This window comes from Lichenostomus cassidix, chromosome 4A (assembly GCF_008360975.1).
Source record: "Lichenostomus cassidix isolate B80296 chromosome 4A, HeHo_3.0, whole genome shotgun sequence".
Lineage (NCBI taxonomy): Eukaryota > Metazoa > Chordata > Aves > Passeriformes > Meliphagidae > Lichenostomus > Lichenostomus cassidix.
In genome coordinates, this window is record NC_139485.1 from 15,715,699 (window position 1) to 15,787,787 (window position 72,089).

General features: G+C 37.7%; 2 long non-coding RNA genes across 3 annotated transcripts; both read right to left on the bottom strand.

Annotated features, from left to right (window-relative positions):
* Positions 1-9,489: 9,489 nt before the first annotated feature.
* LOC146437583 (uncharacterized) lies at positions 9,490-28,315 on the bottom strand. Its single transcript, XR_014852298.1, has 3 exons — positions 24,301-28,315; positions 12,891-18,629; positions 9,490-9,799 (listed from the first exon to the last, which is right to left on the bottom strand). It is a non-coding gene; the product is annotated as an uncharacterized LOC146437583 (long non-coding RNA).
* A 1,778-nt stretch (positions 28,316-30,093) lies between these two features.
* On the bottom strand, positions 30,094-53,084 carry LOC146437584 (uncharacterized). Of its 2 annotated transcripts, XR_014852299.1 has the most exons (6): positions 52,853-53,084; positions 47,025-47,136; positions 44,915-44,959; positions 41,648-41,885; positions 38,952-40,632; positions 30,094-31,856 (listed from the first exon to the last, which is right to left on the bottom strand). It is a non-coding gene; the product is annotated as an uncharacterized LOC146437584 (long non-coding RNA). The 2 variants fall into 2 exon arrangements; XR_014852300.1 differs by lacking the exon at positions 41,648-41,885 and having other exon boundaries at positions 38,952-39,031.
* Positions 53,085-72,089: the final 19,005 nt, after the last annotated feature.

A 72,089-nucleotide genomic window follows, 5' to 3' on the forward strand; every position in this document is an offset into this window, starting at 1 on the left:
TTCCCAATGCAACAATTGAAATTTGGTTCTGATAAAGAGGAATTTTAACCACAGGCAGATGCAGTGGGTTTTCTGGTGAGGAATCTGTGAAGAAGACAAGAAATGACTGTTTCTGCCCTATATTTCTAATTCTGACAGCATTCTGTTTTGTCAGGAGCAGTGGATAGACCCAAAGACTGCTTGTAGGTGGGAAATGAGTACTATATTTATTTTTCTGCTCACAATTCTATGGAAAAAACCCAACCAAGAATATTCACCTGCAGCTGTTATCTTTGCTGCGTAAGTTATTTTTACAAAAATGTAAGCTTCTTGTGTTTAAATAAATTATTTAAAAGAGGACATGTTAATGGGCTATCATGGTTTGCTTTCTAACATCAGGGATTCTCCATGGGTATGAAGAAAACATAATCACACATATGGTGGAACTAAAATGTACTATTTTTCTTGAATGAAATTCTCTTGTTAACTCAGCAGGCACTGCATGAGATCACATATCATTTTTCAACCATCTGCACATCTCATAGTATTATGGACAGAAAATTTCTATTATTCAGCCACTGAGACTTTACGCTGGGTGACTTTTAAGTGTGGATTCACTGTAGTATCCTTCATCATTGGAGGCAAATTTGGCACCTCTGCAGATACCATTTGCATTTTTATAGATTTCAGTTCAAAGGATAAACTTCAAGCCTCTCCTCTGCCACTCTTGCTGCTAATACCTGACGGATGAGAAATTCCAGGGAATTTGGACACATGACCTTTTGTGTTACAGACAAGTTGGGGAAATTCATGGCTCAAATTTCAAAGTGAAAGACACTTTAAGAAACATGAAGAGTCCTTGATTGTGATTAGCTGTTTGATAAAAGAGAAACATAATAAACCAAATAAAAAACAACTCCTCCACCCTTCACATCAAGAGCTTTGCTGTCAAAAGATCAGAAGCCAACATGGTAATGAGCTCTTTTTTATGAAATGGAATCCCTGCTGTTAGTGTTCACTGGCTTCTGATTAATTCATAGATAGTTTATCACAATGCAGTGCTTTGGGAATGACCAAAGTGAAGGATTGGATCAGGAATTTCAGGCCATGCCTCTCTGCTGGTGTTGTTGGTCATCAAGGGGACTCCAATCCCCTGGCACTGTTACTCTGCCATTTCTGACAGCTTTTATTTTCAAATTAAAAATCTCAATATATACACCAATGACATGGCATTTTTCAGGAAGCTCTGACACGATATTACTGTTTATATAAAAATATTGTGGAGATTAAATTCATTTTAATTTCCTGAGTCTGTACTGGTCTGCTTTCTTACTGGAGATATAGCATCTAATCTTTGAACATCCTGAAATTAATTAAGAAAGTGGTGAGTCTTACATGAAAGGGGTTTTTAACCTGTTCCTAGGCTTTCAGTATTTATTTTAACCTGTTCCTTATATTCACAGCTCACCCACTTGGGACTTAACTGCTTTTTTAAAAAACACATTATGGAAATTCTATTTTTAAAGGAATATGTCTATCTAGCTGTAGCTATGTAGTTGAACAAATAAAAATCAGGAATGGAGGGAAACCCAAGCATATTTTATCATGACTTAGCTCATGGGTTTCACAGCTAGCCCTGCATAATTCCCTTTGCACTTTCATTGTCTGCACATGCAACATTAAAGAAAAAATAGAGAACAGTGGACTTTAAGCAGACCCAGTGAGGCATCAAAACAAGGAGGAAAGGAAAAACTCCTACCTCACCTCCACAACAATTGAGAGCAATCCAATTCATTTCTTTCCATAAGAAAAGCATCCAAGTGAATCTTTTTGGTATCCTGTCATAGAACTGTGTTAAATGCAAAGAGTTAAACCTCAGAGGCAGCAGCAGAAGCTGCTGGATTCTGATAAAGACCACAGTTTGTGAAAAGCTGATATTACCACATTTTTTACCACCCAAGTCCTCAATATTGCATATCAAGTCATGGGGTCAGGGGCAATGCTTTTCCAAAATTAACTTAATTTGTGACCAAGAGAACTGTTCAGAAATATCCTGCAGCCCACCAGCTGAATAAATCCTTACAGTTAAAATCCTACTTTCTTTCCTGTGCTCTCACTTTCTCTAAGCTGGGAACTTCTCATTAGAATTCATTTAAACCATACTTTTTTTTATTCCTATCAAATGATTTTGTTTTGCCCTACATCCTGTGGTAAAGGAAGGCATTAACAGAGCTCTGATTTGCCTGTGGCCTGCTTGGCAATACTCAAATACAGTGATTTCCAAAGAGGTTTTTTACTTGTGTGGGTGGATGTGAGTGACACTGCCTCTGCTCTGTAAGTGACATTTAATTTGTCCTTTATTTCCTGTACCTCCTTTTATCTCTGTTTCATCTGGCCAGATCAGCAGTGTTTTTTCCAAGTTTCCATGCAGACTTTGGCCTCACCTGCTCGTGTGACACAGACACTCCAGGTGCTGCTCTGCAGTGCCTCCAGCCCTGCTCCAGCTGTCCTGGCTCTGTCCCCATGCCATACATAATGCCACCTGTGCCCTGGAAAAGTGCCTCTGCCACTCCTCTGTCTGCCTCTTCCAGAGCTCCACCAGTGATCTGTGAGCCTGTGCTCCTGGTTGCCATCTATTTGGGATGTCTCTAGCCACCAAATTTTAGTGTTTCAGTTTAACCAGAACAGGAGATCCTCTGCAGAACACCTATATTGTATAGGGTGTTCTGTATTGTGTATTGAGTGATAATTAGATGTTGAACAGAACTGGTAAAGGGAAAAGCTGATCTCAGCCAGGGGTTGTAGGTGAAGGGAAAGAAAACCCACATATAAATTATATAAAGTGAAAAAGTGATAAACCTTGGATTTTATAGTGCACAGGATCTTTAACTACCCTGCAAGAACTCTTGAACCAATCTGTCATGATTTAAGAAACCATGCATGGCCACCTTTAAAAAAAATAGCCATAAAAAAAGCCAAGCAGAAAATAAATTTGGAAATCAAGGGCACAGTTTTCCAGGGTTTCTTCATGCACAATAGTCCATTGATGGATCCCAGTGTGCTGCAGAAATCCAGGAGGTTCAGCAGCCAGATGTGAAGCTGCAGAGATCACCTCTCCCTCTGCAGGTAGAGCTGCAGTGAACACAACCAGCTGCAATCACTGGCTAATGAAAACTAATAAAAAAATATGGTTCCTGACAGTATAAGGTCACTAAATTAGGGCTCCAAATGATCAGCCATCACAGTGTCATGTGATAATTCCAGCTGATGCAGTGATTAACAACACTCTGCAGCTCAGGGCTCACTGGCTGGTGTAACCCATGCTGTGCTTTGCAGGAAGCTCAGTGATGGCAACTCTCAGTGAAAAGCTCATCAGAAGAACAGCCTGAGACCACAAAGTCCTGTGGCTGCACAGACCTAGATTCCCTCTAAAGTTATGGCTATTTTTTTATAGATGTCCATGCATGGTTTCTTAAATCATGACAGATTGGTTCTTGCAGGATAGTCTATGCAATATAGGCGTTCTGTAGAGAATCTTCTCTTCTGGCTAACACTGAAACAGTAAAATTTGGTGGCTAGAGACATCCCAAGTAGATAGCAACCAGAAGTTTTTGTGCATCTAATTACATTTTTAGAATATATTCCATGATTAACACACTTTTGAATACAGCAGATGTTGTGTAATGTAGAATTATATAGAAAATGTTACACAATAGTATTTTGTCTAAATGCTGCTTCTTAAAGATGCAATACCACCTTTAAAAAAAAATCTTGAAAATAACGTGTGTTAATCTAATTAAGAATTTTATTAGCATATGTATTAACTTGCACAGCATCAACATTTTGACTCTATAAAATGCCATGAAACATCTTTTTTTAAAAGCATGCCTCTCAGAAAGGTTGCTGAAGGCTCCTGACCTGATTAAAGGTGAAAAACAGCATGGCTACACTATTTATTGACATTTCCTGTTGTTGCTGTTGCTAAAACCATTATCTTTTATTGTGCTCTCCATTTCCCTGCACGACATTTTTAGCTTTGCCAAATACTGTTGTTTAATTGTTTCAAAGGGATAATGAAAATATAAAATGGGGAGTCGTTATCTGTATGGGAGAGCAGCGCTGGGAGGTTTTGCTCATGAATTCGGCACAAAGAAATGGGAGTCAATGGTGTGACAGCAGACTAAAGGGAGAATTTTGTGGGATATTCTATCCCAGAACTATGCTGGATTTAGGACACAAGAGGTAAATTACTCTGATAAACACAACACTGCTGGCAAGACCCAGAATAGCCTACCCAGGCCTGAAAAACAGATCTTAAAACAGATACTGGCTGCTGGAAAGAAACTGGGGGAGAGAAGAAAGGGGAATAAGAATTTTAGAATGAAACAGCTGAGGAAAATATGGAGTTGATTTTCCTTATGTGTAAAGATAAACACACTGAGGTTCAGGGCAAAGACAGAATCCCTCAGGCACAAGACAGAAGCTGTGGAGTTTTCAGTGGCTCTGAACTCAGGGCCAAGCACTTGGAGAGTCAACTGGAGCAATGCTTTGCTGTACAAAAACATGAACAACTTTCTGCAGTTCACACATTTAATTAAGCTCACTTGGGGATGAAATGATGTATCAGAAATTAGAATAAAGCTGAAACTAAATACGACTTTGAACTACAATAATATCTGAACTTATAATACACTCTGCTGGTAATGTTGCATTACTATAAATGTCTGTGTTATTGTCATGAAACATAAACATTCAGGTACCTGAAGAATGTGCTTTAAACTCATGTTTACACTAATTTGCCAAGCCTCTGGTGTTTAATAATGCAACAACCCTTGCTTAGCATTAGCAAAATAATTTGAGTGTTTTGCAATGTTGCATGAAGAGCATTAATGCAATAATACATTCAAAGTACTTAGAAAAAGGAAACCAACAATACTGTGGTGCAGCTAAAAGTGCTATTAAATGAATGTAGAAGTGGCAGATATCATAGATGACTTGAATTCGTGTATTTAAAGATCCTACAGCTGATAGGTTTGAAAACCATCCTTCTCCTGAGAAAAAAGGCTCATGGCTGAAATCAGAGAAAACACAAAACTGAAAATTCTCCATGAGAATACTATGATTTTTGTTTTTAAATATACACCTGAGGTGACAGAGCAGGTTACACACATATTAAACCACAGTTTAGTAACAAATACTGAGGACTGTGACCTGTCAATGCTGGATTGGGAGATAAAATAGCAATGTGACATCACCAAAAGATAGAGCTTCATACAGGAATAATATTCCCTGCAAGTTATATCACCACATTGGTATTTTCCTTCTGGACAGTGATAAATACTCCTAGAAATAAGTTCCTTTTCTGAAGCAGAACAAAATGGATGTTTCAGAAGCATTCATTATGCAAAGAGGGGAATGTTGAGACTGCTACCACAGCAAGTCATTCTTCTACACATTCTTGTCAAATATAACCTCCTCTGCCATGCAAACAGCACCAAAGCCAATGAGAAGTGTGCTCATTATAGGAGGTTGATGCACAAATTTTCCAAATTTACCATTCAATCCCACAGGTACACAGAATTAGGAATCATCTGGTCCTGATGATTTGACCAAAGAATCATGCAGGAAGAACTGGGTTTTCTACCTTTGCCTCAGCCTGGAGCATTCCCCAAGGTGTGCACTGCACCCCTGAAACTCTCAGCAATCCTCCCCAACTGCTCTTGAATGGCAACTCACAGGATTCTCTTGAGCATCACAAGATTTTGTTTCAAATTATGCTTCTCCACATCTCCCATTCTGCTTGTACAAGCATTGTAGCATAAACAGACAAAACGTGCCACTTTTCTGATGAGCAACCAAGAAATAATAATTCAAGCATTTTTTAAAATTACTGCTGTCAGAATTTTGATGAGAATATTCCAATGAAACAGCTGCTGTTATATGACTATGAAGTAGGCTATTGATCTAGGAAAATAGTGAATAAACTCTCTCTTTGAGCTGTTTTTAGTGTTAGCTAAGTTTGATGCATATTTTATTTGTATCATATTTTAGTGCTGGAATAACCAGATATAACTCCTATTTCTTGTATCTTGTTTTGTTCCCTAATTATAATCATCTTGTAGCTACTTACAGAAAGAGTACTAATGACATCATCTTGCATTATATCAGATAAAATAAATTCTGTTTTGTGTTTCAGAGGTATCTTTAATCAAGTAGTAGAGTTGGTTAAATGTTCCATCTCCAGCAACATCAGTTCACCAACTCTTTTCCATTACTTATTTGGGTAAATCACAGAGTTACTCTTTCCTACCAAAGTGGTTTTTTTAGTTACTCAATAATTATGATAACATTATTCATATTAGTAAGAAACTACAGGCAAATAAAACAAAGCAAGAAAAATCTCAGGTCTTTATTTCAGCAATTTCATTGACTCCCTTTCCACAAAAATCACCCCCAGGACCTTCATTCAAGGTCAGAGTTTTCTGCAAGCTCAGACTGAGTGAGAATGAACACAGTCCAGGTTTGTACTGAAGAAACTAAACCAAAAAACTAATCTGAAACCCAGAAGAAACAGGAAGATTTTTCAACTTTTCCACCTATGAAAACAAGCTCTGCAAGGTGGATTAAAAATAATCTGCTGGGTTTCTTTAATTATTTTAAATCACTTATTTTAATTATCTTGAGACTGTTTAAGAACATTTTCTGGAATAAGCATCCGGTACATGAATTCTAAAAGAAACTCGCACTGATCATGAGGAAATTGAAGGAGGAACCTCCAAAATGACTCAAGTACCTCCAATAAAGTGAGACAATCACCTTCCCACAAGATAACTAAAATATATAAATTCCATCGCTGCTAAAGAAACCAGAAAGGGACAATGAAGAAATTATTTATTTATCCTTCAAAAAGTTGAATTCATCTCCAAGTGAAGAACATGGAAAAGAAAAGCTCTGCCATGGAAAGCAAGGAGCACCATGAAGATCCATCATAAATTCAAGTCCTGGTAGGAGAAGCTGCAGAGCAAATTCAGCAGAATTTTGAAGAGTAATCTCCAACTCTGGATAGTATTTTACCCAGGAGTTCTAAAAGAATCCGAGCATGAAACAGTTGAATTATTCACTGCAATTTAACTCCAAACTGTCTCAATAACAGACAAAGATATTTCAGTGCCAGGGGCAAATATGACACCAATTTTCCACAAAGACAACTATGGCAGAGATATGAAAAACTACAGCAAATCAGGCTGGCTCTCTTATCACCCAAACGAGCAGAATTTGTAATAAACCCCCATGCATTAGCAGACACCTGAATAAATAAGATATCTTTAATGAGTCAACACAGCTTTTGGTAAGGAAAGGCATACTTTGAAAATAAGGAGATAAAAAAAATTGACTGATAGTTCACATTCCAAAAGACCTTGTCCAGAAATGTCTCTAAATAACAGGAAATATTGATAGCTGTCAGCAGTTATTGAAAAATATGCCTTGGGGGGAAAGTAAGTCTTTTGAGTAGGGAAAACCAGTTAATGTTTTATGAAAAATAACATTTGAAAATTAAAAGACAACCTGTCAATATATCATATGCAGAGGCAGTTGCATTCTTAGCCCAATAGAGTTTTCATGCAGTAAACAGCAAAAATAATTTGAGTGCATTTTCCCAAAACACTAAAGAATGGCAACACGTAGAAAATGAAAAAGATTGAGTAGCTGGTCATTTTCTTGAGCACAGAGTAATTGCATTTTGCAAGTTTAATGTTGGTTCACCTGTGCTCTTCAGAAAAACATGAGATACCTCATATATATGTGCATATATAAATATATATGTGTTTAATATACACACACTGCATTACTTTTGCATATGATCACAGGAGGTAAATTAGATTTAACAATTTCTATATAAATTGCAGCCTCACACTGATTTCTTCATAAATCATAGCTTCAACCTCAGTCAGCTATGGAATGTTTTTTAAAAAATCCAAGATGCTCTTACTCAAAAAAACAATACTTAGAGGAAACTGGAAACATCTTGCAGTTTTTTAAAAACAAAAAAAGAAAATTGAAAACTGGTTTATGGTGAGTCTTGTCCTATGCCAATAAAAAAATTCGGGTTATAAAGGACTGGATTAGGCTGGAGGCAACAGGAATTGTAACATAGAAATGATAGATCATTTTCAGATTTTCCTAACTATGAAAGGAATTGAATATTTCATTACCATTATTTTCTTTCTGATTTTAAAGCTTTGGAAACTGTTACGACATGTTTATGTTTGCATTTAAATCTATTTCAAATAAATATATGGTTGGATATAAAAGGCAATTTAAATACATATAATGATAAAATTAAGTTCCATTGCTTCAATATTCTTTATTTTCTGCAATAACAATTCACCAAGATGGTTATCCCTTTCATCTTAATTGGGTAATGTATTTTCCTCAATGCAACTGTTTGGAAAACAAACACTAGGTTCCTTTTGGGCAATTTGCAGACATTGTTAATCTCTGCAGCAGTTATGATGCATATTTTCCTCCACCACTTCCCATGGTATTTTATTATTGAGCCACAAACCCCTCATTTCACACGTGAAATACACCACTGCTGTCACATTTGTTTCAGCAATATTTATTCTTTTTTTTTCCTCAGAACTTGTAAACAAACAGACAGGCAGGAAAGAGGGGGAAGACTGAAGTGTGGCACCTCCTGGGAATGTCCATAGCTGCTCCCCTTGCTGACTGCTGGTGGTGCTGAAGTCTGAGGAGATCCACCTGGAATTCTGATGGTGTTGGGAAAAGTGGGAAAACTCCAAACCCCCAGCAATGATTTGTGTGGGATCTGTTCCATGAGCTCAAGGGCAGCTGAGAAAACCAAGTTAGAAAATAAGGAATGCAGAAGCCCCTTAGAAATCTCTTGTCTCTGTGGCCTCTTGCTGCTTCTTTACTGCTGATTTTATGCATCTTGCTCTTGCAACAGGGTTACTCAGAGTTTTATTTTATTCTCTTTTTTAAAAAGAGAGAACCACACAGGATATACAGAACAGTCTTATGCCTAGAAAAGCTCTTCATAAACCTAAGTTTAGTGCAGCTTCATAGAGCATTTAAGACCTCTGATATTTCAGTGGCACAAAAAAAAAAAAAAAATTATCTATTTTGAAGCAACACTTTCTACTTTCACAAAAATTACTCCTAGGTAATTGGGATTAAGATCAAGTTTAAATCAAAAGAATACAGAATGCTTTGTACAAATGGCATAAGCCTGGAGTAAAAGTTGGATAGGAATAGATGATTTATACTGCTTTGCTTCAGTGACCTGGGTTCAAAGTCAGCCAAGGATAAAATCAAAGTAGGTTTTCCAGTCTGAATAATATAAATGTTATGTGGGAAGATTTATATTCTGAATGCTATCTAAGCAATTAATCCAAAGGGAATTATTTATAATTGCAAATTAGTTAGACAACTACAAACGATAGAGAATAGAATTATACATCAGTTCTCTTCTAAAATCTTGTGGGCTAATGTAATTGTGTTCCATTAGTATAAATCCCTTTACAATGGAGATTAAAATAAATGGGACTGAAACTTCCTTGCCCTCTGTTTTCAGTCCTGCTGTAAAATATATTTTGAGCCCAAATCCTCTAACAGGATGATGCTGCCCAGCTCAGGGACTGTCAGAGGCCACAGGCTGTCAACAAAGCTCATGCTCTTTTCAACAGAGCTATTTACTTCTATTTCTTCTAACATTTACTTCCACTATTTATTTGTTACTTACAAAAAGTGGGAGCAATCTTCTACTTTGTTTGGACTTTCCCATTCCATCATACACAACCTGAAATACAATAAATAACTTTCACTTTTCTGCAGATATACAAGTGTCATTTCTATTTTTGTATTTCCTGAAGATAGAGCTTTTTGCCACCATCAATACAAATATTTATACCAATTATTCGAAGTAATTTTGCTTTTTGCAATGAGAAGTAATTTTTTTGCTTTTTGAACTAGAAATAATTTATCCTGGTAGGTTGAAGCATTCTCCTGTTTCAGAATTCTCCACAGTTCAAAGGACTTGTGCTTTGTCAAGTGAAATGACCCTGTTAATCCACATTGGAAGAATTTACAGTCAGTTTGTGCAGAATAACTTACCAATATTGAGAATACTGTATCAAGAGCAGTAAGAACTTGATTTACTCGTAAAGAAGGAGGTTCCCATTTTCTCTTTCATATAAGTGTAGAACTTCCTCAGGGCAGCAGGACTCTCAGCAGTGATACAAAGCAAAGCTTTGTGCCAGAAAAGGTTGACAGGTTAAAGTTAAAGATGCTCCTAAGGAGTTTGGGGAAATGGCAGTGAAAGTGAGATCAGGTGTGACTCTGAAAGCTCCAAATGCAGCTCACAGGGACAGTCTGGTCACTGGGACAGCACAGCCTTGGGTGGCTCTGGACATGGGACACGTTACTGAGAGATCACTTCAAATCTAAACAAATCAATGATCTTCAACTGGCATCTGTGTTCTCTTCAGGATTTTCCAAAATGATGAGGAAAGGCAGTGAAAAGCTCAGATTCAAGCATTTTTAATCTATTAGAAAATTCTATTTGCACACAAAAATTGATTACTTGCATTGAGCTGTAGGTTTCTACTGCCTGCTGTGCTGAAAAAATGGGTAGATTTCATAGAAAAAGCCATGAAGAAGACACAGCACTACTCCTAAAAAAACAGACAGAAATTTCCTTTTGGAAAACTGGCTGAGAAGTTCACCAGGAGCACAAACTAAGCTAAAGCACTGATGTATTAATTAGTAGTTTAATATGCAGAGTAATTCTGAGGGAGAGACAACTAAGGAAGTCAAATAAAAAAGCCCAATAACCACTATGAGGAACTCATTGATTTGTTTGTCCAATTAATTTTAAAGCTAACAAATTACTGTCTGCCACGTGACTGATCTCTGACAAATTCACAATACTGAGTGGATTGAAAGAGTTTGCACAGATTGGATACCAATAAAGCAGGACGTGAAAGCATGTGGGTTTAGATCTGTTTAATTGGAATTTCAACAAAATTAAATTGAAAAATAAGGTCAAAGTAAACTAGTTCTGGTTATTGATATAAATTTCGTGTAGGTTGAGGAATATATTGAAGCAATTTATTTCAATCTAAAGCTTTGATTCATTGTTACATATGTAATTAAATTTGTTTTGTAGAAGCTTTACAAATACTTAAATCTTCATAGTGAAATATTACCCCTGGAACAGCAAAGTTTAAACAAAACAAAATCCCATATTTATCTTTTGGATTTACCTTTCTTCCTTTGGGAATCCAATTCTGCTATTTTACTATTTTTATACATCAAAGATATTTTATAAAACTAAAAAATTAGAACTTAGTTCGTATCCTTTGTTAGGTGGGGACTAAATAAATAAATCTCAAAGATGAAAACCTCCATCCCTCATTAGGCACAGAGCTAAAGTCAGCCCTGAGGCCAGTGGTGTTGCTGAGCCTTGTGCCACATTTGAGGGATTCCCCAAATTCACTGTAACCCCAAATTTTGCCCTAAAAATGTACTGCTTTAGATGATTTTTATATATATTTATATATATATATAGATTATAGATTATATTTATATATATATTTAGATTATTTATATATCTATAATATATACACAAAATATATTTAGTGATACACAAGTGATTTCTTCCCCGTGGGAAAAGAGATTCATCATGATAACAAACCTGTTGTAGGGAATGTATTGAGGAAAGTCACCCAAAATAAATAGGGGAGTTTTATTCCCATTGAGGCAAATCAAGCTGAGGTTGAGATTAATTAAGCAGGAAAACACAGCACACGACACCTAGTCTAATAAAGACATTTGCATATTTAAAGAAAGTGAAACAATATCTGTTTTAATTAAGTAGGCTGCTCCTTCAGGTTAATGCATTCAGGGGAGAAATTAAATCTGTCTCGAATCCCTGGAAGAAACGGAGAGTGGCTGCAGGAAATTGGCCTCCTGAAATGTGATTAATGGGCTTTCCTGATGAGGAGTGACTGTGCTGAGGCACCAGGGCTGCATGAGGCACGGCTGGCACCTGGAGCAGGGCTGGCAGTCCCCAGAGCCAGAGCAGTGGCTCTCTGGGACTCCCCTGCAGCCACACAGCATTGCCCAGGTGTCACCTCTGGGCAGAGCTTTTCTCCAGCTGCCCAGAGATGTTGGTGTCAACAGATCTGACATCTCATTTACCCCAACAGCCTGAGCTTCACATCTCTTCCCTTTTCCCTGGTAGATCAGAGAGAGATGCTCATGCTGCACTTCAGGAGGCACCCAAAGGATGGGTATTGATGGGTATTTGTGGGTATATTTATGGGTATTTCTGGGTATATTTCTGAGTATTTATGGGTATTTCTGGGTTTTTATGGGTATTTTTGGGTATTTCTGGCTGCTGTGCATGTCAGAACTGCTCTCCTCCCTGTTTGGGGCACAGGCAGACTTCTGTCCAAAGTCTGGGACAGACTCTTTCTCTCATTCAGTGCCAGTGATCAGAAGAAGCAATTAAAATTACATTCTACATTCCCATAGCTGCTGATTAAAGACATCACTTTCTCCCATGTTCTCTTGTAAGTACTTTATATCATTTGATTTACTCGTGTGAGCCCAGGAGTGGTGAGAAGAACCCTGTTGAAGCAATCAAAATTCCACTGCCAGGAGAGACTGAAGGTGAGGAACCAGTAACTCCTTATGCTCTAGGAGAAAATAATGCAAAACAAGAAGAGAAAGCTGCTTTTCTAACCCCTGCTGTCCTCATGGGGAGCATCATAAACCCTTCAGAGAGGTGCCAGGCAGGAGGGAAAGGAAGATTTAAGCTGAGATTTCCAGAGAAAAATAGTGAAGGTAAAGGGATGCTCCAGTAAGATCAAAGAGGAATGGAATACCTGGACTGTGGAGACAAATTCATGCATTTCCTGTGTTTTCCAAGATGTGATGTCACTTTGTGTCTAGCGTATTATGTAAATATTTCCTGCAGAAATCTGGCATTCCATGGTATATCTCAAGTATAATCTGCCCAAGGAACACAGGTGAAGTTTCTCTCACCAAAATCCACTGAAAACATCACTGCCAGGCAGAGGGATTTCTAAAATGAAGAGAGTTCAGGATGTTAAAGCTTTGTAAACTGAATTTATAAATACCAACAGCTCTGCAAATTTCTGCTTGAGCCTTCAAAGAATCATGAAGCAAATTGTATTAAAGCCTAATTAGCATCTAGTAACTTATTATTATTTAGTAACTTATTAGTATCTAGTGAAAGTTACCATAAGCGATAAATGCAAAGGCTGGACAAATCCATATTAAATTCAAGTTATTAAGTGAGTCATGCTTGATAAAAGCACATCTTCCTATTTTTTATTGCCTAGCACTGCTCAGGATGCATCTAGCAATTAAAAACATAACTGTTGCACAATAAAAATTGCCAAAGCTATTAACCAGCCATATAAACGAAAACTTTGACTCCTAGCATTTTCCATCAGAGTAATGCAGAGAACAATCAACATGCTTCATGTTTCCAGGAATTTACAGTCATTAAGTCTTTGTTTTCATAACTCAATCCATTTAGGAAAAAAAATTAAATTTCCTTAGAGCCATCCCTCCACATTTTGCTACATATTTTTGATTTTTATGTAATGAGAAAAATTTAAGAGAAAAAAAAATCTTCATTTATGAAATCCATGCTGTTATAATTAGCTGGAGAATATCTTGATGTTTAAAAAGATGTTAGGGAGAGGATGTCCAAAGGTTAAAGCATCAGAGTGATAAACTGCACTTTAAGTTGGGGCATAAATATGGCCCCAGTAATAGTTGGAATTAGCAGGACAAGGTTAAAATTTAATTTTTATAACAGTGAGATGTTAAAAGTTCCATCCTGCAGTATTAGGCACAAGTGGCTTGTGTTGCACTGACTTTCCTGGGCACAGCTGAGGTCACTGGGCTCAGCTCCAGCAATGTACTTAAGCACAGTTTTAATGCACAATAATTATGCACAATCTTAAAATCTGTCCTGCCTCGTTCTCTCAAGCTCTTTCAGCTCCAACACCAGAGGTACAAATCAAGGAAGGAGCTGCTGCTCTAGGTGGATATTGCTCACACAACCAGATGGGTCACAAGCAGGCAAAAGATTGGAAGTTTTAAATATTTTCTTTTTATTTAATCTTTGTGTAATCTGACTCGAATTATTCTGGTTTTGGGGTACGTGAGGCAATAAAAAGAATAATCAACCGAGTATCCCCTTCATGATTTTTATTTTTTAATACACTCAGGAAAATGATGCTAAAATCAGAATTTACGTAAACTGCCAGCTAGAGAACATTAGGAGAGTTGTCTTTTAATTGCAATTTCCCAATGGCCTGTGAGGCAGAATTGAAGAACCTGGGAAATTATGCAACTTTAAAACATGGACTATGAACAAGGTATTAATACAGACATTAATTTTGGATTTCATATTCTTTCTATTCTGTCCTCCAGGGTCATATATAAATACTGGCCAAAAGAGTCACAGGTACCCTCAAACTTGCAATATCAACATTTACTCTCTATATTATTTTTATATCTACCCTTTTGCCACTATCATCTTTCCTAAGGTATTTAAAAAAATACTTTACACTAAAGTGTAGTGAAAATTGACTGATTTATTTACAAATTATTATCATTTAGTTATTCAGAAGCAGAACATTTTTATCCTCATGTTTATCTGATAGATATTCTGATGCAGTCGTTTGAAAGACAAATGTAATTTTACAAAACACGATTAGATTGCATGCTTGTTTTAAAGATTAAAGTGGGTGACAGATTGATTGCTCCTAAATTGTTCATTCAGTGTAACTACACACATTTTAAACCACATTTATTTCATCTGCTGTGTACATAAATCCAATGAAACATTAATTTTTCTATAAAAAAAACTCGTGCTATTAGAAGACAGGAATTATTGTCCATGCTCGTGAAATTAGATTAGATTACTTTGTTTTTGAGAACTTATATTAGAACAATCAGTTCTTAATTTTGTTATCAAGATATACCTTATTTCAGGGGAGATGATATATAAAGATTACTTTTTTCCTAAAGCATTATTAATAAAATAAGCTATAAAGAAAATTACTCCTATACTGAATAAATATATTTAAGTTAATGATTTGTACACTTTATGAGCATACAGTGAGACCAGAAGAAACGTAAAAAAAACCATTATAGATTTGTAAGTATTTTATTAGGAAAAAAAATGAGCAACTTACTCTCCAGTCTGACTTCCCAATTACAGTGATTTGTTTCTAATAGGAGGATAATGTTGTTTTGTTAAAAAAAACCCACAAAAAAACCATTAAGTTTAGTGCTGTCATTTATCCCAAACCCATCAAAGTTTTTTTTTTTTTAATTATTATTTTTTTTGCAGTGCAGTGACAGGTCTTGGGGATAAGAGAAAACCAGACTGCAGAATTGATCATGACCTCAGTGTTTCACAGTCTCACAGGATACTCTCACGAGTAAACACCAAACAAATTATTTGGATGAAATTTACCCCATGTGGGATGATTATTAATCATCATCAATCTGAATGGATGAACAAAATGCAGTTCAGATCTGTCTTTCCCGGGGATGACAACTCTCTGTTCTGTAGTTTTGTCATGGATGAGAGATGGAAATTATTCCTGCTAAAGCATCAGGTAATGGAGCTGTGGGAGCAGCAGAATTGCACAGCAAAAATAAAGTTATTGTGATCCTAACCAACAACAATAAATGAACACAGAACCATTGTAGGAACTGCAGTGATCCAGCCTGTGGGAAGCTCTGCTAGTTTTAAACTCAGTGTCTTACCTCTTTTTAAAAAATCTCCTCCTGCAGAAAATATCTGTAGAGATGAGGAAGTTGCTACTTTCCCTCTGTCCTTGCAAGTCCTCTGTAATCTTTGCTTTCAGACAGATCAGGCTCATTGCATCTGCTAATGACCCTTCTGCTCTGATCACATCTGTCAAACCACACTGGCCAATTATTCTGAAGTGTGCAATCCTGTGAGTTGATGTTTCTCTAGAAAAATGAAGTAAAAAGAAGAAATATTACTACTTTAACCTTTATGTGGCACAAACTGACAATGCTGTAATCTCGTGTCCTTTTCTTATCCATGTTTTCAATAGGAAATTTAGTACTTTTCCATGTAATGGAGAAGGTCCAAAATGAGGCAGGATGACTGGATGAGTATATCTGGAATATTTTTTATAAGTGTTTCTGTCACCCATTTGAGACTTGGCTGGTGTTGACAATTCTAGAAGCAATGTGAGCTCTGGGAAATCTCAGGTGCATGAACTGAGCAAAGGGGCAACTCAAACTTCAGTAAAACCACAGCTGCTTTTTTTTTCCTTCTGAGCTTAGTTAATACTTCCAAAATATGAAAAAAATTTTGCATGTATTTCTGCCTCTAACTTCTATTTTCCACAAACAGATCAGAAAACTTCTTGCAGTGAGCAGTGCCTCTTTCACTGACACCCCTCAGGATGGAGGGGCAGAGCTCACCTTGGTCTTGCCCAGCATGCAGAACCTGTTTCATCTTTTCAGTGCTCATCTCTGGCTGAGTGATTTACCTCTGCCAGGACGAGCAGGGAAGCAAAAGGACATTTTACAAATGTGGAGTTAAACAGCTGCTTGAAAGCCAACTCAGTGCAGCTGAACTGTGGATTTCCAGAGCCTTAAATTATGCCAACCTTAACACAGGAGGTTAAACTGTTAGCACAGTGATGCAATTAACAGTTCTTTATGCACAAAAGTGGCTTTTGTGACAAAAGTTTAGGTGTTTTAAAGACCACTGGAAAAATATTAATGTCTGATCTTGAAAAACTTGCAAGATAAAGCAGGTAAGTAAGCACATGCAAGAGCAAATATTTTTTGTTTTGTTTTGTTTAAACTAAATGGAACTTTTATGTTCATTCAAATATTGCAGAGCAGAATAACTTTTATTACCTATTTCTGTTTTTAAGGGGAACTGAGTACCTAATTTGCTCTGAGAATCTAGCAGGAATATTCTCAGTTCCTGAAGGAATGAGGACATGCTTGTTAAAACTGTTCAGCTAATTTGACATGTATTCGCTAGAAGAAAATATATTACCTTACAAGTTGTCTGCTTCTATATGATGCCAAAATACATTTGCAATATTTTTCTCTAGTGAACTGAGCTATTAATTTACACAACAGAATTGCAAATTTGAGAAGATTTTCCAGGAACTAAAGCGACTGATGTTAACATTTTTCATAATTTACAGAAACAAGGAAAAAGACATTTGCTGGCATGCAAGTAATCTAGTTTTAGTATTACAAAGATAAACCTCATCTACATCAGTGTAACACAAACAATCTTGCTTTTAAATTGTTTTTTTCACTGTCTGCATGGATTCCAGGAGCACATCAGTAAACTGATCTGAGATCACCCCTCATCCCAGCACCTCTGTTCTACCCAGGGGGAAACAAAATAAACTGCAATTCATTGAGATCTGAAGTGCAAACTGTGGCAGGATGTGCTCCACACACTCAGCACCACATTTGAACTAAAACCTGTAACTTCTAAAAGATCCCTTTTTTACATATCTAATACAGAGAGCCAAACGATTTAGTTTTAATGACATTCATGAGTTTTGCCTCCTCACACATCCTTCATTCTGCCCCCAACACTCCCTTTGCACCATCAGATATTTATGGAGCAGCAACAGTAGCTGGATTCTGGACATGACCCAGATTAAAAGATAAACATTAAAACCAAAATTGCTATTTTTTTTGTCTGGCTCCTACAGAGGCAGTGGCTGGCAGCTGGCAGAAGGCAGGCTGGAGCAGGTCAGCTCATGCCCCAAGCCCAGGCTGTCACTGAGTCCATGGGAATAACTGGAGGCTAATTTGACTGTTGTAGTTTACAGCACTGCAGTGAGCCACAATCTCCCTCCCCCCAAAATGGGTCAGGCACGACAATGCTCTCGTTTAATTACTCAAGGGAAATATTGACACTTTTAATTCATTTTAATTTCCTTTCTTGTCAATATCTCTCCTTTCTTTACTATCGCTTCTGTGTGCACTTGCAAATCTTCCTTTCAGGAAAACCACTGCAGACTCTTATTTTTCCCCTAATATATATATACATATATATTATTCCTTTTTCCTTATTGCCCTTGAAGACAAACATGAGTCTGCTTATTAAAGAAACATTTTTTGTTATATCTGTTGAAAGTAACTACTCTGTAAAAACCTTCCCTTTCTCAGATGGAATGTTCAAATTTGGAGAAGAAAGAAGGATCTTTTGGTGATGACATCATCACCTCCAGAGTTATCTGGCTAACTGAGAAAAAAGATTAAATAAAGTTTTCTTATGCTAAATATTTACTTTCTATATAATGCATGAGCTGTGTGACACTATACTAATGGGGCACCATGGACAGAGCATTTCTGTTTATTTATTACAATCATGATTATTTGGTCAGTGCCTCAGGAAAGCAGAGCTCTGCTTTGCACTGATCCAGGGCAGATATTGCTGGCTGCACACACAGAAAGGGAACCAAACATCAAAATGCTGCTAACCAGAGATCTGACCTTATCCATGGATCCAATTTCTTCTCAGTCAAGTGATAAAAATGCAAGTGGCATCAGATCTGTAAAGAAAAGTTTTAATTGCCATTGCTGTCTGGAAATGCCATTTTGAAAAGGAGTGCCAGGTGAGTCTTCAAACCTTTTTCTAGCAGCTGTCACAGTAGTTATAGCTTCATTTCCTGGTTTATTTTCTTTACATGCTCAAATGACAGGACCAGCTTTGGTAAATACTGTAAATTTTATCATGAAACACAAACATTGATATCCTGAGTCTGCATCTCTCTCATTGCTGGGATGTCATTTTTGTTTGGTGTAAGACAGATAAGTTCAGTATATTTAAAAGTTATGTAATTAGAACTATCTGAGGTTGTTGAAAGCCAATGCCAGGTTTACAGAAGTGCTTTAAATTTGCAATACTCTGCTCCAAATATTCTTACTTCCTCTGAGTGTGTGGTGGTCATCAAAAGAGAGTTTGTCCAGACAGCTGGCAAAGAGATGCTACAAAATTTACAGAAAGACTGTTCACCTTTCACAGTGGTGAAGGAAAAGGAGGAAAGAATTACATTACATTTCAGTTCCAAATATTTACATTTCATTTCTGGACACTGCTCCTGAAACCATGAATGAACACACAGCAGAAAGCTTCACCCAGATATCTGTGTGCAGCAGCAGCAACAGCAAATTCTGCCTCAGTTCCCCACAAACCATGATTTAGTTAAGGAAATGGGAATCCACGTAGGTGAACTCTGCTGTTATAAGCCATCATAACAATGGACTAAAATTCAATTTCTGTCGTTTTTAGACCATTATTATAGCATCAAATAGCTGCCTCTGGCTTTATTGGATAGCAGAGATAAAGATGGTGTATCTTACAATTATTTATAGGAGTGGACAGAGCTGTATTTATGCAAATGATGGCACATTCTGCTGAAAGCATGCAATATGTGAAATGTGAACATGCAGTTCCTTCATGTGGTTTTCAGACAACATTTAAGCTGTAAATTCTGAATTACACATGAAAAGAATAGTCAAATTATATCCATTTATAGCAACAAGCAGGAAAAAGACCTTTACGATTGCTGCAGCAACACCAAAGCATTTTGTTGAGCATAGAACAAGATCTTTCACTTCATCTGAGTTTTATTGAACCATTTCATACCTTTTCTTCTCATGTAGTTAAATGCTAAGACTAAAACTGTCTTTAAATGATTTCATATGTGTGTCTGAGAAATGTGAAAGTGTCTTTCAAGATTCCCTCTAGAATAATTTTATTTCTCCCAAATTTTTTGTACCAAAATATAGAGAGTTCCTCTGGCCTTCATTAATCTCATGAACAGATAAGTTATGTTTCAATAGAATTCTACACATTAAAAATAGTTTGAAATTATTTGCACTGGACGAAAAAGTTTTAACATTTTCAAGCAGAAATGTATTATTATTGCACATCTACCATTCTCTTGAGCAAAGCTCTTCAAATTTGTGCCACATGTGCTATCCCAAAACTATATGGTACTTTGATAAGAAATTTTTAGGTTAATAAAATTATACTGTGAAGGCATCATTAAGATGCACTTGTAATTTTTTATAGTATTTTCAAATAGGACATGAGCTTCAGGAAGAAATCAAACAGGTTCAAAGGTCTAGAACTGGGGAGCTGTGGAAGAGTTTAGTCAATTTTGATTCATATAACACATATTCACCTGTTTTAAAGTTAATTTATCCCTGGGAATCCCAAGTCACACATTTGAAGTTGCCATGCCAAGAGCTTTGCAATTAATCATGTTTGCACAGCACTCATTTCAGGATCACATTCAGCACCTCATCAGCTTCAGTGCAATTTTAACCTGAATTAAGCTTCCAGGTTCCTCTTTTAACCTGAAATTTCCAAAAGAAAAGACTTCATTGCTTCTGACAGTGCATCTTAAGGTATAAAGTACAACATTTAGAAGAAATTCTCTTCAAATTAAAAGATTCTGAATGCTTTAAAGTGAACATGCCAAGAGAAATTCCCCAAGTTGAGAATAATGGCATTGAAACTCCTACAGGATTTATGGAACAATTACAACAGGTAGAGAATCAGCCCAAAATAAATCTCTCAAATTAACCATTATCTTTAATAAGCCTTGCCAAGATTGCAAAAATATTTTTATTATTAAAAAAAGAGGTTTTCAAGATGTGTAATTGTCCATGCAAACACAACACCCAACCCACCCCCACACCCCACCCAAACCCCCCCACACACCCCCACCCCACCAAACACCCCCCACAACCCAAAAACAACACCCAAAAACCACCAACCAACACCCCCACAAACCCACAACCAACACACCACAACAAAACACACACAAACAAAACAAAAAAAACAAACAACACACACACCCAACCCACAAAACAAAACAAACCAAAAAACAACCACCACAACAAACCAAAAAAACCCAACAAAACAACAAAACAAAACAAAAAAACCACAACACAAACCAACAAAAAAAAACCCAAAACCAACAAAAAACAAAAAAAAAAACAACAAAAAACAAACAAAAACAAAAAACAACACCAAACAAACAACAACCAAACCCCCAAAAACACACACAACCACAACCCACAAAAAAAACACCACACCCACACACACACCCCCCCCCCAACACCACACCCCACACCACCACACACCAACCCCCACCCACCCCCCACCCACAACCCACCCCCCACCCAAAACACCAAAAACCCACCAAAAAAACCAAAAACAACAAACCCCACCACCACAAAAAACACAACAACCAACAAAAAAAAAACAACACACCACCCCCCAAAAAACACACACCCACACAAAAAACAACCAAACCACAACCCAAAAACAAACAAAACACACACCCCCAACAAACACACAACACCAACACACCACCAAACACAAACAAAAAACAACACCCAAAACAAAAAAACAAAACACAAAACCCCCCAAAAACCCACAAACACACCCCACCAAAAAACAAAAAAAAAACCCCCAAAACACAAAACACCCCCAAACCAACCAACCACCCCCACCCACAAACACCACCCAACCCCCACCCACCCCACAAAAAAACAAACAAAAAAAAAAAACCCCACCAACACCACCCACCCCCCCCCAACCCAACACCAACACAAACAAAAAAACACCACCAAAACCACCCAACACCCCCCCCCCCCCAACAACCCCAAACCCAAACACACCCCCCCCACCCAACCCCACCCCCCACCCCACAACACAACACCCAACCCACCCCCACACCCCACCCAAACCCCCCACACACCCCCACCCCACCAAACACCCCCCACAACCCAAAAGGAGGCGAGGAGGGTCTATGCGTTGTGTCCATGGAAGATGTTTATTCGCATGGTGCGCAGAGGCCAACGACCTCCCCGAGGCAGAGATGCCTCACAACCAACACACACAACAAAACACACAAAACACAAAAAAAAAACAACAACACACACACCCAACCCCACAAACCAAAGACAGGAACCAAAGGGGAAACCGAGGGAGTGGCCAGGGCCAAACAAACCAAAAAACCCAACCACCACAACAAACCAAAAAAACCCAACAAAAACAACAAAACAAACACAAAAAAACCACAACACATATCCATGGAACCGTTTTCCTTGTAAATGTGCAATGTCCTAGACTCACACACCCATCATCCCAGCCTTTTCAGGGGTTAGCTTTGATGCCATTAATTCATAGACACTTCAAAGGCAGCACCTATCAGGAGAAACTGCTTTTTTCACCTTTATGGTGCTGCATATTTTGCTTTTCCTTCTCTAAATATTAATCCACAGGCCCAGTTAAGTAATAAGGACATGTACAGAACAAGAAAGAACAGATAACTGCAAATAATCCTGATTTCTTATTTTATTCATATTGATGCATATCAGGAATAAAGTTCCTCTCTTGGATTATTTGCCTCTTTGCCACAACAAAAATGCCTCTTTCTTAAAGGAGCGTGATTAATTTCTGACCTTTATAGATCTCATTCAGTTATTATCATGCAGAAAAGGCCTTTTGAGTCACATTCTAGTGATTAAAAGGGTATTTTTGGATTTTGCTTTATCGTATTAATAACTGTACACGTGTACATTATTTTAATTAGAAAAGTAATCACTGTACATAAACTCTTTTAAATGTCCTGCTCCTATATCCTCCTGAGATTATTCTATAAGAATTATAGAGAAATGAGACAGGGTTGGTATGAGGGTGGTATGTAGGTCAAAACTAGAACAATAATGCCTTAAAAAAAGCCAATCAAAACTCCTGAAGTGTCAGTGAAGAGACTTCAACCTCTGTTTAAAGTGTAGCTGAATGGGTCAAATCCCAAATCCACCATCCCCATTCTAACTCTGAGCCAAAGCCAAAATAGAACCAAAAATTCATAGGATCCTTAAGGTTGGAAAACACCTCTGAGGTTATCAAGTCCAACCTTCAACCAAATCCCCCCATGAGCATTAAACCATCCCCAAGTGCCACATCTGCTCTTCCTCTCGCACTCCCAGGGATGGTGACCCCACTGCTCCCCTGGAGAGCTGTTCCAATGTCTGACCTCTCTTGCAGTGATGAAATTTCTCCTCCTCTCCAAGCTGACCCTCTCCTGGCACAGTTTGAGATAATTTTCTCTCATCCTGTCCCTTGTTCCCCAGGAGCAGATCCTGATCCTCACCCCACCACAGCCTCCTGCCAGCGAGCTGCAGAGACCAACAAGTCCTCCCTGAGCTCTCTTTTCTCCAACAAAAACACCCCCAAGATCAAAACTCCGAGGATTTGATTCATTCTGAATCAAATCCCTGCTGGATCTGTCCTCAGAGTGAAGTTGTTGGAATCACTGCTTTGCCAAGTGCGGCTAGCACAGGTCTTTCCCATGAGAACTTTCTCCTGTGTTTTGTAAACAAAGATAGTTTGGATGTTATTAAAAACAGTGTCTCAAGATTTTGACAGTTCAGGCCTGGCCAATCAGGCCTAGGGGGAGGTTTCTTACTGACCAATCTGGGCGACCTCTGAGTGTGGCTAGCACAGGTTTTTCCCATGAGAAATTTTCTTGTGTTTTATAAATAAAGATAAAGTTTGGATGTTGTTGGAACAGTGTCCCAGAACTTGGGCAGTGCAGGCCTGGCCAATCAGGCCTGGGGGAAGGCTTCTGACTGACCAATCTGGGTGACTTTTGAGAACTCTATATATGTGATGAAATCAAAACAATAAAGGTCATTCCTTCTTGCCACTGAGACTGGTGCCTTCATTACTCTGCTAGCTGCTCAACAGCGACATCTGAGAAGTCTATATAAGTTGGAATCAAAATTATAAAGCTCTCTTTTCTTGCCACACTGAGAATGTGGGTCTTTTTCTCTGTTAGTGGCTCAACAGCAACAGCCAAGGCCAGCACTGGAGCTCCCATGGCACATTTGGGGTCTCAGCCATCCCACCTGCTGACACCACGAGGCTTGCTAAGCTTCAGCCCAGGGAAGCTGAGCTTTGGGGTGTTCATGGCACTGAAAATGAGTGTCTGTCTGAAAGGGCTCTGCTTGACACAGCAGTGACACACTGAGCTGTGCTTTCATCAGCCCTGGGACAGCAAGACACGTCTCCGGGTGACAACAGCCAGGACTAAACACTTCAAAGCACTTCTCCTTTTTTTACATCCACTCCCCCTCTCAGAAAACTAATCCAACTTAAAATATGGCTTGCAAATACAAACCCGATTTGTGACCTACCCAGATTAAAGAGGAGCCTTTGTTCTTCTCTCTGAAAGTCTCACACACCAGAGGATAATTATGAGAGGTGTGACCTGGATAATCATCCATATGACAAAACACCCCACCTGCAATGGAAAGATTCCAGTGGAAATGTAAATAGTGAATGTAGGGAACACAGTCAAAACACTGCCCTCAGATTTATTTCAATTGCCTTGGAGACGAAAATATAGCTTTGATGATCAAAAATATTTCAGTGCTGTGATATCCCAGTAAACAAAACCATCTTGGAGGGACAGGCAGAGCTTCAGAGCAATATAGATTCCATTAAAGTTTAATATAAGTATATGAAGCAAGTCTATATAAATTTAAGGAAATGATGATGTTTCTTTGAAATGTTAAAAATTAAAGATTTTAAAATTTTATCAAATTTTGAGCTGGAGGTCACAAGAATAAGGAAGGGAGGGAAAGAGAAGAAATTCAAACTGCAAAGTGATGTAAGAACACCCAGGCATGTTCATCCTGTCATGTTTTTGGGATCACAGCTGTCCTTTCTCACCCAGGTTCTAATTTATCACTCATGTTCCCTTTTAAAGCTGAATGTTGAATAAGATAAAACAGGACAAGAAGGGAGCCAGACACATAGCTCAGTGTCACACACACCCCTGCAGACACAGCAAGGTGGAATTACAGCTCCTTTGAACATTTCCTGGTCGTGTATCTCACACAGGACTTGTAAAACTGAAGGGAGGACAGCAGAAGCCATGAGAAAACTGCTGTACACATCCAAGTCCTGGAGAGAAACTTGGCTGTCAGGAATCTTGACTAAAAAGCCCAAGCCTGACAATCAGAACTGCTCAGTGGCTTGCTCCCCAAGCTGCCCCAGCCTGTGGTTTCTGTAAATCTGCACTTTAATCATGTCAGCCCAGAGTCCCCAGCAACCAGAGCCCCCTCTTTGAGCTGAGAGAATTGTTCATTAAATCCATAGCACTTCCCATACACCTTCAGCTCCTTGAATATGGAGAGCTGTTAACTGACTGAGCCACTGCTAAAAGTGCATGTGGAGTAAGTTGAATTAAGCTATGTGTGTCACTAATTAAAATCATTGCGACTTGAGTGGGCCTCAAGGGCAAAAATCTGTTCCTTTTAAAAGGAACACATATAAATACTCTGGGAACATTTAAGTATAATTATTATAGCCTTCAGGACTCTGGCCTAAAAGTCTCAGAGTGACTGCATTCCTGATGGCTAAGTTTATTAGCATTGTTTATTTTTATCTCCATACAGTTATTACAGGAATGCCTGGAAGTGACACTAGCACGCAAGATCTGCTAATAATACATCCTGCAGAAACACTCAGATTACTTTTGTTCATCTAATTTCTTTCAAGGCAGTTTTTAACAACTGGGAACATGATAGTTCAGGAAATTTTAGTTCTTTATTTGTAGAACAGTCTAGAAGATTTCATTTCTGTGAGCAGTTAGGAAGCAGCCCAGAGCCACCTGTGTGCGCAAAGCTCTGTAACAACTTCACAAAACTGGGAAAGAGCAAACAGAAAACAACCTGCACCTCTTGATTTTTCCCTGATGATGCTTCTGGGAGACTCTTGTTTGCTCTCTCTTGTTACAAGGCTGGCATAAACCTGGATCTAAGTCCAGACTGGGAAAAAGGATGAGGGAAATTTTCATGGCTTACAAAACCACATCTTTGAACTAGAAAGAATATAATCAGCATCTCCTGAGCTTGGAGAATGAGCAGAACACAGCTGGTGTGAGGAATTACACCAGGGCAAGGCACTGGACCTGCTCTGGGTCTGCTCCCAGTAGTAAACAATATTTTGCTGTGCTGCTCTCAGGCAGTTTGGTGGCACACTGATGGTACTGCTGTAACTAATAGGTATTAAAACCATGCAGTTACCACACATTTATGGCTATTCACATAAATGTGTCCTTTAATGGCCTATTACTTTGTGTAGAGAACTATTTAATGAGCCCAGGATAAGGATGAATGCATGGCTAGGTTGTTTTAAAAAGACTTTATGTTGCTGGCAAGCAAGGCCTCAAAAGCTATTGAAGGAATTCAGATGTAGCAGAGATTTCCAAAGAATGCAGCAAAAAATGAAGAGAGCAGAGGCTTGAGGGTGCAAGCACAGAATAATTCCAGAAACCCCAACAGAATAAATACAGATCACTGAGGATCAATCGTGGATCAATAACTAACCCAGGACAGCAGGGTAGTAGCAGCTACAGAGCATAAGTGGAATGTGAAGAGTTCTGAAATACCTTCTGCAGCTGCTGGTGAGAGCATGGACAGAACCAGCTCTTGATTGTATGAAAGATTCCAACTAAATTAACTATTAATGTGCCTCACTGAAGAACAGGGTGAGAAAGACTGATCACTTTGATAGCCTGGAATACTACAAAATAGGTATATATTATCCCAAAAAGGAAATAAAAGTCTTTGCCTGTGTTAGAATAATCCTCCATCCCTGAAGCCGGGAATTCACATGCAAGAATATATTTATTTCCTTGTCATATTTCCAAAACACACTTTACTGAAGTGTTAAACCATTAGGGGGAATGAATCATTATTCTTCTGACCTTTTGCAAGTAGATTGCAGAATCGTGATCAAATCTCATTAGAATTATGTGTCCACAAAGGCACTTCAGCACATCCAAAAATCAGGGTAAAGCAGTCTTAAACTCTCTTGGTTTTGCTCTGCAAAGAGGTTTAACCATGACTAAGAGGAATTTTGCAGCTTTCCTTTCATTAGCTTTGAGACTTGCCCTTCACATGCAGGAACTCTTAGGGATCAACATGTATTTTTAAAAGTAAGACACTGATGAAGTCTTTTCTCTTTAAAGACTGGGTAAAGAGGCTAAAAACTGAGAAAAAAAGGCACAAAAATATCTCACATTCAGAAATGACTTCATGAGTTCCATTCCAAATTAATGAATTCATTAAAAATCAATAATGAAGGAGCTGATAATTAGCCAGGAGCTGGCTGTATATTGGGCTGGGGTGTGTGCAGACATCCCAGATGAGTGGAGAACATTCATGGCAACAGCAGAGCTATTTGGGGTATTAATGACAGCACACTCAGGTAGAACTGCACACCTGCCAAAGGAGGAACTGGATTCCACTGGAACCAGGAAAGGGAAGTGTTAAATATCTACCTGCACAAGAGATAAGTTGAATTTCCAGCTTGTTTCTCTTCCATTTGAGGGGCAGTGCCTGCAGCCCCATTTCCTCCAGGAGAAGGAAGATCTCCTTCACCCCAGGGTTCTGCCCCAGCCTTACCCCAGCTGGCCCTGGGCTGCTCTGACAGCTTTCCAGGAGGGCATCTGCCACCCTGCTGCCTCCAAACCTTTTACAAATACTCTTTATTTTGCATTTATGGTGTCAAATCGATGCCTGATGTGAAATTTTCCTTAATGAATATTTGCTGGAGTTGGACCTGTGCCTGTTTGCAGGAGATGTTTGAATCATTCCTGCAGCTCCCCTGTCCTACAGGCTGCTCGTGTTTAATCTGTGTGTTCTTTAAATGCAAAGCATGTTATATTTAGTGTTCAGACTGCAGCATTAGCAAACTGAGCCCTCGTTTCTGTGTGAGTGTGGGTGAGTTGGGTGTCTCAAAAAGGATTCCAACAGATGCTTTAGCTTTAATGATATTTCTAATCATCTCACTTATGCCCCAAGGATATTTTCTTATGCTTTATTCTCCTGTCATGATTTCTGCTCATTACAGTAAAGTGTTATTTTAAATCTACTTTTTGTATTTGAACTTGTTTCAGCATCAGCTCCATAACAGCTTCTTTTTTTTTTTAATTTTTAAGCACACGCTTTCCTTGTGCTGTCTAATTATAGGTAATGTCCTCAAAGGCACAGGCAGAGCATATAAAACAATCACACAATTCAGTGGTGACTTGTAATCTTTAGTGGTGACAGCAGTGGTGATTATGATACACTTTCCTGAGAGAGAAATTCAGGAATAAATTCAGCTGAAGTCCAAAGCCAGGCTGGATGGAGCAGCCTGGGATAGTAGAGGTGTCCCTGTTATGGCAAGGGGTGGAACAAGATGGGCTAAAGTTTCTTCCAACTCAAACCTTTCTATAATTCTATGATTCTGTAAATTTTTTAACTCCAAAGTTCCTTTTTACTGTCTATATTTCCCCCTTTAAACTGCAGCCTTATAATCCTGTCTATTGAACCAGCATATGCTCAAGATCACGTATAAATTCAGATTTCATGAAACATAAATATATATATATCAGTGTCTTTATAGAATGTAAGTATGGTTTCAATTGTTTTTTTTCATGCAAGTCAGATTTCTGAAAGAACATTTTCTTTTTTCTGTGTATATGGATGTGCCTCTTGTGGGAGGAGCAAGGAGACTTTCTCGGTCTGTTTTCTTAGGAAGGAGGAAAAAAAGAGGAAAATACTCAGATTCCTGGTGGAAAGTTTGATCTAGGAAGAACACCTGGGAATGTCAGAACTCCTCACCTTAAAATCTTGTAAGCAATGATTTAGTGAGTATTTGTGAAGACACAAGGTGAGGGGCAAATAGGGCAGGGAGGAACCTTGAAGTGTGAAAAGGAACCACATGCAGGGTAGGAAATCTGCCTTGGTGTGAATATTGACTCCCAGAAAAGGCAGATATTTATCTGGTAGGAAAAAGGGAACATAAAGCCATGCTAAAATTTATTTTCATGCATGGGAACATATTAAAAAAGCAAGATGATTTTTCAGAAGCCAGAGTTTCATACAGGCTGAGCTGCTCAAAAACTGCTCTGCAAATTCCAGGCCTTACATTGGCCAGACTTACAGAGAAGTCAAGCTGTAATTAAAATCTCAATCCATTCTTCTGAGAGGACATTGATTCAGAGTAAGCAAAAAAGCCAAGTTTTCTGATTAAAAACTTTAAATTTCATTGAAAATATAATAATAAAAAACCCTCTGGAAGAAGTAATTGGCATTATAAATTTAAGAAGCAAAATTTGTCAGATTCACAACCTAAAAAAAAAATAATTAATTACCAGTAGGTATTGATTATCCAAAATTAATCATAAAAACCCAAGAAAAACTCAAAATTCCTACTAATTTGAAATCCGAATTTAATCACCCATAGCCATATGTCTTTGCTTTTGAAGAACATCTGACAGATTAAGTTTGATGGAATTAAATACCAGGGAATGTTTCCTAAATCCTATTTTCAGTAATTGTATTTGAAAGGCAAATGTTTGTATCCCATCAATAAACACAGCAATGGTATGGGACAAAATTAGAACTGATTAATTAATCTGAAACAGAAAAATACTGGCTTGGAAGAGTTCTAGAAAATTATCTCAGTGTACATATGGATCCTTAAAAAATAGTGAAAAAAGCAAAACAAAACTCTGTCAAAATAGATAAGGGTACATTGAAAATATTTATTTATTTATTTATGGGTTTTCCATTCACAGAAGAGTCTAAACAAGCGTAAAACTTTTGCCTGTCCATAGGTGTGTTTGCCCAGATAGAATTTTTTTTGGCATTTTTAGCTTTTTTAGAAGTCGACAAAAAAAATTAGAATTAAAAAGGGAAAATTCATTTCCCCTCTATTTTCTCCAAGTCTTTTCCAAAACTCTTTACTTTTACAAAGGTTTTGGCTGTTCTATTCCAGAACCATTCCAGTTATCTTATCCTTTATTAAATCTTACTAATGCTTCTGATAGGGGAATTTTTTTGGTTTTCCTTCAAAGCCAGTTTTTAGCCCTTCTTTATTTCCTACTCTGACAGTCACAATTTCCGAGATGAAGATTTCACACATGCAGATTTACGTTAAATAAAAACAAACATTTTAATTGGCAACAGGCAATGTTTCAACCAAACACACTTAATTTGCATCTACAGAGAATTTAATTTTGTTTAATAAAGATTAGACTCCAATCTGTCTAAACCTTGATCTTGGATCTCACACAGATACTTTATTCTGAAATATGGAAAAACCAGCATTGAGAATCTTCTTTTTTGGGGGAACAGGGAGAACTGAAGGTTTTCCAGCCAGACTGACCTTTGGGACAGGAGAACAATCCCATGATGAATTTTGTGTCTTTGGGACAAACCAACCTCTGCTCACACTATAAATATTAACTCTGATGCTTTGAAAGCCTCCTGCAGATATTTGATAAATTTCCAGTTGCATACTGGCCATGAAATGGTCATTTGTGAAGTTGATTTATTTTAATTAAGAACATAAGTGATCCTGTGTCTCTGGAGATTTGCTGCAATGACTCATGCTCTTGTATTTATCTTATTACTTGGGGATTTAATATAATATTGAGTCAAATATTTTTCTTCATATTGAAGGTTTCTGCATCAGAAATCTACTGATTTAATGATTAGAGTACTTAAAGAAAGGATAATACATTATTTTCTATTTTAGCCAACTATGAAGACTTTCAGAAGGTGCTCACATTTATTATGTTATGATTTATATAATCTGTATTTTTTTCTCCTCACAGCTGAACACGAATGGATGAACATCTTGATTTCAGACTTTATATGGAAATGACTCCAAGCATCCTAAAACTTATTCAGCCAAATTAATCTCTTTATAGAATGGATAATTTGTCATCATTCATGAAAACCCTAAAGAACAATACTCTGTAATTTGTACAGTAGAAGTCTCTGGTTGTCTTAAATTACAGGCAACTATATCAGCAAGGGAGTGAATTTCCAGCTTTCACAACAGACCAAATATTTCAGTGTTTCTTAGGAAGAAATCATCACCCATATGTGGGTCTGCACCTTGTAAGGACAAACCATAATATAAAAAATACATTGTGCAAAAACTTGCTCTGATTAAGGCTCTATACTTCTAATATCTCAAAACTCCAATTAGCTAATTGCATAATTCTAAAGAATAAAATTTGCCATCTGCTGGAAATGGAAGCCAAATTAGGAAAGCTAAAAAAAAAAATAAAATTGCATTCTCCAACAATTCTGTGTCATGGAATTTCTAGCAGGAATATCTTTTCTCCTCCTTTATACTCACTTTTCCCAGTGTGGTAGCCCATTAGGTACCTGCAGCAACCTCATAGCATTTGTTAAAACATCATTGGAATTTATGTTATTTATTCCATTCTAAAGGGGCAGCAGTATCCCTGTGGAGCCCTCTGAGCTGTTCATTATAATAATGTTGGATATTTGCAGGTGTGCAGCAAGGAAAACTGTTAAAAGGACAATTAAAGAAGTAATTATCATAACATTTTCGAGGTTATCCTCAAAGCTGAAGTTCCTCTCTGACCATGACTTCACTTTGTGCCTAAATTCCTCTCAACTTGGGAGATCTTCTACAGGCAGTGATGTTCTTTGGGGAAAAAACACAAAAGGTTGATTTCTTCCCTAAAAAACAACCCCAAACACCCCCTGAGTCAAAGATGGACAGAAATGGACAACAGCCTTGCAGGAAACTCTGCAAAAAGGGTTCAGCTTTACCTGAGTGAGGAAATATCAGCCCATTCTGACTTGGAATCAACTTGGGGTTTTATCAAAAGGCATTTTAGGTGTTTTCCTGCTAATTATACATCTGCTGTCTGCAGAAGAGAAATGGGATGTCTCAAACAAGCATTTAACCATCCAATTAATAGAACTGTTAGACAGTGAAGATCATATTAACGGCAAAAATTAGCTTATTATATTCTAATTAGGCAAAAAGCAAAGATATTATAATAAGGCAAAAGCCTAAAATTTATGTTCCTACTAAGGAACTATATGGCATTTTCCAAAGCAAAAAAGAACCCGCAAAAAACTTTTTCTAATATAAAGTAATATTTCTTCCCCCACTTATTTGGCAATAAGACTTGGAACATCACTGTACTCTCAAAGTTTATAGAGTATCTCAAAACCAGCTGTTTTCTTTTATATTTCTATTAAACTCCTAAAATATCAAGGTCAAGTAGAAAATATCTAAAATATTTAAAATGTTTTAAATAAATATCAGGTATTTTCAAGTTTCTGTGTCTATGGCAGGTGATTTGAAATTGAATTTAAATTCCCTTCCAACCCCAAAAATTTAAATTTAATTTAAATTCCCTTCCAACCCAAACAATTCCAGATTTTATGGAAGGAATCCACACTGTTCAGTGCAGCTCCCCACGAATCCTCCTCCTCAGCACGACGCTTGAAGACATTACAGATGGAAACAAAGAGCCAAATGAAAAATCTCTGTAACACAGAAAGTAAAAACAAAGGTTTAGCTACAGAAAGACTTAACATCTTTAATCACTCATTTTTATTTTGCAAGACAAACCAGACAGAATTTGAGATGGCTCAGTGAGCTGTAAAAAATTGACAGTAGATGTATGTGAGAAGACTGAAAAAGCAATTATCTGAAACTAATTTGAGTTTATCAGGCAGAAATTAGACTTTTATGGGTAAAGTTAGAGTTTTGGTATTAAAAATGATGCATTCAAATATATAAAATTTCAAGGGTAATATAGTTAAAGCTTCCTTGGCAGATAACTGCTTTTCTGTCTGCACAGCTCCTGCTTTCTCAACAGCTTTTATTCAAGAAGGAAACATTCTAAAATAACAGATAATAAAAAATACTGTAATACATAAAGAGGAGGAAAAAAAGCTCTCTTTGGCTTTCAAGAGGCTTTGTATCTGACTTGTGCAGCATTAGGGATGCCAAACTCTTACTGCCAAACTCTGGGGAGGTTGGGCAGAGTTCACAGCAGAGCTGCTGCTCCTCTAAGGCTGGTTTTGGAAAAGGTGCTTTAGTAGGAATGCACTATGTCATTCATAAAAACTTTTTAAAGCAGGTTTTTGGAAGGTTTTGTACATTTTAAAAAGTGAAGATGCTGCACCAGGGCAAAAGTTTAACTGTACTATGCAATTACACTAGAGTTTCCTCTTCTTACATGTTAAAAGCATGAAGAAAATTTTGGTTTATTGCTCAAATTTCTAAGAGCTTTCCTGTTTCCCTAGATGGTTTGATCCTGCAGTATTCCTCACAGAAATTACTATTTAGTGGAAAAACACTTGTTTGTGTAATTTTCCAATGGTTTAAAGTACATTCACATCCAACATGGAATAATATCTATCAGGATGCAAAATGGATATCCTGAAGGGTAGGAAATAGAAACGAGGTTAAACTTTGAGCCTCTGAATAAACCATTGAATAACTGCCTTATTAATCGCTTTTTATAGTATTAAATGCCCTGTGTGGAGTGTAAAGCATTCAAATGGACACTGGACTGGATTTATTTGCACAGGTGAGCTTAATTCTAGCATTTCCTCAGTTGTCAGTCATCAGCCTTGCTGTCTTCTTCATCATAATTTACCTGGGAATGATATACATAATGACTTCTATAATTATATTTTTCCTACAATAACTCTGAATGCTTCAGAGATTGTTCATTTCAGGAGGTAAGGATCAGAATCTTTCTGTAGGATCATTATGAAATCATCTGCCTTGAAAAACTCTCTTCGTTGCACAATTTAATTTACTTGATTAGAAGCAAAAGACAATTGAAAAAAAAGAAACAAGAAGTCAAACATAAGGAGTCTTTCACTAAATGTGGTAAAATTTCGATTCCTGGCAGGAATTCTTTCATTTCAGAGATTCATCTCTTAATGAGCATTGGAGAAGCCTTTATTGTGTCTCTAGTGAAGAACAATCGTTCTCTAGCCCATAACACAGATTTGGTAGAGAACTGAAGATTTTCTCTTCCCAGAATCCTGTCACTGAAAAATATTGGTGCAATTGGTGAGCACATTTTGCAAACATGGGCAAACTTCTTGGATCTAATCATAATAACAAGTTCCAATGACTGAAACAACCAGAGAGAAGAAAAATTAATTGCTTGGATTTCGGTAGTCAACATATTTCAGGAAAAATGTGCATCGAATTCCCACATTCCATGAGCTCAATTCTACTGGGCAATTACAGTGGGGTTGTATTTACTGAACAGACTGGATACCCTGAAAGGTTTGTGAAAGACGTTTCAAAAGCCAAATTTATTGCCAAAGAAATAATCTATCCTTTACAACTTCCAGATTTCCCTCTAATCAGATGATCTAAATGCTTTGTCAGGTCGATTGCTTAAAAATTTTACACACAACATTCCATTGTCATGGAACAGGAAAGGTTAAGGTTTGTCACACCTCCTCTAGATCAGAGTGTGTCTTTAAAATGACAGAATTATCACAAGGATGTATTCCTGAACAATTTATAGTTAACTGGCTTTGGGCTGTGGGCAGGGGAAAAAGATGATGGAGGAGAAATTCTTTTAAAAATGAATTTGGTGTGTGTAAATGGTTTTAATAACCCAGATGTTTTGATAGCACTGCCCTCCACAAATGGTAGCCAGTGGTTTTAAGGGTGTTTTTTTTTTTCCTCCCTGCCTGAGGCATTTTATAAATGAGAATGGAGGTTATCTTCAGTCCCTGCAATTCTGAGCACATTGCTGCAAACAGGCTAAAGGAGGGGCTCTTCTCCTAATGCCTGTCCTTGATCAGTCCCAGATTTGTCCCTAAAGGCACTTCCCATTTTTTTTAGCCAAGCCTAATTCATTTTTTTTTTAATTAAAATGATAATATTCCATCCATATTCCTTTGAGAAGGGCTTAGTCTTTACATTACCATTATATGCTATCTTACATGTCTTTACATGATAATGATTTTGCTGTTACTCAATAACTATGCTAATTTCCGACACAGGAGGTAAGATTATCTCCCTCCCAACACTTCCTTTCATACCATTCCACCCCGAAACATGCAGCCTTTCTTCCCCTTTACCTAAACATCATTACCAGCTCCTTCCCACTATCAGAGCCTCCCATAATCTGTTTTTCTTTATGTACATTGATCCTTGTCATCCCTGACTCTATGCAAAGCAGCATAATCAGGAGCTCCCCATGAAATCATTACATTCCTGTTTTGGTCTCAATTTACACTGAGCACAGTTGCAAATCCCACACTTGGCTACACCTCAGCAATCACGTTTACAGGTCATACAGACTGTTTCATTCTTTGAAATGGAACAATCATTTTTCAGACTACCACGAGCAAATAAATAAATAAAAGAGCAGCTGACCAAGCGGTGAAAGTAGAAACATTTATAATACAATAACTACCAAGAGGTTCTCTGATTTATCCATGTATTGCTGTGTTTCTGTGTGAGAGGAGATCTCACCAAGCCCTACAAACATCTCCAAGGGGTGCCAGAGGATGTGCCAGGCTCTGTCCAGGGACAGGATGAGGAGCAATGGCCATAAACTAATGGCCATAAACTAAAGCAAGGAATTCCACCTCAACACGAGGAAGAACTTCTTTCCATGGAGGGACAGAGCCCTGGAACAGCTGCTCATAGAGGTCATGGATTGTCCCTGTCTGGAGACATCCCAAACCCACCTGGACACTTGCTCCAGGTCACCCTGCCTTTGACTGGATAATCCCCAGAAATCCCTTCCTACCCTGACTATTCTCTATCACAGACAGGAGTTTTTGCCTTATTTTGAATTCAAGTTTATGCTAAGTTTAATGGGGCTTGCTAAATCTGACACCTCCTATCCAGACACCACGGTGATAGATACATTAGATAGACCAAAATAGATATATTAGAGAGGCAGAATTAGCACTGTATGTGCTAAGGTTGATTGATTACTTGATGAGTATTATATTCCCTTTACTGTTCTCTAAACCCCAGCTTTATTAACTCCAACCAATTTTCTCCAACTCTTCAATTTGTAGAACTAATTGTGCCTCATTGCAGCTTCCTCCATTTAACTGATGAAGACTTAAGAGAGAGAAGACTTCTACAGATAGAAGTTAACTATATATATAAAAAGCAGATTTTTATAAACTGGAACTTGTTTAAGCATGTTTATATATTAATTGAAATGTTTATGTAATGGCAAATGCCCGTATATGAATATTTAATAAATTTAATTCTAGATTTAACTTATTCTTACAGGAAAATGCGAATTTTGGTTGAGTACAAGTTCATGCTATTCCATAAAACCTTTACCATTTTTCTCTATTAACTATAGAAAGGTAAAGAGATATTTGTGTTGTCCTCATTGTTTCTGAATTAAATTTATAGCACTAAAGTCTATACTTGTGATTTATAGAGGAGAGTGTCTTTTCTCCTGCCCAGAGCATCGATTTTCTATACCCATTTAAAGGAGGCTCTGCATCTATAGAACAGGGAATGAATAACATCTTCATAGGCAGAAAGGCACTCTAAACAAACATTTGCAAGAATTGATCTCACCTTTGTTTTGCCCTCTGTCTTGGGAAACGTGTTGTGTAGGTTGTTATTAGTATTAATCTAATTTTCACAGCAATGCATTTGTTCTCTATCCAGGTAAAGAACACGTATATTAAAATTAATTTGGTATTGCATGTGGAATCTTGCATAAGTTTATCATTTAAAGAACTACTGACCATTTAACACTTCAGTCAAAAGTTCTGTGGAGCAGCATCAGAGGTATTAAAGAGTTTGGAACAGGAGTTGGACTTTGGAAACCAATCAGATCATTATTACAGAGCATAAAATTGACTGCTAAGAGTTATTTTAGTATTGCATGAAGTAATAACTGTTTTCACAATTAAAAACATGTTTGTTGTAGGAATTTTTAGACAAATGTCATTTATTGTGTATTTTAGTTACAGCAAGTCAGAGTGAAGTTAAGTTGGCTGTAAATTCAATATTTACTATTTATTTATGGTTTAATTTGACACGATAATCAATTTTTCTTTATTTGCCGAGTGTTTTTTTAGCAGAAAATACACTGTCATAATTTCATTTTATTTTGTCACCGTAAGTGAGCTTCCACAAGAAGTGCTTCACTGTTAAACAACCCTCTCAACAGCAATGGCAGCATAATTAGGTCTCTGTGGACTTATTCTGAAACCATTTAGTGCAAAGGCGTAATCTCCTGTCATGACATAATAATGTGGTCTCCACGGGCAGCTCAGAGCTTGCTTTGACACTGAAATGGCAAGAAAAGGATTTCATGGGAGACCTGCGAGGATTCCACCCCCTGATTCCACCCCTGCCACAGAAAAGGGACACAAAGGGACATCTTCAACTAGCCCAGGCTGTGCTAGCCACAGGCCTTTCCCGTGAGAAAATTTTCTCTCTTCTTCCTGTGTTTTCTAAACAAAGATAAAGTTTGGATGTTGTTAAAACAGTGTCTTGAGATATGGATGATCCAATCAGCCTGGGAGGAGGTTTTGAATTGGCCCAATCTGAGTGATCTTTGAAAGTCTCTATAAGTTGGAATTAATGAATAAATTTAGAACATTGCCACACATTGGAGCCTCAGCCTTTCCATCTCTGCTAACAGTTCAACAGCAACACAAGCCCTGTCCAACCTGCCCTTGGACACTGCCAGGGATGGAGCAGCCATGAGTCCTGAATATCATGAATATCAATCACCCATATAACATTTTTTCTCTACCAAGTCAGATTCATTATTCTCAATATTATAAAAGAGATTTATTAAAAATTATTACAAACTCAAATTTTCATTAAAACGGTTCTTATCCCATCTGTGCTGGAAGCAGCCTTTGTTTTATTATGCCATGTTTAATTTTTCAAGGCTTCAGAAAGGATTTAGTGGGAGTGTTTTTAATTGTTTAGCACAGATGCAAGAAGCAGGGTGGCTTCAAGTCAGCAAAATGGGATGCTGAAGTACCTTGTTGAAAATGGAAACAAATTAATTTTACAGCAGCAAACTGAAAAATAAAATCTCTGCAACATAAAGGAAAATTTTATTATCACAAGTACCTAACAGCTCCTTCTGATTTACCTTGAACACATTTTTATTACTTTAATTGGAAAACAGCTAAAAACTTGTCTTCCAATAAAGTTATGCAAATATTCAGCTTTCTTAAAACGGCCTCAGGAAGGAAAGAAGAAATTTTGGAATAAAATCTTTTCCAGGCTGTTTCCTATGATGCCATAACAAAAAGGATACTATGAAAATTACCATCATAACCATCAGGGGCCAGAGGAACTCATGGGTTGCAGAATTATTGTCCCAAAAGCCACATGAAAACCATAAGTGTTAACTGAATGAGTGTCTTTTCTGTGATTACTTGGAATGACAGTAAAAAGAACTGAGAAGGAAGATTTCCATAATGGGAAATGTTCTGTTCTGACCCTGATCAGCACAAGGCTTGACAAGGGTAATTCAAGGAGACAAGTGAGAACCAAGTGCTTCTGTAAATGATGATGGAATCAGAGTCAGATGGACAATGAAACAGCTTTTCACTTCAGCCTAGATCTTAGAGAAATTGTCACTCACCTTTCACTGTGCACAATAAATAAATTGATCTGGAGCTAGAAATACAAAATAGATTTTTTTCACCTAACAAGTTGTAAATGATGTTTAAAACATATGGGATATAATACAGACACAAATAATTCTGTGTGTTAACCACTGTATAGAATACCAGCCACAGAAATACTGTAAGACTCACACAATTCGGATGATTTTCCCCTTATTTTTCCCTTGCTGTGTAAAAAACCTGATGACAATTAGGCTGCTGATTTCTGGTTGCATCTACCCAGTGGGAAGATGTGGAGAAGACAGAGACAAAGGTGTGCAGCAAGAGGAAATACTGACCACAAGAAATTCTGGTTAAATATTAGGATTTCAACTTTTCCTTCCTACCAGAAGTGTGCTGTGAGGGGCAGAAGGGTTGGAAGAGGTGACCACCAGAGTGCCTTCCAAGCTGGAATTAAAACTATATTCTGCTGATGCAAAAAAAAAAAAAATAAAATTAAAGTGATGAGTACCATAAATGCCTCTGTTACAAACTGTAATGAACACAAAATTATTGGACAAAGGCCCATAATATGATTGCTTTTATACACCAGTTTTATTTTCACTTATATACTGCTCACATTATGGGCTGTAACTTACCCCTGCATGCTGCCAGGGCTTGAACTATTTTTTCATAATTTTCTTTTGGATCATCAGTTTTCCCTCACGCACAAAATGTAAGCAAATACCTTTACAGCTTTACAACAAAAGGAATTATTTTAGATGTACCAGAATAGAGCATATCTATTATATCTTTTGTGCCTTTGATTCAGAGCCATATACTGTACATTTCATGAAAATAAATAGTATTTACTATGATGTAAATCGAGAAGATATTTCCTAGGCACAGTATGAACAAGAGCCAGAAGTCTTCCAGTTTTATGCACCTTTAACATTTCCTTTTATATCAGCACGTTTCTCATTCTGGCCATCTCTGACAGGTTTCAAATTATAATGTTCTTTTTTTATATTCTCAACACAGCAATCAAATCTTTAGACCTTGAGGAGAAGGAGGAAATTAAGGCCATTAACATGTTAGAGAATTGTTTGATTTACTCATTATAAATTATTCTGAATCTGAGCAGCTCATAAGATGTGCCCAAAGGGAAGACAAATTTTGATTGGCAGTGTCAGAAAAGTCAAGGGCATGGAGAGGTTTTGTTAATAATTACTAAGTGCCATTAAGAAATGCTGTGTGCTATCTCTCCAAAATCATGGTGATTCTCATCCAGCTATCAAACATTGTCAAACCTGAATTTATCATTAAAGGACAGATTAACAATATATGCTGTAAACATTCTGTTAATAACTAAAAATATCAAAACACTTAAAGCACTCACCAAGCTGGAAAAAGAACTTGAAGATAACAAAATCCCTCAGATAGTTCAGAGACGACTATGCAGGGAGGTTTCTCTGTCATGGTTTCCTAAATCTCCTCCTTTTTCCCTCACTATAGCTTTGCACCAATTATCAGAAGCACTTGTGACAAGCAGCAGTTCCACATCTGCCAGTGGGACCTTCCCAGGTCCTGTGTACTTTGTCACCCCTGCCATGGGATGGTTCTCATGATGTTTTATCAGCACAACCCCACTGGAACTGTCCTGGGCCAAGCCTGGCAGCTCCACAGGCTGACTGTGCCCATTGCATTGGGAAATTCCAGAAAAATGTTTCCTTGTACAAGTAAGTTGGGCAAAAACTCAGTTTTAAGGAAAGCAAAAGCCACAAGATCCTAGGAAAGGAGGGAAGAACAATTTTACCATCCTGTCACCTGAACCAAGCCAACCAACTTACCTGGAAAAACAGCTGATAAACCTTGCAGATGGAGCTACACAAATTAACAGCTTTCACTACAAATCTGGACTTTTTCAGGTTTTGAAAGAGGCTCTGTCCTTTCTGTACCAAGCAGAAGTGACAGCCCAGATGGACAGGAGCCCTGTGCCTCTGGACTGGTGTGGGATGAATTCCTGAATCACAGCCTTGGGTTTGTTCTTCTTCCTTAGGTGCTTAATGTACAAACTGTAAGAAGTTCCTATCATGGAAAACAGGAAAAGGAGATCATCAAAGCACCATTCTTCTGAATGGCATTGCAAAACTCTTCACTCCAATGCAGATGGAACATGGATGTGCATTTGAACAACATTTTTTAATAACTTGTACAAACTATAGCCAGATAGAAACCCAGGGATGGGATTTTTCTCCAGGCTGTCTTATCCCATCCCCCTTGCAGGCAATTTTCCCCTCTAGCAGCTTTAAAGCCCTGCTGTTTCTGAAGCCACCTTGATGTTTGTCTGTCTTTCTTAAATAAATAGGGGAGCCCAGCTGCCCCCTGGGCATTGCAGAATGGCTCAGTGACATCCTGGGAGCAGCTCAGGGCTCACACAGGGCTCTCCTCTCATTTTCAGCAGCAGAAGTTCAGTGCTGTGTTAGAATTAAATGCACTTTACAGGGGGTTTCCCATGGATCACAAAGTTTTAAAGCCGAGGAAGATCAAAATTTTCTTCTGGCACTAAAAACTATTTTTAATTTGTATTAGAAATACCATGTTGTTCTTTTACAGCTGGAGCTGTGTTATTGCAGACCACTGAAACGACAGAGTAGCTGCAACTACTGCATCAAGTATTTTTTTTTGTTTCATTTTTACGAGATCACAGATAATTAACATTTTATTTTGAAAGCATTTTTTTTTCTTAAAAAATATCCGGTAACCATTAATTTTTAATGTACCGAGCTAAGGATTTGCCTTTGATATCATTATTACAGACACTGCACGTCTGTAAATTTGAAGTGATAGGACAGCAAATACCTTCAGAAGGACAGACGCTGCCTTTGAAGTCAGTGTATATATGGTTTAACATAAATGTAATTTCACAGCAAACTGCCTTTTATTGTTCACTGTTGTTTTGTCCTGACACTCAGTGTCTTGTAAAAAACATCCTGAACTTTGATATAAATAAATAATGGAATACTTTCCTTTAAACTCTTGGAAAAGAAGCTAAATGGAGACGGGCAAGTGGGATAATGAACACATTCCTCTGCACACAGACCTGCATGAATTCCTGTGTCCAGCAAGCTCTGAGAATCACCACATCTGCCTCATCTGATGGTCAGGCTATTTAAATCTGCTATGGAGCAGATTTCCAGCTCTTTTAAAGGCTGTAGTGCAGCAATTTTTCTTTATCTGAACACTTTTTTGTAGGTCATATTCTGTTCTACCATGAGTAAAAAATTGCAGTAATGTTGGTTTTGAAATGTTGGGATTTTTTTCTTTCCTGCCTTTAAGCCCTGTAAAAATATCAATTTTAGCAGTTAATGTGGAGCAAGAGAAATTATATTCTTAAGCATTTCACAGCAAGCTTTTAATTTTATTCTTTGGCTAGAGAGGGGCATGTCTGCCTCCAAAGTCTGCAAGCCTGGGAACCAAAGAGGGAGCCCACTGTCACTGAAAGGAGAGAAAATCTGGCTCTCAAAAAATTGCAATAAAGATTATGGTTCCCTAAGGCAAGACAGCCTTTTGTCATCAAGTAAAACACAGACAGCACCATGTAACTGACCTAAGAGGGCTGGCTCATTAAAAAACCTGCATATTTATGGTATTTATGATGGAATGATTACTGCAGAAGTGTAAGGAATAGAAAACATTTCTATATTGAAGTGTTAAGGACTACATCATTTCTACAGCAGCCATGCTTGCAGAAATGCAATCTGGGACAACATTGCCAGGATCCAACATTCAGAAAATAAAAACACAAGAATTGTGCATGTGCCCCTCGGTGAGCCCAAAATTCAGACTGAACTTGACCATATGATCATGAAATTTAAACTAAAAGAAAGTAAATCTGAGTTTGAGAGCAAAACCAGGCAAGGAAGGGTAGAAGATGAAGTCCCCTGAGAAGCTGTGCTGCCCCTGGATCCCTGGCAGTGTCCAAGGTCAGGCTGGACAGATTTGGAGCAGCCTGGGACAGTGGAAGGTGTCCCTGCCATGGCAGGGGTGGCACTGGAGGAGCTTTAGGGTCACTTCCAACCCAGAAACTTCTGTAATTGTGTGGAAAGGAAGATACATCAGACTGAAGACACATGGTATACACAGGGAATGGGACAGAACCTCTCCGTCCATTTTCTCCTCAGAAATCCAGGAAAAGTCTGATTGTTTGGATTTTTCCAGTAAAGCAGGGCACACTGCACACTTGCTGAACTTTAGAGCTCTCAGTACAAAGGGAGAGAGAGCAATTCTTGAAGGAGAATGAGGAGCAACATGCTCTGTGTGTCCATCACAGTCCTACCCAATCCAAACACCTGAAAAAAGCAAATTTCCTTTTCATTATCACTCACCTTTGCCTTGACTGCGAGTTAGCAAATAAACCTGTTCTGACTCCAGCTGTGTGACTCCAACAGCAACAGCTGTTTCCCAATGAAGAGAATTCCAAAATATGAAACTTCATTCCTTCTGGTTTCCATTAAAAACTCGTGAAATATTAGCACAAGGGGTTGAATTTTCTTCTTTTTCCTGAGAGTTTTGTGTTGCTGGGACAGCTCTGAATTCAGGGCAGTGACACCTGAATCACAGAATATCAACAATGAGGGAACAGAGCTGGATGGAGCTGATGGAACATGACAAGCATAAAAAATTAAATGAAAGAAAGCATTCCCTTTGATTTGATGGCTGAGATCAGCTTGACATGGAGTTGGTTGTCTAAATTTCTGGCTAACTTGAGGGTGGAAATGTTGGTAAGTCAGGAACATTTCCAAATGTTTGAAGGAGTAAGAGCTCAATTCCAGCATATTTCATTTGGAAAATAACCAGTAACAAGACACTGCTTGCAAAAACATTTCCCACTTGGGTGTCACAACTGATTACTCATCCTATTACATTATTTTTATTTTCTCCAATGAATTTTCTATCAGATAAGACCAAGGCATATGCAAGTTTTCTACCATAACAGCTTTAACTGAAATATTATTTAGTTTTCGTAATGTCTTTTATAAATATATTTTCTCAACAGATGCAGAGATTAATTTTCAAGCCTGCAGCAAATCATGTGAATATTGTACCTATTACACCAACTTTAAGTGCAAAACTTTGCAAGGATAACAAAGTCATCAAGGATTATTAAAGTTTTATCCCTGTTCTGCTGTGAATTATTTAAATTTAAGAGATTTTGCTAATAGCTTAGATAAATATTTAACACTTCTGATTTTATGTTTAGACATTCTTCTAAATATAATACAAAAATGGCAAATAATATAGCGTCTTGAGCAATTACAACCAATTTTACTACGATTAATATTCCAAAAAGCATATTATTTTTGGAGATAAATATTGGAAGCTTAGAGGGAGAAAACTGTAGGACGGAATTACCAACTCCTTATCTCACTTGATCAAATATCTTTATTTATTTGCACTTTTGAACTGAAAGTCTGTAATCAAACACTTCATAGAGGTTTATAGCAGAGGGTTTGCTACAATCTCCCCCTCCCCATTTATTGAGGATATTCTGTTTTAAAAACCTCTACTGAGCAAAGGTTATGAGCAGAACTAGGAGTAAAAGGATTTATTGAGGATATTCTGTTTTAAAAATGCTTGTTGAGTAAAGCTTGTGACTAGAACTAGGGAACTATAAAAGCAGAGAGCTGGGCTTTTAATAAATGTATTAATCTGAGTTAAATGTTACAACCCAGAATCTCCCCCTGCTTTCAGCTGATGCCACTTTTGAGCAGCAAAGGTTGATCAACACCTCCAGCCTGTGATCAATCTCACCAAATCCCAGGTTTCACCTGCAGAGTGCCAAAGATTCCACCAACTTCTGCTGCTGCAAACACTTCACAACTTCCAGAAACATTCCTCTATTTTGCTCTCCTCAGAAGTTCTTGCTCTGCAGAGCCCTGGCTTAGTGAGTGCCAATAATCAAAGCATCCAATTCATCCCTTTTATACTTCTGTTCCAATGATATGAGAAATTTCTGAAGAGTTATTTTTCCTCTTCTTTAGGAACACTATTTCCCCTAAGTCCAGGTAAATAGTCGTAGATCTAAGATAGGCAATTGAATTTTTATGTCCTAAAAGAGTTATCTGAAAGAGGAATACTGTTTTCCATCTTCAGAACCAGACATAAAGCTGTTTTCAAATGTTACATTTTTATATAGTTCACAATTTATCCTTATAAATGATGTATCTACTTCCAAAAAGTGACAGAATTCTGTGATGTAAAATAAGAGTTTCAGTTTAATGAGCTGTGCTTTCTGTCTACTATTTATATAACCCAGAGATGAAAAACCTTCACTGAACATTATCATGTTAAAGAATGGAAATAATACCTTAGAATGATGTCACGAGCTTAATTTCAACTACCTTTGGACTCTCTGAAGAAACAGGAAAAAAAAGGAAAAAAAGCCAGAAATATTAAGTACAACTAGTAGAGCACCATACAATATAGAATGAAATCTTTCACCCATGAATTGCAGTAAAGATTTTTATAGTTTTGGTATCTAATGAAATTTATTTCTGATAAATAATTGATATCGACTTTCTCAATGATAATCCCACTTATAGCTAATAAATGATGGATATTGATTCCATTTAGACCCCCAAATAGATAAATAAATAATAGAAATACAGGGTTACTGTATATCTGATGGCTTTGAATGATAAAAAACAATCAAACCTACTAAGGTGCAGCAGGAGATGTGACTACACAAAAATATTATTATTTTAACAGGGAATTTAAATGAAAGAAATTAGAAAATAAAAAAGTTAAAACAGTCCCTCAAAACTGTTCATTTTTTTAGAGATCTAGATATTAGATATATGTAAAAATCTCCTAACAAAATGAATCAAATCTATTTCTTCACTTGTAATGAGGGTAAGTATTGTATGTGCATATTTTCATTTAAATGTTTTTCCAGCTGGAGGCTCTCAACTATAAAATATAATCTTACGTATATTAGAGAACTTTATTCATTAAAATAAATAAAAAAGGACTATAGAATTGGTTTAGATTTCTGCTACTTTCAAATTTCTTCTACTTTCTGTACTCACAGATACTTTAAACAGCAGAACAACTGTGTCTGTCCTTGATAAAAGCACCACAAGAGTCTCCAAATCTTGTTTCAGATTAAATCCCAAAAATTCCTATTTGACAAATAGGAGAACACAACTGGGAACAGTTGTGGGTTCTACTTCAGTTTAACTTTCACTGCAACGCTGTCTAATTCTCATTTCCTTTCCTTTCCAAGGTGTCTATTTACATTTCCTCTCTCTGGAAACTCCACACCAGACAAGCAGTTGATCATTCCAAAGGACATCAATCCTACAGCAGAACCAAGCTCTACCAGAAGGAAAGGAGAACATCCAACCAGAGGTTTTCCATTCCCCAGTTTGCAATGCATTTATTGCATTATAAAATATCTCCATGCTTTGGAAGGAAGGGCCAACAATGCAGGTTGAGCTGTGCCAAGGAGAGAATGATTACAGTGCAAAGCAGCCTAATCAGTGCAACTTTATGTTAATTTTTATTAGTCAAAACTTACATCCTGTGAGTGCAGCTTGGGGCTGATGGGGAAAATAAAAGATTTGTTGGAAGCTCCTGCAAGAGCAGGTCACATTTTAATACTTTAATGGGCAACTGCTGCATAATGTTTCCTCATACACTTCTCTTTGTAGACTTTATGCTGACCTTCGAGACTGAAGGTGGATCAATACCATTTTATAAGACTATAAAACTGTATGAAACACGAAGTCAATACTGCATTTTTATCACGCTTGTAATATAATGCAGTTCTGTACATCAAACAACCCTGAGAGTACCAGAGAAGGCTAGAAATTTGGTTTAAAGATATTAATTCAGCCAAGCACTGGCCAGTGGTGAATTTGCTGAATGCCAAAAATTTTCATCAGCCCAAAGGCAGCTTTTTGTCCAAAAAAATCTCTCTTGAGCACAAAGGATCAACCTAATGAAAGCTCAAATTGTCCAAATCCAACTGGGTGACATTTTCTATTTCTGCTTTAATGCTTCTTTCTGGTCTAATTCTCAATTTACACAGAACAAAAATTACCTTAATTCCTGAATAAGTTCTGGAGAGAAGCTTTACCATAAATAGCGTTTTCTTTGCTCTTGCAGCAGTTTTTAATTGGCAGAAGCTCATTGTGATTTTATAAAACACACATAAACACAAATGAACATTAATAAATAAACATGACTTGAAAAAACCATAATAGCAAAGCAGAAGAAAAGAGAAAGAGGATCACAAAATTATTTGCCTTATCTTGAAAGGAAAAATAAAGAGAACTAAGTAGCTGTGATTAGAATTTGTAATTATTTCTGAGAAGCTCTTGCATTCCAGGTGCAAACATGAACAAAACCCTTTGGATCAGAACATCTGATGACCTTTCCATCAGCAGGAAAGCAATTAGACCAACTCCTCTCACCTCCCTTAATGAGAGATCTCTCCATGTCTGTGGCTGACCCAGGCTTCCCTGAGCTCAGGATCCAAACCTTCAGTCCTGAATCCTTTCCAGCATTGGCTTTATCCCAGGGAGCCTGACAGAGAAACAGAGGAACCTGGTTGATGTATCTTTAATCAGAATATTTTCCTCTGGTGGCCAAAGCATTCATCTCCCCAGTTGTGAGCTTCTCCCCATCCTTTTTGCAATTAACTCACATCTAAGCTGGAGGGATAATGCTCAGCTTCAAGGGCAAAACTGTTTTATTGCCCCTCAGCGTGAGAAATCTGTATCCACGAAATGTATCCCTTGTAAGGGAATTCCCCACACACCCCATCCCTGAAGAGAAAAGGATTTCTTCTGTTCAAACAGAGCTGCAAAGGCAATCTCCAAACAAACATTCAGTTGGATCAATAGCTGGAAATTGAATAGAACAATGTCTCATGCTGCTTTAGAGAATTTTCAAAAAATTTGAACCACACAAACCCAACTTTTCAAGTCCCACCACTGGGATTTATTGTCTTGTTTTCTGAGTCTAAGAAAAAAAATGACAAAGAACAGATTCACATACTAAAACATTAAAAAAAAAAAAGTGCTGTATGGTTAAAAAATATCAGGGGTCTAAATTTAAGCCTTGAAAAGCAAGGGCATTCATTCCAAGTTAGGCTCAGGTGGTTTTGTTTACCTTGGAGAACTTCAGAGCTGAAAAGAGGTTTTATGTCTTTTTAATGCCCAAGAGTAGCAGATATAATTCACCTTCACTGAATAACAGATCTTTAAAAATGAAAGTTAACAGGTACATATCCATGGGAAAAGCAACTTTGCTCCATTACATGGAAAGAAACATCATGAAGAAAAAAGCATCAAATTGTAATTCTTGCCAAAAAAGTCAAACCCCAAAAAAGGAGCACCTCTTTTGAGTGCTCTGTTTTTCCATATCCAGCATGGTGTACCTGTAGAGAATTCTGCTGTACATTTCTTTTTTATCTTCCTAAGTCACATCAGTCGTTTTGCCTCCAAAGAACACCAATCCTACATCCAGTCAGTACTACTTTAGTATTCTTCTGAAAGGGACATGAACTTTGTCTTTATCAACTCTTCATCATCACAGGCAGTCTCAGAAGAGTGAGAAATGTTATTTCTTTTGAAAAAATAGAGATTCTTTTCTTCTTATAACAAAGCATAAAAGAATGAAGAATTCAACATTGTTTAATAATCCAGGAGAAATTCATTCAGACACCAGGAGGATGCACAGAATTAGCCCATCTAGATCTGAAACAGGATCTCAATCTAGGATACAATCTCTTACATACCAACTATGGCTTGGAGACTTAATTCTCACAGCTCAGACATTTCCTACTGAAGTACTGACTTGGCTGAAGAAATAAGTAGGAAAAGAAATACCATAATGAAGAAGAAAGAGAGGTGACAGGTTGGGATTGTTACATTTAATTACTTTAAAAGACAATGACTTTTTTCCCCTTTTCACATATAATTTTTTCTCTTTATTTTTTTTTTCAGTTCCTTAAATCTAAACACAAATAAAGGAAATTATTTGTAGCAAAACAGGTTTGGGTTTTATTTGGTTTCCTTTAATCACACAGTTTAACTCACACTATGGTTGTAACGATTGCAAAAAAACTCAGAAACACATAATTTCTTGGCATCTTTTTTTTTTTTTTTAAATTTAAATGACTCAGGGGAGATTCTGCATCTTTTAGAAGATGTGAACAAATAAGTCGTCAGAAAACATGTCAAACTTGAAAGTCTCAGGCTCCAGCTGTGGAAATAAGTACAACCTACTCTTGTCTCTCATAATTAGGTCTATTGATTTATGTGTTTTGTTTTACTCGCATTTCATACAAGCATAAACAGATGAGGAAGTAGCAAGGGGAAATAAAAAGAAAGCAAATAAAATGGTTTAGCATAAATAAAATACCTAGAAGAAATGAAATTCATTATTGTGGTGTAATGTAATCTAATTTAAACTTATTTATTTCTAGCTTGTTTTACCAGAGCTGTTACTCTTTAAAGACCTCCTAGTTTGAGTTCATTCAAGGATAACTATCAGACATCCTGAGATTTAGGCCAACAATTGTAAATATTTCTCAAAATAATAGATTTTTGTACAGTACACAAGACAAAAGAAACTACAAAGGTATTTAAATGGCCATCAATATTTTGTCCTTAATACGCCTTTAAAATCAAATGTAACACACTGCCTAACTTCTGACTCCTCCAAATGGAACAGAATTATTTGTAAGCTGAATGACAGATAGCTGGAATTGAATTGACTTCTCTGAGCAGAGCTCTCCTCCCTTGGTAGGTGTATATGAAAATGGAGTGCACTTATGAATGTCAGGCTCTGCTTTCTTCCAGAACTACACACTTTTTTCTGGAAGTAAAATCAATGCAATAAATCAATACCTTTCCAAAGTACACAGATGCAACAGCAAGGCATTACTGTCTCCAAGTTGCAGTGCAATGATTTGAAAATATCCCTAAACTTTCATTTCAGAAATAAAACCAGAGTGTTTTACTGCTATATTTTTTTAGCTCTCTAAAGGACTATGTATATAAGCCTTGCTCCAGCAACTCAGACCTCAGAGACCTGATAATGTTGGAGAACAATCACCAAAATAACAACAACAACAAATTCCCTTTTCCACTTTGCTCCAGCAAAGTTCCTTACCTTTTAGCCTGAAAATGCAGCACACTATTTCATTCTTCAATTCTTAATTTAGGAATGAAAATTTTACTTTTCCTCTCATTCAATCTCTAATTAACACTCATTCCATGATGACAGACTTTGAATATTTTTAGTTATTCCTGCTACAAGCTCCTAGGCACTACAGCTGTGTAGAGCATATATTTCCTCATTAAGGCAGTGGTGGTACAACTAACATTTAAAGGTGTGAATATGTAATTCCTGAGAACAGGGATTAGCTCTCTGGCTGAAATCTCATGAATACATATGAAAACAGTGATTACCTAAAAAGATCCTTTGCAGGTCTCTAATGTAAATGTGTATGTTCACAAATTACTTGAAATGATATGAAATAGAGTTGGTTCCCTCGAGAGGCAACGTTGCTGTTCCATAAATTGTTTCAGGACTGTGTTTATTATCACTTTTTTTACAAGAGTGGATGATTCTCTATCAAAACTTGATAAACATTCATTATAGCTGCATCTATTACACCAGCAAAAGTGTATCTAATATTTCTACATGACATTTATATTCCAGGAGTTTACTGTGTCAAATGAAAAACCCATTTTAACAAAGCAGGTAAACAAACTTTCCAGAGTCTAAATCCCTTACCTTTTAACATGTATAAAGCACCTTCCATAGAATGCCCCTGCTTACTGTAATTAAAATTTAGCTTGTAAAATATGAACAGCTGTAAGCATATGCAGAAATGATTATTTAGGTTGCATACTCTGAGTGGATTTTGTTGGGTAAATATGAGATGTGACTAAAAGATTGAGCCCAAATTACAATGGGGTTTAAAGAAAAAAGACTGGGACTGAATTCAAGGTGAACCAAACCAGATTAGCAGAAATATTCAGAAAGGTTTTTTTCCTGGGACTTCATGGCAAGTTACCAAGTTCAGGAGGTCACAGATAACAAAGCACAACCAGAGCAAAATCACCAGTGCCAAAGCACAATCACCCAACAGCTCTGCTGCCCTGAATGGATCACAAACGTATTCAAATGGTCAATATTCACTTCTTTTGTGCTCTTCACTGCAAAACTGACAGCAATTTTGATTGCATAAATGCAGCAGCACAGGATAAGAAAATGGGATGTGTATAATATTTCTGCTCTCATGACAATGTAACAGGATGTCTGAGGCTGGTAGAACTGTCAGCTGTTCAAATTACATATAAATTACCTCTTTCCAAATATTTGACAGGAATACACCTTTGAAATGTTTTTGCAGCCAACACTTCAACAACAATTTGGGGTAAAATTGCAGTTGAATGAAATTCTCTCACTGTTTTAAGTGAAAAGAAGAAATTGGACACAAAGTGGTTGCTCAGGACTCTCAGCCAAAGTTTTCTACTAGGATACATGGGATTAGACTACATTGATTTCCCCTAGAGCCTCTGTGTTATTTGTGACAGCAACCAAAATTTGTATTCAAAGGATTAAAAGTGCTTTTCAAGGTTAGTGCACAAATTGGAGTTTGTCAGAAGATGGTGCTGTTAGGCTGTTTTTATCTTGGAAAATTACTTTTAATTACAAAAATAAGTTTAATCTGTGTGGAGAACCCAAATCATTGACTTGTTTAAAACAGGAACATTTTTAATAAATAAATAATTTTGCTTTTGCTAAGGCAGAGCTTTGACCTTGAACTACTTCACTAAGTGTGTACTGATGCACTTGTGGAATTTGTCTCAATGGGATTGAGTTTTGTTTCTGACAAAGTAAACAAAATTCGGTTGCAGAATTATTCTCTCAAAACCTGGCAGAACACGCATGACCTCAGACATCACAATTTTTTCCCAAATATTGGATGTATCATTGGTAGGCTAATTAATAATTTCATATTAGCAGTGAACTGCATGAACTGCAAGGCCAAGGTCAGACAGTTCCATTGAACACACAAAGAGCTGAGAGCATCCAGAGGAAAGCAACTCAGGAAAAATTCCAATTCCACATCCATATGAACATTAAAACTAGTTCTTATAAGAAATCATTTGGGGCTCTTATGTTGAAGATATAATCTTGCTGTTTCTCCAGCTGTATCTCCAGCAATTCTCAAGAGATATTCTACATGAATACTTCTGAAAAAAATTGTATAATGACCTCCAAACATATTTTTCTTCATTGCTTGTCTGATATTTAATGATAAGTATTCTTCATAGCAGATTTCAATAAAGGGGAAACTTGATCGACTGCTGTGGGTTGGATATTTAGAGCTTTTTCTTCTAACCAAACACTTGAAATATATTTCCAATTTGCTAGCTGAATTAAAGCTCTGTCTTTAGGACCAGATCAGAGGGAGGATCTGCTGAAGAGACTCTTGCCTTGGAGAGAGGGAAGTGGGCACTTGGGGAAGGAAGCCTAAGAACAAAGCAAATAATTCTGGTTCTTTCCATGGCTCCCTGCAGTTTACAGTCTAATCTGAACACTTGACTCACTTGTTCTCTTGGCTCAGCTGCTTGGAAAGCTGTTCAGTATTGGAAAAGAAATAAAATTGCATTGAAGAGTTACAGAACTAAGCACTGTCTTCTTTCCTTCCTGTTCAGATAAGAGGCTTTGAAAAACCAGATTTAAGATGTTACAAAATACCAGCAAGCAATGAGGCAGAGGTATGTTTTCCTAAGATGATGTCTCTCTCAAGTGTTGTGTTTTGTTTTTTAGCGTTCCCTGATCTCTCTGCAGCCTGATGTCACAAATAAAAAACACACAACACCCCCACCTCACACTCACAAATAATTGAACCAACAGCACTTGCCAGTAGGTATTTCTGAGCATATCTGGGGCTTTGAAACATCTGTAATCTTGGGGGGAAAAAAATTACAAGAAGCCAAAGAGCAGGAAGAGTAGACAGAGCAAGGAGGGTATGAAGGACCATTGCACAGGTCATCTGCACTTCCATTCAAACAAGAATTGTGACAAGGAAATGAAAGAACAATCAGAGCTTTGCTCAGAGGTTTTGCCCTAAAACTTTACCCTTGACATCACCTTGTGTTTCTGTTTAGAGAACCTCCCCTCTCACTCTGCCCTTCCCTCCACAAAATGGCATTTTCCACTTGCCCATTCACGTTCTGAGCCGTTGACACTGCAGCAGCTGCTGGTCACTCACCTGCAGAGTGCCCAGAGGGTGGCACTGACCTTGGCAGCTCCTCGGGCACTGCTGGGAAGAGCACAATTAATGACATCTCCTCCAGGACTGTTCTTCACTTGGAAATCCCACCAAGCTCCATCACAACCTTGAGAAATCACTCAGTGGTGTTTCTAACTGAATGCAATTGTCAAGGGAGCCCAAATCCTGGCAGCTATTGCCACATTTGCAGCACCTCCAAGTGCTGAGTCACTCTGACGAGGGTTGATTCTCCTCCCATGGCACTCCAAGCCAGGAAATGCAGCAGTGGAACAGCCAGAGCAGCAGGAGATTATTTGTGCTTCTGGCCTTTGTTCATCATGTATTTTTGAGGGAAATAACGTGTGTTTGCCTGAGCTTCTTCACTTGTTTTACAGGAAATAATAACTGTGACCCACTGGGGAGGAAAACTGAAGGACAAAATTCAGGCTTGAAAGCCATGCTGAGATAAGAGATGTTAAAGATGCTCAAGTACTTATTAAGACATGTTGAACAAATACCATTTTTCGGAATTACTGAAGTTTCTTACTTGGTGTACAATTGGCAGAATGATAGAAATTACGTTTTCTATAAATTTAGTCCTTAGCCCCACAACACTTCATCCATACTCTTTCACTGAAACACTTTTCCCATCAGCCCAACAGTTGGACCTTAGACATTTTTAATGGTGTCAGCTGTATTCTGAAGAGTAACTTTAGAGGCCTGTCCTTTTTGTATTAAGAGATATAAATAGCAATATCAAAAAGAATATAAAAAACTCACTTTTTGCAGTCTTTGCACTCTGCCTGCTGTGCAACCCATGTTCTTGACCTACTGAAAGCTAATGACAGAGTTAGGGCTTAATACTCCAGCAATCATGCAGGTGATCTGTCAGACTCAAAGGGTGAGCTCTCATATTAAATAAGAAAGTGGGGAGGGAAATAAAAAGCTGCTAACACGTACAGCTTGTTATATTCACTTTGGCCAAATCCAAAAAAATGAAAGAGAATTAAAACTAAAGCCAGTGGCCCAGAGCAGGGAATGTAAGTAACTCAGAAGAGGCTAAGGCTCTCTGCACTTAATGAAAATGCCACTGACCTTGAAGTCTGATCCCAGGGACCTGGTTTGGAACCCCTGGAAAAACAGAAAGGTTATGGGGCAAAAAAGCTATTTCTTCCATAACAGGACTTCTGAATGATGCCCTGGCTGAATGTAGCAACTCATACATGCTTGCATGTTATCTTTTCTAAATTTCAAAAGTCTGTATAATTCATCTGAGTTAAAGACCTAGCACAATTCACTTTCACTTGTTGCAGAAAAAGCATTAATTCATTTAGCTTAAAGCTCCCTGTGTCTGAGCCCACATCTGATTTTACATAGGCTGCCTCTGTGTCATGAAAATTCAGTGCAGTAATTCAGTTCAGCGAGTTTTTCACATTATTAAGATACTCCATCAGCCATTGGGGAAGAAAAATCATGCTTATGTATAAACAGGCTTTCCCTTTCTGCTGCTTATTTCCTTTCTTCTAAGCATTTGGATAAGCAGGGACAGCAGAGAATGAAGTTCTGAGACAACCCAAGAAGTGCACTTTTCTTTTTGCAGTTTCTTTTTTCCTTAATGACCACTGACAGCAAGGTTGGAGGCAGGATGAGCTCCTTTCCTTTTGCCTTGCTGATGACTGTTCATGCCTGAAAAATAATTTGCCAGAAAAACCTGTAGGACAAACAAACAGAATATTGCCACCTTCACACCTTCTTTGCCCTAGTTTTGATCAGTGGCTGACATCTGTGCTAGATACAAAATGATCAGACAGAGCACGGGGAAAACAGTGATTATATTGTTACAGAGGTTTCTCCATCTCATCCATTCATTAAAACACACACAGCCAGGCATCTTCCAGTAGCATTTGGGCCACGGGGGGTATATGGGAGTTCTGATGAAAATTAATTGAAGCTGAAGCTATTAACACAGGTTTGGATTGACTTTTCTTATCTCAGACCACAGCTACTTGAGCGCGTTAATTACAAGGTTGATCTTCGAGAGCACGGGAGGGAGAGCAGTTGTTCCTCCACCAGGGGATACCTTGTTCACTGTCCATTCAGGGATGTGCCATGGAATGCTAATTAGCCCAAAAAGCTCAGCCAACTCTGCTCCAGAGAGGTCACATTTTCAAGCACAAGCTCACGTCCTGCTCTACCCAAGCACAAGAAATTATTTTGGAAATATGAAGGCAACCAAATGCAAGACTGACAAAGATTAGCAAACACGCCAATTAATGACTGTGTTACACTACAACAACAATAAATCCTTCTATAAAATACAGAACCAATTACAAGCCACACAAATCATTAGCAGGCTATTTAGATTTATGAGGAAAACAGCAACTCAATAAGAAAAAACAAGCAATGTGCCAAACAACCTCCAAAGCGCATTCCCAAATGTTCTTGAGAGAGTTTGGGAACACTGACTTTGTGAAAAACAATCACAAATCTTGGAGCTCATGGCAGATGTCATCCCTTGGAATCCCAGTTGTTTATGTGCAACCAACTGGCTTGAACGTTGTTTCATGTTTCATGGCTGTGCTTCAGAAATATAAAAATGTGGAAAGCTCACCTTGAGGAAAAAAACAAAATACAGCTCACATAAAGCTAAGTAATGACACAGAATATCCCAACAAAAATAGGATAGAATAATAATGCTAAAAGCATGAAGTGTGAAAATACCACACAGAAATTTGGATTTTTTTAACCTGTATACATAGCTATTCTGCTATTTGTTCAAAAAGTAGCCATAGCCAATCAGTGAGATGCAAGGAAAGAATGAGTAACCATTATTTGTGATCAAAATTCCTGCTGAGATGGACAGCAGCAAATTAATCAGACCTGGAGACCAAGTAGCTTTAAATCAGTTGGCCACAGATTTCAAAATGAATAATAAAATTACAGAATCCATTCTTAAGGATTCAGAAATCATGTGCCATTGCTATAACACCTCAACATCAGATAAGTGAACAGCTGATTTCCTTCAGTCTTCATTTGCTTTAATCCTTTGCAGGTTCAGCTTTGTTAGTACTTACAAGCTGCACTATCCCTATTCTAGATCTACCTCCTCACTGCTGTCTGATGTAAGAAAATGCAATATTGAAATACCTGTCCACAGTCATCTGGAGGATGTCTGCGGTGGAAACCACTCAGTAATTTTACTGTTGAAATGACATGATTACTGCCCTGAGAAGTTTGATGTAAAATTCAAATAAATAAGGAGCACAGGAAGAATACAGGTAAAGATACTTCTGCACTGGGAGAGTCTCTAGGCGGTTAAACAAAAGAATTAGGTTCTAAAGAGGGACTATAAATAGATTACAACAATTATTAGTACTTAAATGTGGCCTTTAGCTGCTTCTACCTGCCAAAAATGCCATTTCTTTTAATTCATTTCTGTATCACTGTGTACTCCCAAATATATTTTTCCTTCCATAGGAAAATATCTCACAATAATAAGGAGACCTTTTCACAGGTCCTGCAAAGTTAATTGAAGCAAGGAAAGCACCAAAGGTAATTGAAGCAAAGAAAGCTCAGCACCAAGGTGAAGTCATCCTCACTTAGGGCTCATATTTAGTAGGCATTCAACCTAACAACACCACTAAAGGGAATAAAATTTGGTGTGTCAGGTTTAATGGCACAGAAAGTGGAGAGATGGTATTAAAATGCAGCCCAGGCGCATGGGCTGAGGGAGTTTATGAGCCCTGGGTTTTATTACTCATATTCACCCATGGGATCAGATGCTGTATATTATAAAGCAATGTTCAGGTGGTCAGAGCAAGGTTGTGACTCCCTGTGTAAACCTTGTTATGGAAAAGGATTCACTCTCCACAGGGTAAGGCTTGATACACATTGGTTTAAGGTTTTTATGGAAAACAACCTTTTGTATTGAACAAAACTGAAAAAAACTCCAAGCTCCCCAGAGTGATTTGGCTTTTTTCTTCTAATTCTTTAGCTTTGTGTGCAGATCTCAATCTGGCATAGTCAACTCACTCTGTATCCCTTTATAAAACCACAAATTGTTTTTACTGCTCCTACTCTTACTCACAGAGCTCTCTTTCCTCTCTGCTTCAACTGTGACACAATTGGTCATCTCATCTTTCTGCTCTCCATGTTACAAATTAAGCTTTATTAATAGGTTTCTTTCCTATAGATCCTTACCCACTTCTTCCAAACCAAATGTCTGTACTTTAGGCTTAACATACTGCATTTAATTAACGAATAATTAATCTCGACCATCTTGAAATTGCGGTGTTTCCAGTCCATTAAAAGTCCTCAACTTATTCTAGTTTTAATATCTTCAGCTATTTGATTAAATAGTAAAGAAAGAATTGTCTGTTCTCATTTCCTGAAATGATAGACTGCAGATTACTAAAAGCAAAGAATGCCAAATTTCATCTTCATTATTTTGTGACGTTGAGGACTATGCATTTTCTGTGTGACAATGATATAATCCACCTGCCATTAGAAATTTTGGTGTTTTGCACCAGAATAAACAACATAAACTCAGCAGCTCAATGCAAGAAATGACTAACAAATACATCATAAGATATAAACTAGATTAAAATCATAGATTAATGAGAAAAAGCTGAATAAAAGATCAGGAAAAACCAGACGGGAGGAGACAGGGTTTTAACTGTTGCTAATAGAGGAAAAATTATTAAGCACACATGTAAGTGAAAGCACTCTGTGGTTGGTATCCACACTACTTATTCCCAGTTTGCACTTAACCTTTGAAAGAATGAATGAAGCTTTTTGATGCTGCATTAAAGCCTAACTGCTCCATAAAATTATTAGAAATATGTCTGTATTGTGATTATTAATTATTTACTGAACACTGCTATTGATCAACTCGGTGTCACAAATGTTATTTGTGATCAAGAAAATGTATGTACAACTAATAATTTGATATATACTTAGGCTGAATCAAAACTTGAAAAAGCATTAAGTAATTAATTAATAATTAGAAAATAAGCATTCACTGATGATTAAAACATCAGTTTTCAAACTGTAGTGAAGAAACAGGGCTGAGTAGCTGCTTGGTAAAATCCAAATATGCAACTGGGGCAATTTTCCTCCTTTTCACATATGTCCTACTTTTATGAAGATGCAGTAAACTCCAATAAATTCAAAATACCCTAACTTCCCTCTTGATTTTTCTGTTCTGCCTCTACATAAAAATCAGAAGGAAAATCAGCTGGTGTTCCTCATCTCCAAGCCAGCATTCCATTACTCAGCTCCTCAAAATCCCACTTGAGTGATTCAAACCCCTGGCAGAGCTGCACAGAGCAGCATTTACCCATCACAGCCATTCCTCATTATTACAGCATTTTTCTTCAGTTCATAATAGGATCACTCAGCTTCTTTCCCTCTCACAGGTAAGCTGGTGTTACTTTCTAGGAAAATACAGTTATCTTGCTTTTAACTGCTACTTTTTACAGTGAAAACTGACCTTATTAACAAAGTACCCAACTGAAGACCCTAAGGCTGCTGAAATGATACAGAAGTCGTTTCTCTGAAACAATAGGAGAAATTATGTACTGAATTGATGACATTTCTGTCTGGAAAATAGCTTCAGCAGCCTGGCAGAGACATCAAGGAATGGCAGGGGAAAAAAATGAACTCAAAACAGACAAATAAAAACCCAAAACAAGCACAAACAAGACAGACTGAATTGTGTGGAAAAAAACCCCAAAAACTAGTGTGGAAACCTAGGAAACGGCAGAGAAGGCTGGGCTGATTGAGCTCTCTGTTTGCTGGAAATTTTGGACACTAAGGAGTTTCCCCTTCCTTTGAGACAACTCCTCAGCAATCTGCCCAAAGCAAGGCTCTGGTCATTAGCTGATCTCCCAAAGCAGTGACAGTCACCCAGCAGGCAGCCCTGAGGCACAGAGGTGACATCTGAGAGTCACAAAGAATTGTACAGTAGCAGGGAAAGATGACAACTGTCAAGGGTTTTTTAGTCTTATTTTTATGTAAAAGAAGTAATTACACAAAAGTCCTTTTCCCCTTCAGTAAGCTCTGCACTGGGCAGAGTTTGCCTTTCTTTTCATAAGTTCTTTTCTGGCTTTGATCAAAGCAAAAGAAAACTGACAGAGCAAATTGGCAGAGAGCTGGCAGAATTATTGATAAGATGAACAATTTCCTTTAGACAGCACAGTGTGATTCCATCATTTTATAGATTCTTCCACATAAATAATTACTGTTTTCACAGAAGCACAGAATCAGAGAATTTTAAGGGTTGGAAGGGTTGAAAGTGACCTCTGGAAATCATCCAGTCCAACCCTGCGGGAGCAGTGACAAAGGAAGTGTCCAGGAGGGTTTGGGATGTCTCCAGAGAGGGAAATTCCACACCTTCCCTGGGCAGCTGTTCCAGTGCTCTGCCACCCTCAGGGAAAGAAGTTATTTCTCATGTGGAGGTGGAACTTCTTGTGTTTTGGTTTTTTTCTCCTTGTCCTGTCCCTGGGCACCACCCTGGGACAGCTCTTGGAGATATTTGTGCAGATTGATGAAATCACCTCTCGTTCTTCTCCAGACTAACCAAAGGGTGACCCTGAGCCACCAGCAAGTGGAAACTACATCTATTAGGAGAGAGGCAGCTCTAAAAATATCTAAATTAAGACATTAGAAATATTCAGACAAGAGTGGAAGTGTCTTTCACACCCTTTGCTATATCCATTTCTTCTCAATTGCAATAAACGTAATAAGAGGCAGAACAAAGAATGACAAAATCTTCCATGTTTCATTATCATATCAAATGCTTTACCATAGCCACTGGCAAGATCACTTTACGAGGAACAAGTCCTGGAACTATTATTTTTTCCCCTCATAATTACTGCGGTGATGAATGACACAGCAGAGTTCTAAATCAGTGTGATGTGCAGCATGGAGACACCAGAATCCTCCTGGAATGTGAGCACAGCAGACTGAAACAAGGCTTTTCCAGGCATCTCTCTTTACCTGTGAACATCAGGATGCAAATCTGGCCAGTGTTGTTCTGTGTTTAATCTACTTTGGGGCTGACTGCACCAGATGCAGCCAGAAGTCCTTCTTCCCCTAACAAGGCTTCCCTGGGAGCATCTGTCAGAGCAGGAAAACAAGTGGTTATTCACTAAGATTTATAGTCAGCAGTCAGATAACACCCAACAGGAAATAATCACTTATGCAGTACAACAGCTGAGCAGGGAGTTGGAGAGGGGCTGCATAATTGACCAGCAGCAATATCTGAAATTACACTGCTTAGGAAAAGATTAATTTGGGCTCATGCAGCAGGGCAGGATTCAGCCCTACAGGCAGCAGGGAGGTGTTATCTTACATCCAGCTCTGCAGATTGCACTGAGGGTGTTAGGGGATAGTTCTGGTTAGCCACTGCTGGAGGCAGAATATCAAACATTTATCTGCACCTCTTTGCTTCCTGATGAGGAGCTAATTCAATTTTCCAACAATGGGAGAGTGTGGCGTGAGCTGGGGATGAGCAGAGGGCAGTGGGCTCTGGGCTGGGGATATTTCTGTGACAAAAGCTGCTCCCTTAGCAGGATTACAGTTTGGACACTTCCCTATGCATTAGCCTTGGCAGACCTTAAATGATGCCCTATATATTTATTTAAACATAAATTTCCAGTTCTGGCCTCCCTTTCAAAGGGCTAAGGCAGACTGACTTAGTCCCAGTGTAGGATATGAAAGTGTTGTTTGCTATTTCCATAATACCCTTAAGGATTGTGCCTTTTCTGTTTGGATCTCAACATGTGACTGGTCCAGATAAGCAAAATTCCCTCCCTCTTTGGGGTGATAACCACAACCCTGAAAGTTAAGCTACAAAACTCTTTGCTTCCCAGTCCAATACAGGGAGTGCTGCAAGATTTCATTATCTGAAAATGATGAAACTTGACTGAGAGGACAAGTTTCAGCTGCTGAAATAAATAAAGCTTCATCCAAGCCTTGGTGAATTTAAAAAAAAAAAAAAAAAAAAGCAAGCAGTATTTGATATGTTTCCTACTTGAAAATGAATACTAAGTATATAACAATTGAAAAATATGAACATTTATTAAGAAAGCTAAGTTTGGGAATGAGTTCATACCTTCCTTCATCTGCTCTCACCCCAAGGCTGTGACCTGACATTACACTTGTAAGAAATAATAATTATAAAAGATTGTATTTACAACGAAGCTAAATGTGAAAGTGGAATAAATTAGAATTTGCTTTAATGACATCAATTTAATATTTGTTCAGTTTTTAGGTTACACTAAATGCTACCAAAATTACAATTTTATATTATTGCACTTTAATTTTGTATCAAATAATTTAAACTTTAATTTGTTACAAAACTTTACAACAGAAACGCTATCTGTGCTTGTGAATGTCATGGAAAATATAAATCAATTGAGAAATTTGTCTAAGCATATAACTGTGCTGTGTGGTATATATTTTAATATCAGTATTAATATTAAGAACAGGAGACAGCTAATAAATCTGAAGTGTTAGAGGAGCTGATTTTCAAGAACTGCTGCACTGTGCTGAGAATCAACTTTTCCAATAACCACAGCAGTTTCTGCTCTGCAATCATCAGACCTTGAAAATCGGAGAGAGAACAAGGAAAAAATACTCCCAAGTTACTCTACTTTAAAAAAAAGAGGAAGAAAGCATTTCTCCAACATTTATTTTGCTGGATTACTTTTGCATTGCTGATCTCCACTGATCTCTATCTCCTACAGTTAATTTCCTTTCCCATGTTCATTCTGCACTGTGCTGGGCACTGCTATAGAGCACAGTGCTCTGTGGAGATTCCTTGGTGCTTCCATCAGATCTAATCCAAATCCAAATGTTCATAATGACATTCTGCACATGAGTCTCTGGTGCTGGACCTGCAGCCTGGCTTCTGTCCAGAAACCTCAGTTCTGAGACCTGTGTGTGTCCACATTTATTTATTTTTTTTAAGTTGAACAGAGGGACCAAGGATTACTTTAACTGTTTGAACTCAAGGAACAGCAACACTGCACGTTCTGTTATTGTATTTAGAGAAGGAAAATGCATTCACCTATGTTTAAATATTTTAGATTGATTTCTTTTAGGTTCATTCCAGTTTACTTTTGCTGTGGCCAGAGTAATTGTCAGACATCTCTTCATGCAGAGTGAATTCAGAGCAATGTGGGTTTTCCTTGGCAGTAATCCAGCTCAGAAGCACAGGCATCTGCTGAGCCATTTTAAAAGTTGCTACTGGAGCCAGTTAATGCACCTGGACATGTTCAAATATCCACTCTCATACACTTTTTTCAAGATATTCTGTTGTTTCCTCCAAAAAAAGAACCAATGTTTCCTGAGGACATGTTTTCACCATAGGAAGTGCTGAATTTTGAGAAACGTATTTCTCAGTGGACTGGAGAGTTTCTTGCCATTTCATTTCTCAAGCCATTTTCTCCTCCTTTGGTCTGGAACTCCAAACACACAAAATGATGTGGGTGAAGCTCTGGAACATCTTTCCAACATGCCTTTTCCCCAGGAGTGAACAATTCCCCTACTCACCAGTTTTTCCACAGTGCAGAACTGAGCATTTTCTTGAATAAGAACTTCCTCCTATTTCCATGGTCTTTGGTTTACTTTGCTTCCAGATGGAAATTTCTGTTATCAGCTTCAACTGTTCAATGAATTGTTTCTCTTGCTGCTGCAGGTGCACTTTTCTGACACACAGTAAAGCCTGAGCAACAGGAGGGATTTTGGCAAGGGGATATGGGAAGAAATAGGAAAAAAAAAGAAATTACAGCTTATTTCTGAAGAGCAAGTAGTGTTACCTTTTAAACTTTTCATTTTCCTTTTCCCAGGATTCCACTAGAGAAAATTCTGTAGGCATAAAATGACCTGCCTGCATTTTTAAGAGATTCTCCTGCATTATCCTTAATATCAGCAGTATAATTCATCCCCTTCCACTGGAAATTGCTGTTCAAAAAGAACTCACTTGTAACAGGACTTTATTCCTCTAGTTCATTGATTACAAGTGATCTTTTACTCGTGACTTCTGAGACTATTTTGCATAAGGGATATAAAAATTGCCTTTCCACACTAAAGTGAAGCTGTTAATTTTGTCACCATTTTTTTTTTCTTTGGGCTTCTAATGGAATTTTGAAAATCAGTGAAAAAATTATTAATTAATAATTGTATGATGACCACTTATAGCAAGGAGCTCAGTTGGGTGGTGTGAGGTGGATGGAAAGGCTGTTCATCACATCACTGAGCTGTCTGCACAGAAACCTCAGAAAGAATTGAGGCAGAAGAGCATTCCAAACCACAGCACAGATCCTAACAGAAACTGTCTGATCCAAAAAGTGCCACTCCAGAATTCAGTTTCTCAACATTTTAGAGCTAAATCGTTGTATGAAACCAGAAAAATATAAATTAGTTGTAAAGCCTCTATGAAAAGTCTGCAATCATATCGAGCGTGTGAAATCAAAGAAATGAGCAAATCTGCTTTTGGATACACAGTAAAAGTGATACAGCACTCTTAAAACAATATAAAAACCTTATTAAATAGCTAAATCTGGAAGGTTATATTACCTTAGCATTGAAATTAAAATTCCATACAAACTGAGTACCCTAAAATGTCTTTGCAGAAAATGAGGCATCAGTTGAAACAGTACTAGAAATACTTGAGGGCTTTTAGCAGAGGAAGTTTCCCAGTCCAGGATCTCAGACTCTGCACATCCAGGTCCCTCAAATAAAGTGTGTTCTGCTTTCAATTTCTGAAAACATAAAGATGATAATATTTATTTATATAAAAATCAAAGCACTATATACATACGCAATTGTCCCAAAATGAATATGGACATTCCAAGGCACTACACTTAAATTAGATGTATTTGAAAATTACTGTAAATTACTGTAAAATGAACATTGTTTGGGAAGGATTTACTGTATTGAATGATCAAATAGTATTAATGCATAAATTGAATATATATCAAACCTTAATAACATATGCCTGCAGTAATATGCTTCGTATGGCAAATTTTAGACTGCAAGCAGAAATACCTTTCCAAATTCTGGTTTCCCTACTCTTCTGCATTTTCAACATTCATAATAACTTTTTTTCCCTGTATATCACTGTTTTAAGTGTTTGTTCTGTTTTTCCCTTTGAAGCTTTCTCTTTCTAAGCACTTGCACGTAAGAGAGAACAGAGAAAGTCTGGCAGTTCCTGCATGAGGATCCTTCAGCAGAGAACCATTGTGGTGCTGAATATATGTTTTGTATCTTTGCACATTAATGGGTGTTCTAAAAGTTATCTGGATTAAGGGCCATCAAAGTTAACAGCCTCTTTTTATCAGACTTTATCTTTTTCATTTTAGGATGTTATTAGAATAATAAACTTGGTGCCTGGTGGGTTGAAAGCAGGCTGCCATTTAGCATATTTAATGACCATCTGGAGATTTTTATTTTTTTTATTTAAAGTTTTATTTTGTATTTTCTCTTAAGCACTTCTTGCTTTTTTTAGAAAAAAGAAAAATCTCATTTTTCCTTTCCAGTTTGGAAGCACTGTGAGGTGCTAAACACAAAGGCCTTGGCTCGACTTCATTAGCACCTCTTATCTCTTTTCCTTTGGTTGTTATCAGTTTGGTTATTATTATTTACCAGCTCATTCTCCTTGATGCCCAGGGTAACCAAAAACCTCAGGGTTGGCACATCAAGCATCACCTCCATGGCTCAGCTGGTAAATAAACATTTTGTGTTCATCACATGGAGTTTTTGTGGGCTTCAATCAGATTCTTTCTAGCTCTGAACCATGAAGAAGTTCTCAGCTATCGGCTGGCTTTGATCCCCTCTGTTAGCAGCTTGTCTGCACTGCAAGTATTAACTGATAATAATGGGATTATTTTCTGAGGAAAACACAGATGGAGGGGAAGGACGACGTGGTCATCCCATTGTAGTTGCACTGGGGACTGGCATCAGCTCAGAAAACACTGCTCTGTTCCTTGCTGGCTGGCTTTAATATTGTTTTCATTAATAAAAAATTCAAACTAGACATCATGTATGTTAACTGGAAATCAATGGATAATATCCTTAAATAAGTAGTGCTACGTGGTTAATAATTGTTTAGAATTTCGTGCTATGCATTTCCAAAGTGTGAACCTGGCAACATTTAAAAGTAGAAACTATAATAATACATGGTGCTGAATATATATACAGAAAAGTCAAAATGAGACTGGCAAGATTTTTTTCTATCTATATAGTTTTCTATAAATTTCATGTTTCACTGTATATGCCTGGCATGCAATATAAAACTTATTCAGAAGAAAGTTTTTGGCAAACTCCCTCCTAGATACATTTCAGCATTTTGATTGCTGTTTACCTGGTTATTCTTTATAGTATTTTGGGGGCAATTACCATAACAGGCATCCTTCTGAGAACACATGCCAGGCAGGAATGTACATCTGTGTGTATTAATGGGTGGGGATTTAGCACCATTTATATGTTGACATATGGCATTTTAGGTAAGCAATAGACAGGGAGACAGAAACATCTTGGAAGGAATGCTGCTGGAATAAAAGAAAACAAAAAAAGGAAAGGAGGTAATCAAAGTAATTTGAGGCTAAGGTGACATCTAAATGACAGAGTGGAATGTCCCAAACAGCTTCCCAGAGATCTGAACGACAGCATTTGACTAGCAGCCACCATGTGAATAAAAGATTAAATGCATTTGTACAATTGCTTGTGCAGTCAAGAGTGTAGCTTTCTTTTGGAGGAGACAAAACACTTCCTGAGTTATTCTTGGCAATTTGATGAAGTTAACTCGAGCAGGTATGGGTGTTCCTATAGCTTATCTCAAATGCCATTTCCTTGCATCACCTTTGCTTCCAGGAACAAATCTATTGCAGTTGTCAACTAAATTATTTATAGTGTTCATTGTTACTGTTTATTATCTGCAGAAACACATTTCAGTTCACATTTCAAGTCTGCAATGCAAGGAGAAATGATTCAGGTTCTTAAACGTGAAAGAAAGGATTGTTTGGGGAGGTTCACAGATGGAATTTCTCTGTTCCTGCTGAGAAGGACGACAGCAACTGAGCTCTTTCAGAGACATCAACATCTTACCTAATTCTAGTTGAATGTTATCTATTGCTCTCATGCAAATATTTGAATAATATCTAAAGAAACACAGTTTAAAAACTGAAAAGAAAGAATCCAAATATACTTTCGTGTTTTATCTTTCCTCTGAAGCTGTGCCCTTGCACTGCATTTAATGAAATTCAGAGAGAAACACCAAACCTTCCCCAGCTCTAGGAAGAAATCTCTCATCAGGATATCTTTATTTCCACATGGGACCTTCAGAGGGACATCTCAGGCTGCTCTTTCCTGCACAACCAGCACAAGACCTCAAGTGTCAGAAAAGGTCAGTGTAGAGGGCAGAGAACATCATAACCAATATCAAAAATACTCAACACCCTACCAAAATCACCACTGGTCAAACCAAGGCAACATCTGCCTCTCTTCTGAATTTCAAGCACTTATATTAAGTTCAATTACCCAAAGTTGCTGTTGTTTTTCTCATTTTTGGGAAATTACTATACGACTATAAATGGTAGCTGTGGAATATTTAAAGTCAAACTCTAAGAATTTGAAAATACAAAACAATTTTGCTTAAGTAAGACCTAAACTTCAGAGTAAAAATTCACAATTTGGACACAAAGTTAAATGAAGCCTGGCATAGTCCTGCATTGCAAATCACACAGACTGATGAGTTGCACATTGTGCTGTTGAATTGAACTGAAACAAATTTCAGGAAGGTTTTCTGTGCTGTCTGGGTTGCCTTTGAGAGCTGCAAAGTGAGCCTGACTCTCCAGCCCAGTGGAAGTCATTTGCATCCAGTGGAGCACTTGGCTGGGAGCTGATCAAAGCCAAGTGTCCTCAAAAGCAAGTCTTTGGATTCTAGAGGACCTAATTGTGGTTGGCATGTGGACTGAAGGCAGTTTCTGAAAGGAAAAAAAAAGATTCAATTAGTGTAATTTATTTCACAGTTTCATATTTCTGACTCTTCGGCTTTCATCTCTGTAACACTAATTTTTTACCAAAAAAAAATCTTATCATGTCTAGAGATAAACGCAAGCAGCATTTCAAACAGAGTAGGCATAACTTTTTTCTCTCAAGATTTCTGATCTTCCAAACTTTTATTCCTTCCTTGCAGGACTCACAATGAAACAAAAAATACTCCATGATCCTCATGGGCTCTGTGAGTGTGCCTGGGTGATTCAGACTTTTTAATTTCTCTCCATTTTCCATAATCCTCTTCAGAAATGCCTCCAGCTGAGCACCCTGAGATGTTCCTCTGCTGTGCTTCCACAAAGTGGGATCCCCAGCTGCATCCCTTCTTCTTACTTCTCCCACTGCTACTTTTAACAAATGGGATTTATGAACAAATTAATAGAATATTCTCTCCAATTCTTAAATATAATTTCAACAGAAATGAAATAAGACCTTTTTTATATATTTAAAAAAAAAAATAAACCCAGGACTGGAATTCTCCTGTGTACAAATTTAATCTGAAGCAAAACTATTAAACATTGGAGCTTGCTCTGAAAAAAATATTCCATATTTCAGTCTGCACAACCTAATTGCACTAAGAACATATCCAACTATGATCACTTCAACAACTGCCTTTTTGGCTGAAGTTGTGAGCCTGAGATGGAGGAGATCAGCACAGCAAGGTGAAAGCAAAGACACAACTGATGAGACAACATGCAGTAAAATCCCTCTGTCCACAAACAGCCTGGCTACACCCACCAGAGATGACTGTCAAAAATTTCCCAGGGTCACAGCCATTAATCATCTGATTTAGCTGATAAGCAGGCAGCTTGCTGACTTAATTATATGTAACAGCACCCTTCGAATTCCTGCCCTTGCATAAATGTTGACAACACCACAGATTTGTATTTGGGCATTCTTGTTACTCAAGTGACTTCCCAGCCTAAACATTAATTACACTTCCATAATTATTGTGCTGACAATTAATCTGAAATTCTGCGCTGAACAAGGAATGTTTACTTTTTTATCCAAATTGACATATTTGGTTTATTCCCTCAGTCACAGATGTACAGCCACCCCTTCGTCAATCTGGACTAACTGCATTATGTTAATTAGAAAAGAAACTTTAATTTCTTTCCCCTGTGTGCCCAAAGGAATCAAGAGGACATGGTTGCTAAGACACATTCCTGTAAAAGAAAAGGATTTCTGCATATTCACATCCAGCAAATGCTGATTATGTACTGAAAACAAACTTCTGTTAAGAGAAAGCAGTGACCTAAATTTTAATGATTAAAGGTTATTGTGTAAAGCTGGAAGAACTTTAATAAGTCAGAATTTAAGTTGTGATTAAAAGCAGTGTGCTTGGCCATTAAGCTTGGCAGCTGAGGCTGAAAAGTGTGCTGCAGTAAAAGAAATTAGGGGCAAATCCTCAAAATTGGTTATTATTTTCCTAATTGTTTTTACCACCTCCTACCATTCTTTTTAAGTACTAAAAACTTATAAAAATCTACAGACCTTAATTGTTCTATTCCCCTGCATATAGCACACACAAGAGACAATTTCCTTAGGTAAATATTTACTTGTTTGTAAATTGCTGAAGTTTTGATGAATCTTGTATGTGTAATTCCTTTTTTAATTTGCATAGTAAATAACATATGAAACTTTCCTTTAAAAAAAACAGCTGCATATTGAAAACATTTCTCACGGTGTACCTCTAAAATCCCCCCAGCTCCTGCAGTTCCCCACCGTGGTGAGCCCTGTATAGTTATGTATACATTATGAGATGCAGACTCAGGCAGCGGTGTGAACCCAAAAATGTCTCATTTTCTCAGATTTTGGCTCTCTATCTCATCATTTTCAGCAGGAAGTGTGAGCAGTGTCCAGTCGGACCTGTTAAAATCTCACTCAGCACACATGCACTGCAAATGAGCAACGTGAAAACACTCTGCTCAAGCTTAGGTGTTACATTAATGCTATCAGGGACTTGGAGAACATATGGCTCCTGGAAAACATCAAGAACCAATGCTCTTAGTCTAGTCATATCTCTTAAGTTTTATCCATTACTTCAGAATTAAAGCTTTATTAATTTAATCCTCATAAATAATTCAACTTTGACTGCGTCTCTATATGTAGAGGGTTTGGGCTTTATAGAATTTGAAAGCATATGTATTTTAATGGGATATTGGTTCCTGACTTCCTGTGGCTTTTCTGACAGGCTCAACCTAAAAGCATTTGGAATGAATTTATTTTCTCTTCCACAGGCTGAATACTAACACAATGACAACTGTGGCTGTAAAAAAACTTAAGCATACAATTTCTAAATTATTTTTTCCTCATTAGTCTCTATAACTCTTTGTCCAAAAAAGTCTAGTTCAAACTCTCTAGTCATTAAAGCAAAACAATGCAGAACAGTTTGCAACAGAAAAGTAGGATTAATGTCCAAAAATTCGACATAATTCTTACAGTTTCACTTCCTGAAAGGCTGTATTATCCTTGGTGTTCTATCAGAGTACATTAGTGTATATTGGTTAAAAGGGATACCACTTCACAGCTTATTCCCTGTCAGCTCCCTGCACACCCACACTGCCTGAAGAGAGCAAATTGTACATTTCCTTGTCATTTCGATGCTGCTGCTGTTTTGGAATCACTCTGGCTCCAAGCAGCAACCAGAAATCACATTCTTTTGTTGTTTAATCCTACCTGTGCATCACCCTAAAGAGCTCCAGAGTTCTTCCCAAAACAGAGTGGAGGTAAGCAAAAAAGAGACTTCCTAGAAAAGGTTAAAATGAGAAATACAGTTACATCTTCAGTGATGCTTTCCCTCTGATTGAAACTGCAGATATATTAATTATATTAACATAAAAGTTTTCAGTCAGAGAAAAACCTCTGAATTTCTGTGCAGCATCACACCTGAGCCATTGAAGAGTGGCAGCTCCTGGGTGAACAATAGTAGCCCTTTTACATCATTAAAATTCATACATGTGAAGCAAAGAAAGCAAATATACAAATTGTTGTACCCATATATAATATTTCTATAGTTATTTCAGATATATTTATATTTTTTTCTATTTATATTTTCATGAAACAAAGGGCATAATCTTTAACTGTGAAACTAGTCAAACTGAATTTGACTCAAGAATGCCCAACTGCGCTCAATTGTGAAACTCTAAGTTTCTCTGGACTTTGTTAACTATTTTATCAGTGGAAGTGGAAGTAAGACATGGCAAAATAAAACACTTTTTTCAACTTTTTCTCAGTAAGACGAAGGCTGCTGAGGTAAATAGGCTCAACAGCAGCTCACTGCTGCTGGCAAACCTCAGGAAGAGCTGCTGGTGACACAGATGACACTGACAGGCTGACACTGCAAATTAATTTACAATTAAAGGACTTCTGATACCCTGCTCATCAAGCCAGCCCATCTGCAATGAGCTAGTTGTGCTCAAGGCGCAGGGAGAAACACTCAGAGACACATTGAACATCTCTTTGTGACAGGGACAGTGGGATGGAGCTGCCTGGGCAGGTTGGCAGCGCCAGGCTGGGCTGGTTTGCTTTCAGGGAAGGGATGGATGGATCCAGAGGGACCTGGGCAGGCTGGAGTGGCACTGGGCAAACCTCCTGGAGCTCCAGAAAGCCAAGTTCAGGTTCTGGTTGCCCAGAGAAGCTGTGGCTGCTCCTGGATCCCTGGCAGTGTCCAAGGCCAGGCTGGACAGGGTTTGGAGCAGCCTGGGATGGTGGAAGGTGTCCCTTCCATTGCAGGGGTGGGATGGGATGATCTTTAAGGTCCTTCCAACCCAAACTCTTCTGTGGTTCTACTTTACCTCACTAAGGCAGGATATGACTGATCCAACAGAGCTATCAAAAAGCCATCAGCAGAAAACCAGTCAGACCCACTTCCTATTCAACACAACTCCTGCTGCGTTGGTTATTTTCTTTCACAGTTATTTTTTATGGCTATTTGCTGTTTTATTCTGCTGAAGTACATCCACTCCATATGAAAAGCTGGTTTTGGCTGCTTTGAAAATCGTCTGCAACTCTGAGCAAACATTGCATCCTTCCTTCCTAAAACTGCATTTTATAAGCTATGGCTGACAAACAGATAAATGGGACCAAAAGGTGGAAATATTTCCCTGATTTGAAAGGCATAACTGTACCTTGAAAAAAAGTAAAATGTGTTTCTTGGAGCTTGACAAAAATCCATCAAATTCCCATATTTTTGTAGACATAAATAGAACACTGAGTTAATTGCTCTAAAAACACAGTACAGTTAGTGGTTTTTAGCCATGCCCCAGTATGCCAACTAGGGATACACATCCTAGTGGCCACAAAACAGCTCACTCCAGGCTTGAAATCTTGATTTTTGAGTGCAAAATCTGTTAGTCGCAGATATAGTTTGTAAAAAAACCAGCTGCATTTGTTTTAAAATTATTTTCTATTCTATTTCTTATACCTCAATTAATCAAAACTTTGGTGTCATGCACGCATGTATTTTCCCATTTGCAGTAAATCAGAGAATGAAGACTTTCTTGAAACAGCCACAGGTTTGCAAATCTGCAACAGGTAGAGGCTAAAGGGGAGATCCACACGCCAAAGCTGGAGTTTTGAATTCTCCTTCTCTAGGGCTGAGAAAATCTAAATTTATTTATAAGTAAATTGTCAAAACAAAGCACTTAATACGTTAGCTTACACTGCAAGTCACTGATGCCCTTGGGCTAACAGAATTTATAAGAACTCTATTGATTTTCCTCCCTCCTCTGACTCAATGCATATTTTATTTGAATTATTTTTGGCTGCTTAGGCTCTTTTTTCAGAGTTGCTCATTTTCCAGGCTAAATAGTGATGGGAGGGTTCACTTCTGCATATGAAAATAAAAGGTTTCAGTGCTCTGAATTTCAGAGTTAATTAACAGTGAGCAGATCTGTGCAAATCCAAATGAGCCTCATGATGACAACTAACTCCATGGGAAGCAGGAAGAGCCAGGGTGGGTCAAGAGGCTGCCTTGGGACTCCATGGGAGCCTTGAAGTGACACAGAGGTGACGATGCTGACCTTCAGAGATAATTAAATGTAGAGGGAGATCACGTGGAAAACAAAATAACAGTGTTTCTGTGAGTATTAAAAAGCTCCTAGATCATAATTTAACTGGCAGAATCAAAAATCAAAAACAAATAAACAAATTCCATTAACTGAGGCTGAATGAG